General features: G+C 39.8%; 1 protein-coding gene across 2 annotated transcripts; it reads right to left on the bottom strand.

The window, feature by feature from the left end:
* Positions 1 to 3,425: 3,425 nt before the first annotated feature.
* On the bottom strand, positions 3,426 to 30,075 carry kcng4a (potassium voltage-gated channel, subfamily G, member 4a). 2 transcript variants are annotated; one of them, XM_062421263.1, is made up of 4 exons: positions 29,968 to 30,075; positions 29,198 to 29,839; positions 3,591 to 4,322; positions 3,426 to 3,560 (listed from the first exon to the last, which is right to left on the bottom strand). In XM_062421263.1, exons 1-4 carry the CDS (start codon positions 30,073 to 30,075, stop codon positions 3,426 to 3,428), a joined length of 1,617 nt encoding a protein of 538 aa, XP_062277247.1. The 2 variants fall into 2 exon arrangements, with proteins under 2 accessions (XP_062277247.1, XP_062277246.1); XM_062421262.1 differs by having other exon boundaries at positions 3,426 to 4,322.
* Positions 30,076 to 60,948: the final 30,873 nt, after the last annotated feature.

The raw sequence follows: 60,948 nt of genomic DNA, 5'->3' as shown, positions 1-60,948 counted from the left end.
TTGAAAATCATCTCTATTTATTTCCAGTGGCTTCATGTCGAGAATAGTCAATTAACAGAATTAATGTGAGTCATTTATCAAGTATAAACATAGTGAAAGGTTTGTGTAGAAACATTTAAATAATTACAGTTATCATCCACCCTTTGATTTACACTGTGATGAGTAAATTGTCTTAAATTAGGGAAGAGATCTATGACTGAAAAGATGCTGACAACCTTTGCTTAATAGAAGTATGGAAGGCTATTATCACAAATATGATTTATCATGGCCATCTGTAACACTAAAACCGTTGCAGTGTTTTATGCTGTCTTTACTGCAATTACTGTCTACCTAAGTATAAAAAGTTGTATTGATGTATTCTGTATTTTTTTTCTCATTTGTTTTGTCTAATGGGCTATAATTAAGATTTCTGTGACTCTCATTAGTTTAAAGGAAGCATGCCAGATCTTGTGACCATTTCAGCATAATAATAATTTTAAGAGAGGAGAATATTTATATTCTGGGGCTCAACTGGAATATCTTTGTATGATTCTAGTTATTGTAGTCTTATACTAGCCTTTTACACAGTCCCTCAGTTCAGCCTCTATCTGACCCGATTATTTGACCATGTTTAACACAGACATCTGACATCAGTATATATATGACAACATTTTTTAAAAAAAAGCATGGTCTATATCTTTTTTAAATTTCACTCTTAAAGCAAAAGTTTCAGGAAGTATGCTCTTTCATTGCTTTGGGAACATGATTTCAGCTATGTCTAGCAGAGAGACGTGCACATTTACGCACGAGGCACAGCAGCGTAACTTCATTGATTATTTAAATGTCCAGACACGCTGACAGGATCGGTCAGGATCTAAATGTTTGGTGCTCTTCTACACATCCAAAAGGTCAGCTGTTACGCACACACACACACACACACAGTTCAGGTTCATGCAGTGAAATTGTTTGGAGTAAAGCAGCCGTCCCCCGGATAAATCCCGTTTCCTCTGTCCTGTCAAGTTTATAACTATAGTTTTCAATTTTGCTGCAATCTCTCTAATCTATAAAGTAATTCATTAAAGAAAAACTACAACAAAATAATCACCTGGAAATTTCAAATTGCTCCCACATGATTTAAAAAGCAATATAGCCTACAGGGACAAGTAGTTATATCTCTTTTCTAGCTGTTATGAGAAGTTATAGCAAACATCAGCAGGGCACAGGTGTTTCCTCCCTCCAAGATAGTTGCCTACCAGATCTGTCTACATAAATAAGGTGCAGTGTAGAAGATTTAGTTGCATCTAGTGGTGAGGCTGCACATTACAGTCAACTAAATACCCCTTCCCCTTCCAATTATGCAGGAGAACCCACAGTGGCCACGAACCTTGCCAAAAACGTGAATGTAGATCTAAAGGGCTCACTCTAAGGTAACGAAAACAAAACGATTATTATTTTCAGGTGATTACACAATAATTAAAACATACTTAAAAATATTATATTCCATTTTTTAACCAAATCTGTTCAAGTATATGCCACAAAATTCTACACACTGCACCTTTAATGGACCAATACAAGAGTGGCATTCATGTTTGCATACAACCTCTTTAGCAATAAGGGAATCATCACATTTCCTTTAATATCAAACTATTCTGTTAAGACTTCTACATTTAGCAAATGTCCCTGAAAGAGTTTAAACAATGCCATAAAAGATGTTATTCTTATGCTTATACTTACTATATGTCTCTTACCTATGCAAATGGATAATAGCCTTAGTCTGTGTAATCCATCATATCTCATCATGCAAAGTTAGATTGTCTCATTTAGACTGATATACAGTGGGTCATATGTTACAGCAGGGGCCCCAATTACAAATTCCATTGTACCTATAAATCTCACTAGTTGGAAAATGGGATGCCATATGGCACGCCGAAGATGCCAAAATACGACATTCTGCAGAGAAAAAAAGTCAAATCAAATTTAAAGCAAATAGATAAAGTTGCATTTCATGCTTGTTTGCCCGTGGGGACTTTTAATCCCAACTTTAATCTAGATTAAATCCACATCTGGCATGTCTGTGCGTGCCTCCACATCCCTCTTGAACCCCATAGTGTGGCTGACCACTCCTCTCAGGATAAGGAGCATGACCCTACCCGTTTTGGAGGCCACCTCAGGATTTGACAGAGGATGAAAGGATTGGTTTATCCCAGACCTGGAGATCTAACGTTAAACAGAGCTTCATTAGTTGTGCTGCATTACAAAGATCCCGCCCTCCCAATCCCCCGTCTACAAACTGCAGATTTGTAATGATACATGGCACCCTTCCATGAGTGGTGGAATTGCACACATAAAAACAAGGAGGTGACGTAAGAAGGGGATTGTCACAGAATACTTATCTGGGTGTCTAGCTTGGACAGCTGTTTCAGTTTCTTCGTCTCTCAGAAATGTTTGACTCTGATTGAGCATCCCGGGTTATCCAAAGAGATTAGACCAACATACCCAGAACACACCAAAAAAAAACTACAGCCCAGAAAATGAATTTCTCTCAGATTACTAGGAGAGCTTTTATTTGGAGCATTGCAAAGTACATTTCATGGTTGTTAGCGCTCATTCTGTCTCACTCACTCACCCTCTCCCTCTAATGCAAATACTTACTTTCTCTCCATCCTTTCATGTCTTGCCTGATTTAAAAAAAAACATTTTGTATGATTACTTCTGCAATATCTTCACACAGTTTACCTGGAGTCCATAATAGAGAATGGAGAAACCATCATCACTTTGAGTCCAAGCATACAAACATACATTACATCCTATATAGCCAAAACTCAAAAATCATTTTGTTTATATTTCTTCTCAGAACATGGCTTCAAGCTTCTCAAAAATAAACTACAGTAAGAGGAGCACTTATTTGAATTCATGGCAGAAATGTAGACTATACAGTATGAAACACATTTTCAGTTCATACTGTAGTCAACATATTAAAATATAATAAGAATAAAACTAAAAGTTGCAATTGGGCTTAGAAGTATTTTCACAGTGGAAGGAAAAAGCAACTTTGGATTGAATATTGCATGTTTATGGAAGCAGACGGTTACTAATATTGCTGCGGTGAGGAGGCTTTCTGTTTTGGGGAGGTCAGGCAAACTGGACCGTCCACTTTAAAGGGTTTTAGGAAGTCTTTCAGTTTCTGTGCAGTCTATGTGTGTATACACATAGATCAGATGCACACTTGTGCTCCATATCAGTAGACCGAAGAGCAAAAGAAATGTTAATTTGATCTCCTTTTAGCAATAAAGATGTGTTCACAACCACATGGCAAGTGGTGTCTTTGAGGAGATGGTCACTTTGCAGTACATTTACTGTATGCAACACAGATTTAAGGGGACTCATACAGTGTCTTTATGGAAGTTTTGGATTGAGTCAGTCAGTGTGAGTACTGTGGTGCTCATTCAAAAAGCTCCAGCTGGCAGGCTGTGGTTATTATTTCCTGCAGCATCACCACCTTTCCCTAACAGAGCCAACGACTCTAGTGAGTGCATACTATCCTTTTCCAGACGTAATCCTAGTCCAGGCGGAGCTGAATCCTCCAACCCTCCTTCAATTCCTCCATCGACTCCCGCCTCCTGCAGCTCCCCGGAGGCAGCAGCAGCAGCCGCAGCAGCAGCTGCACATTCCTCTTTGAACAATCGGTCATGCTCCATCTTGAGCTCTTGGTAGGAGCGGGAGAACATGTGGAAGATAGAGGTAGCGGGGAAGGCCATGATGAGGATCCCGCTGAGGATGCTGCTCAGCGCTACGACCTGTCCCGGGATGGACCTCGGTACCATGTCGCCGTAGCCCACAGTCGTCATAGAGATAATGGCCCACCAGTAGGAGGCGGGGATGCTGCTGAAGTCATGGGTGCCAGTGAGCTCGCTTTCAGCCAAGTGGACCAGCGGGGAGAAGAGGGTGACGGCAACACAGAGGAAAAGCAAGAGGAGGCCAAACTCCCTGGTGCTGCGTCTGACAGTCAGCCCGAGCGTCTGCAATCCAAGGGAGTGGCGAGCCAGCCGCATCACGTAGAGAATCCTCAGCGCCCGTAGGATCCTCAGCACCAGACCCAGCTTGTCCAAGTAACCCTTACCTCCTCCTGGCCTTTCGTGCTCCGTGGCCGTGTCCTCCTCGTTCACCACTAGGGACACATAGTAGGGCAGGATGGCCATGGCGTCGATGATGTTGAGCGGCCCACGGAGGAATTCCAGCTTGCTGCGGGCCTGAATGAACCGCAGGATGAATTCCAGGGAGAACCAGGCCACACACACCGTCTCTATGATGAACATGTTGTGACACTTGGAGGAACACTCACCCTGAGGTAGAGACAGGTTTGGGTGTGAATGAGAGTGAGAGACAGAGAGATTGAGAGCAAGAGGAGCAGGGATTTGGCGGAGAGAAAGACAGATGGGGAGAAAGGCATGGGGAGATAGGGAGAAGACAAAAATCCTGAGGTAAGATAATCACCGTCAGCAATCATTAATAAACCATGAGCTACAGTCAGTCTGTATGCTAAAGCTACTGTAGCTGTACTGATGGATAATACAGTGACACAATCAATCAATTATTTCATTAGGACAGCATTCAAAGATTAATACGACTCAGTGGGAGCGATGACAGAAAGCAATCAGGCTTGCATGCCCTCCAACCACAGTGCCAATGAAGACCAATGCAATAAAAAAACAGAGGAGATTTTGGCACACAGAACCCTGCTGGTAACTGATCCTCTTCTTCAAAGCTTTGTCCAATTGCCATTATACATTTATCTCTGTCACTCAGGGGCATATGCTTGGTTTTCACTTTGGTAGGCACATTTTTTTTGTTGTACGGCCAAAATAATTGTGTCTGTGTACTTTCTCTCTATCACTCTTTTCTCTATCATAAGCACCTGTGCACACATATGTACCCACATAAAGAGCCTGACTCTGCAAAATGTTTACTATACTGAATATACATTTGGGTCAGTGACAAATAAGGGTTAATAAGGGTTGGGACTAGGGATCAATTCAAAAATATCTTTAAAAATGGTCATAAAAACAGCATCAGGTTAGTTAAAATGTTGTATTTTTTTTTTTACATATGGACCATATGACTTGATTTTGGGAGGAAGTTTCGCCATCAGTAATAAGTTGTTTAATTTAATAGCACGTCTGAGCAACAATCACAAATTATCTGACAACACCTAATGCCCGAAGATATCAAAGTATCTTAGTTTTGTCAAATGAAGTAATTTCAATTCTGTGATGTTTGGAACATTTCAACTATAAACACTACCTGCTTCAAATTCTCCACCTCACTGACTAGACTGCTGCTGCTGCTGCTGTCGGGCTGCTACTAGTCAACAATGCGTACAGCTTGAAGTTGAGGATTGCCAAATCATCAGGCATCCTGCTCTTTCAGCCTATATCATAATAGTATACCTGGAAACTCTGTGGAGATGTTACCATTAACATTATGTGGAGTTAATGTGGCTAGATTGTTTGGGATCAGTACAAATATAGGTGATACAATCAAGCAAAACTTTCACAATGGTACAAACTGTCCAAAATGTCCATACCCAAATCTATGCCCATGCTGTCAGTTTTTTTTCTGCCCTTTTCTTCAAATTACCCTTTATTCCGCCTCCTCACACTCCCAAATACCATTGCAGAAAATATCCATAATCACATAATTTATTCTCACCTTTTTTCTTACATGAGAAAAAAAAATGTCCTCATAGTTGGCTGAAAAAATATTGTCTGCTATGTTGAGGGGAAATACCCATCTTCTGCACATAAAGTACCAGACAAAAGTTTGGACACACTTTCCTGTTCCCTTAAATGAGAAAGTGTGTCCACACTTTTGACTAGTACTGTATATTACTTTCAAAGATGAGTTTAGAGTGTCAATAGCTAATTATAATTCTTCTAATGGGTTTTCTCTTTGGCATATTGAAAGTTGTTGTTCCATTAAAGGAGTACTTAGTGGAAGCATATATAAGGGAACTAGTGTTGTGCCCATTCGGATAATTTCAGTGGGTATATTTGCTCAAAAGATATGCTTTTATGAGTCATATTGATTTTGAACTTCCCGTAGGACAAAGTCTGTTTTCACTGTCCACTTTTCTCTTTTTAGAGCATGCCATGTGAAAAAACTTTTCTCAAGCTGAGCTGATAGTAAAAGGTGACATGAAAACACTGCAGATGACTGATGATGACTGTAAGTCATTTATCTAATTCCCAGGCTCACTGTTTCAGAGAACGCTTTCCACCTCTTCCTTTGCTCACTCCGCCATGCTGTCGGTATGTCTCTCTCACTCTGTCTCTACACACATGCAGACTGCTCAGCTGCTGTACTTGAAACACACAGCATTCACACATAGGGGGAAAAAAACATAGATTTGTCCTTTGGTTCTGGTCACATGAGTTCAATAAATGAGGATAAATTCAAGGGAGGAAAACTAAACAGAAACCAAGAGTGCCTCTCCTTATAGTATATTTCCTGTAGAAGGTTTGATAGTTATTTATGTGCTTTAAATTGTAACTTGGGTGAAATAATCAGAAAATAATGTTTCATTTTTGTTACAGGCTTTCTTTTTCTCATAAAGCTTTCCACTGCTGTCTGTCTTCACAGTGTTGTCTCTCTGTTGGTCACTCACAGAGCCCAGAAGCTCCACCCCACTGCTGCAGAGCATAGTGGCTTGCTGATCTTTAGTTTATGCAAAGGGTATTAATATTGAGCATGTCACATGTCCAAATTTGACACTGCACACCCTTAGGTCCACAGCAACACACCTGCCAAGTGTGAAGTAGATCGGACGAATGGCTCTTGAGATATGTGAAGGACATACATACATGCATACAGACAGACAGAGAGTCCTTGCTCTTTAGTTGGATATTTGACAACTGGGGACAAACCTGACAACTGTAGCTGAAACCCACAAAGACTGGTAAGACACACATAAAAGATTGTTTCCACCACCTGATATCCACTTTTTAGTCTTTGACAGTCAGGAGAAGCCAAAGGCAACACACTGAATGAATGGTCAGTAATGTATGGAATTCTGGTGGTTGACAACCCTACATATCCCATGAGAACAATTATCCTGTGTTCTTGTACCAAAATAAACATGGATGGCAGGTTCCTCGTACTATGCAATACAATTTGTGCTGGAAAGGCAAACAAAGAAAGGAAAAATTGCAGAGTTTGGGTGTCCCAAATGACCACTGCCGGTGTAGCAATGCAAGAGATTCTACCAATGGGGACAACAGTGCACTCTTTCGGACTGTCTCTCCATAAAGGCATTCATGGTGCTGCACTCATTTATACACACAAAATGTAACTGAAATACAGAAGTTTTGATAAGTTAGTAAAATTGGCAGACAGTTCGACAACGTGATTATCCGATAAGCCTCTCTCTTTATCTCTTTACCCTATCACATTTAGCCATGGTGGTTGCTACTACTTTATCCCATCATAGAGACAATCAGGCTGTTCATCTTTGAATCTTTTAGATGCATTAACTGGCAAAGAAATGTCCCTTCAGCAATTGATTGGTGTGAAACAGCGTATCCATATGTTTTGGACAGTATCCATGTCAGCTCAAGAATGTTCTGTATTTTTGGGAGGGTGATAATCAATTTTCTGCCACAATTCCTAACTTTGTATGAACAAAATAACATTTTATCACTGAGTATCAAACCACATTATAAGGGTGGACATTATTTTTGTGTGTTCCTTCTTTCATTAGCTTCTCTTCATTTTCTCCACTTTTCTCATTGTTCACTCTCTACATTCATCTCTCCAGCTCAGACTGTGTGTCTCATCCATTTCCCTTCCTTATCATCCTTCTTTTCTCTCCCTGCCACCCTCTTCTTCTCCTCCTGCCTCTGTCTCCACCTTCTCATTACTCATTCTGTTTCCTCTTCCATCACCCCCTCCGGACTCCCTCCCTCTCATCCTTCATTCTCTGTTGGTCCCCTCACACAGCTCTCTTTCTCCTTTAAATCTTTCATTTGCTCAGTGTTCCTCCAGGTGAAACACAACTACCTCCACTCTTTCTCTATGCATGATGTACCTTCACATGCATGTCCCATTCCTCTCACTCTCATTTATCACTCATGTCCTCTCTGCCTCTCTCACTGATTCTCATCCCACTGGGACTTGTATCCCTTTACTTCATTCCTGCAGAGATACATGTATCTGCGTAAATTGTAGTGTTTTGCCTCCCTCTTACAGGCAGTGATACTATTGAGTTGAGACATGTTCACATGCTGTATCTGTTATCACAGAGGTTTTCAAAGTGGAAGGTGGGCCTCCTAAGAGGGGCTCCTAACAGCTTGAGGGGAGGCATTACTTTACATTATTTATCAAAGAACAACAGGCAGAATAGTTTAAATATGTGATTTGGTAAGGTAGAATAGAATAGTCTGGAGGAATTTTACTGTTTTTCCCACTTACCCAGACTCAGAAACTAATAAATGCCATAGGACGGACTTTTTAAACATTTATTTGGTATAGTCTGAAGTTATGTCCAATAATAATATCAAAGGGCTATTCCACAATACCTAGATAGCGGATAAAGCTGGGATTTATCAGTTATCCTGGCTGACTTTAGCTGTGACACAGTTCCACAAAAGCAGGGGCACATAATTTAGCATGGAGATTTATTCTGTGCAGCTAGCCTGCTGCAGACCAGGCTAACAGCCAGGTTTAATTCATCCTGGTGTCTTATTTGTTCAGTCAGCTGTCACTCCAATCAGAAATAAATGTGTGTTACAGTTATTACATGGTCTGGTTCTGTATGTCTTTTGCTTCATTTTTATTAGCATGCATTAAAATATCATGTCATTCAGCTAAGTAGGCCATCCGTTAGTATTTTAATTGTAGCTAACCATTATCATTCTTCATAATCATTCATTAAGTACAGTATAGTGCCAAATCTGGGTCATTAGTTTTCTTCATTTGAAAAAAGAGATTTGAAACGTTGAATCCAAGTTTTGATATTGAATTTTGAAAAATACAACAATGTATTTACACAAAAAAAATATTTATTTTCATCCAAATCTTTTTACAGTTTGAAATATTATCTTTTCAGTTTGAAATCTCATCTTTTCGGTTACAGATCTTTTCGGTGTCAAATCTGTATTAACACAAATAAGTGTTGACAAATAAGGGTTTGCAAGATGAGCAATCCAAAAATATCTTAAAAATAGTTTTTAAAAGCAGCATCAGGTTAGTTAAAATGTACATTTTGTATTTTTGTTGGTTTTATGTCATTTGAAATGACATTTGCACCATTTTTTAACCAAAATTAAAACTGAATGCTCCTGAAAATGTCAAATGTTGTAAACACAAAGAATGATAAATATTAAATATGTTATCCACCTACAGTGTATTTAAGTGGACTTATACTAATAATTACTTCATTAAAAGAAAAAGAAACATTTGAAATGGTTCCTGATTGACATGATTCCCCAGATTAAAATATTTACAACAATTATATTCCATTACCTTTATTTAATATAAAGAAAGATGTATGATCGTGCCAAAATAGTTGATATGGTGTTTTATTGAGCATTTAGCGTTTCATTATTTGGTACAAAGTTTTTATGATTACACCACTCAGACATTTTTGGCATACTATAATCTTTCAAAATCGATTAAAAATTCACGCTGGGTCCACAAAAGCAAGCCAGCAAGCACAAGCAAGGTGCAAGGTATTTATACATTTATTTTCAAATTGTAACCCCTTTAAATTTGACTAAACCAAATGGACACAAAAAAACCTCATTGACCCATATACATAAAATGATAAATATCCATTTTATTGAATTCATTCTCCATGTTTGTTTCGGCATATCAAACTGATATCACTGCGCGTGAGTCCAGAGGTATAGCACTGAAAACAGCATGCACAGTGAAAGGTGGAACTGCAATGCTTTCATTTGAACAGCCCATGATTCCTCCAGAGGTCTGAAGGGCTGGCTGGGGGATATTTGTCCCTCAAACAGAGGACATTTACAAAAGAAAAAGACGTATTCCCTTGTTGAGAATTTCCACTTCAATAAATCTTTTACTAAACATTAACCTTTTACACCTGTCCTCCTCCTTCAATCTTGCCTACATTCCTCACACTTATTCTGTGTTATCCAGTCCTGCTTCACTTTGGGATTTCCAGCCTGCCTGTCCTGTATCAATCTTTCAGACACGTTCTCCCCTTCGGCTCACATGTTATGTCTCTCATGTGCACTGTCTATCTCCCCATTTATTCCATTCCTCGCTGCTATTTCTCTCTCTCATGCTGACATTAGGACCATCAGGGTTTCGTGGTGCTGTTCTCACCCTCTGCATGAAAGGCCATTTGTTACAGCTAGAAGCTTTCTACTTTTGTCTCTCTTTTTTTCTCGCACAATACCCACTATCTCCCTGACCTTATCTCGTCTGTATGATTCTCTCTGGAACTAATGTCAGTGACAGCTCATTTCAGCACAGGCACTGTTCACCCCAGCAGCTGCCTCACACGGGGTTTCACATTATCCGTATTAACACATCTCAGTGTCAAATTAAGACAAAGACGACAGCAAGGGTAAAAATCATTGTACAAGGCATGTTAGGGTCAGGGACATTTGTAGCAACCACATGGGGAATTGCTGTTATTTCATTATAGCTCTTCTTTTTACTTTTTTTTTCTTCAAATGCTACAGAATCACAAAAACCACAAGGTGTTCGGTCTAAAATTGGAAATAGCAGATACACAAAAGAAATAATCTAATAATTTGACCTCACTCGTACCTTTTTGACAGTGGTTAGCCAATAGCCTTGAATACCTGAATGAAGAGGAGCATTTTCCATGCTTTTCCTACCACATGTATTCAAACCCATATTCATTACGCATCTTTTCTTCAACTTCATAAGGAAAATCTCCATTATCCGTAATCACTGGAGGGTTTTGTGTGGGATATCTGTACTTTATTGTGATCAAATGTCAAAAACTAATTACAGTCATTACCAAAAATATTGGCACCCTTGCACTTCTGTCAGATAATGCACCACGTCTCCCAGAGAATTATTGCAATTACAAATGTTTTGGTCTTCACATGTGTATTTCTTTGGTTTGCATTGGAACACAACAAAATCGAGAAAAAAAGTCAACCCTGATACAATTCCACACAGAACTCAAAAAGTGGACTAGACAAATTGATTGGCACCTTCAGCTTAATGTTTGTTAGAATACCCTGTGGGAAGAATAACTGAAATCAATCGCTTCCTGTAACCATTTACGAGTTTTATTACACCTCTCTACTGGAATTTTGGACCACTCTTCTTGCAAACTGCTCCAGGTCTTTCAGATTTAAAGGATGCCTCTTCCCAGCTGCTGTTTTGAGATCTCTGCACAGATGTTCTCTAGGATTCATATCTGGACTCATTGTTGGCCATTTCAGAACCGTCCAGCACTTTGTCTTTAACCATTTCTTAGTGTTTTTTGATGTGTGTTTTGGGTCATTGTCCTGCTGGAAGACCCATGATCTCCATTTTATTTTCTGTAATCAGTACCATGATATACTTTACTTTGGTCTCATCTGTCCACAGGACATTCTCCCAGAAGGATTTGGGCATCGTCACGTGAATTTTGGGAAAATCCAGTCTGGCTTTTTTGTGCCTTAGTGTCAGCAGTGGTCTCCTACCATAGTGTCAAGTGCAGGGGTGCCAATATTTTTGTCCATGACTGTAGAAATAAAATAAAAAAGCCTATTTCATTGTGCAGTATGTGAATGTGACTGATTTAAAAATGTCCTTGCAATTGGTGAGAGATGGATAACTGGACTATTTTTTGTCACAATTATTCACAAGTAGTGCATTGCCCGTTCAAAATCTGTTTTTGTGTGTGTTTTTACTATAAATTCGGGACCATTAGGCCTATTGCTTGCTTCAATTTGAGACCTTGCAGTTGGAATTGGTGTTTGTTTTATTCAAAGTCTAAAGACTGTCCAAATTAGCCTGGGCTATTTGAAGTGTTTTCAGTTTCATCCATTTTTTTGAGGGTCTGAAGTGTATTTCACATTGTAGCTACCAAAGATCCGCTGACTTATAGCCTCTCTAACTCTGGTCCTGCGCTGTGCTCAGTGTGCTGTGTGAGAGGGGGAGTGGCCAACGGCTAGAGCAGCAGCAGCAAATGTGTGCTTCTTTTACCCATATATTTATCTATATCTTTTACATTTCTCATCCAAACAACGTCAAACTTGTGCTTGTACTTACACGTGCCCGTAGCAAGGCACCTGTCACGTTTGAAATCAATCGGATGAACTGTTCGAGATATATGTGACAGACAGACAGACAGACAGACAGACAGACAGACAGACAGACAGACAGACAGACAGACAGACAGACAGACAGACAGACAGACAGACAGACAGACAGACAGACAGACAGACAGACAGACAGACAGACAGACAGACAGACAGACGTTCCTGTCATTCATAGATAGATACATATCCAAAAACGGTGACTAAAATTATTTGAAATGGTGAACTCTCTTTTATGAGTTCAAAAACATTTTTGATGTAGGTTTTTGTTGCCAAAAATTGAACCTCACTAAAAATCCACCATATTTCAAAGATGTGGAAAATAGTGTGTTTGAGGTGAGCTAAAAATGAGTGGCTGACATCCAAAATATTGTTAAAATCACTCCAAATCCTCATGTTCCTTTTCATTTCTATTCTTGGGAGAATACAAAAAACAGATGTGACGTTGTGAAATGTGATGGAGAAGAGACGTTGACTCTGTTGCAGTCTATACTGAATGATTTTTAAATTGACAAGCTAATGTTTGGCTCTGGCTCTGCAGTGTAAATTTCGATGTTTTATAGTTAGCTTCCTGATTTAACATCTGGCATTTATTGCATAATTATGATCATTTTCAGTGCTTTGATGTCAGCGTTTGCATTAATGGCTGGGCAGATGATCAGAGAGCTAGAGTTGGTGAATCATACAGTAGTTTCTGTCTCTCTCTCTTTCTCTCTCTCTCTCTCTCTCTCTCTCTCTCTCTCTCTCTCTCTCTCTCTCTCTCTCTCTCTCTCTCTCTCTCTCTCTCTCTCTCTCTCTCTCTCTCTCTCTCTCTCTCTCTCTCTCTCTCTCTCTCTCTCTCTCTCTCTCTCTCTCTCTCTCTCTCTCTCTCTCTCTCTCTCTCTCTCTCTCTCTCTCTCTCTCTCTCTCTCTCTCTCTCTCTCTCTCTCTCTCACACACACACACACAACTGTCTTTCACTGACTCAGCACTTAAATATAAATTAATCCTGACCTCTGTGTGCACTCCCTCTTCTTTATTAAGGTAAAAAAAACCTGATTTTTAATTTGGAGTGAAGGTGAGCCCACAGTTTGTGTAAAAATCATTGCTATTCATGCATATCCTGACTACTGCTTCCCACATCTTCTTGTTTTGCCAGCATCAGCTGAGTTTTACATTCTTGTTGCGAGCCTCCCATCTTACCCTCTGCTAGTGACCCATCAGTGTGCAATGAGACAGCTGCTGGATGCCTTGACAGCAGGGTCACTTTGTGTACTAAGGGTTTGAAGTGTAAATGTGTCTTTTCATTGTTGGACAAGAGAAAGCTTCTACTGTTCTGAATTATTAATGTGTTTTTCCTACTTGTGGATGAGATAAAGCTCCACATTTCTTCAGTTGGCAATTAGGATGACTCTTCCTGGATGCAACTGTTGTACTATCACATTAATGATACATATGAACGTGCACTTTTTTAGCCACACCACGATTATAAACTGCAGTGCGCTCTGTTTTAAACTTTGGTTATCACTCAAAGAAGTGCTCCCTGATGTTTTGTTATAACTCTAAATTAAATTCTCCACCTCTCTCACAGTATGTCACTTACATTCATGGCTCTCTTTTATCTCTCTCTCTCTCTCTCTCTCCCTCTCTGTTGGGCTCCATCTTCCAAAAAGCCCCCCATGACGATCGAGTAATCCAACTGGACCCAAAAGTTTGGGTGTAAAGTGGAACAAAAGAAAAGACAAGATTCAGACCATCAATCAGTTTTCCTTTGCAGCAGACCTTGAACATACATTCCTTTGCGCCACTGAACGCTGCGTCTCTATTCTGCTATACTGACCTAAGCTTATTTTTAAAGCCTCTCTAAGGAAGAAGAGAAAGGAGGAGAGAAAGGTAGCAAAAATGAGATGGAGGAAGAATAGAGGGTGTGGTTGAACACCATACTGCTGGCCTTCACCAGAAATATAGCCCATCAAGCACTGCATTCACTAGTCATGGGTAATTAAAGGGCTTGTATTGTGTAACACTTCCATCCATCATCAGGCTGTTCTCCTGCAACCTGAGAGCTGCATGTGAGCACACAAGGTAAACATGCACTTGTGCTGCTTGCACCCATTCACTTGCAATAAGCCTATGGCCTATTTAGATAGCACCTTTCTTACAGACTAGTGTATTTCAAAGTGCTTTACAGTTAGTTGATTGACAAGCAGATAATAAGACAGAACAAGTGACAACATAAATAAACACATTTAATATATTTTAAAAAAGGAATACAAACAAAGAACAAATTAAAGCCAAAAATGGTGAGCAAGAAAAAATAAAAATGTCTACAAATGTAAATAAAAATAAGTGAAAATACATAAAAATATATTTTTTAAATGAGTAAAATAAGAGAGAATAAGAAAAGGTGTATTAAAAGTTAGAGGAAAAACTTGGTTAAAATAGATTAAAAAGACAAAAGAAAAGTAAATAAAAGATGAAGTTGAATAAAAGCTGGACTAAAGCTATAGAGATAAAAGATAAAACTATAGAATTATATTAATAAAATAGTAAACATCAAAAACAACCACAATACAATACAATAAAAAAGACTATAAACTATTAAATTATTAATCAACAGCCAGGCTGAACAGGTAGGTTATGAGTTTCCTTTTAAAAAATTACACCCTTCCAGCTGTTCTCAGGTAATGACACTATAACAACCTCCACACGCCGTACGCCAGAACACTGACATGAGCGTGACAGCAGAGTTGAACAGTTTTATCTCCATATGTGAAGGCAATACAGGCTGCAGACTGTCCTATCACTGACAAACACCAACAGCTTGTTCACGCACAAACACCCTAATGGAGAAAAATGAAAGAGTGGATGGCGAGGGGGAATAGAAAGATGAAGCGGAGGAGAGAAGAGAAAATATGAGACGAGAGTAGGTGGCTAAGCGGTGTAAAGGGATAGAGGGGGATTACAAGATCAGCTGATAAGAAAAAGATGAGGTGATATCTGAAGCATAGGGTTCCCTTCATACCCCATAAGTCTCTATTCTGTGCCTTTCAGGTACCGCACACACACACACACGCACACACATATAGACACACAGAAAGTCAGAGCAGAAGCAAATTAATTTTTCACACATACTACAATTCAAATGAAGCCCAGCAGGTTTGTCCCCAATACTGTAAGGTTAGTGTTTCATTTAATTCAAGCTGTTGTAGTTGCACGAACAATGTACTCACAAAGGAGACTTGAGTATACAAACACACACAGCAGCACAACATATCAGAAAATAAGATTGAAAAGAAAATAGTGTGCAAGCTTGCTGTCGGCTCTGCAGGCCATGTGGACACAAATGGTGCGTTTGACTTCAGTTATGACGGGGTGAAGCAGCAGTGTGAAGAGAATGTTTGATTTTGCAGTAGCCGCTGGCTGAATGTGATTCTGATGTGCTGCAGTGACCACAGAGAGCGACACTGCAGGGGTGGACACCAGCTGCTTAGTATAGAACTTATGGGAATGGAGACACTACTGTGTTTGTTTTCTGTGTAATGTGTGAGTAGTATATTCTGTTTTTTTAATGGTTTCAAATATCAAGAACACTATGAAGATAGAATAACTTAAATAACTTCACAACTGCACAAGGTATCAGGCATCATATGTTCAAGAGAAGCTTTTATTTCTAATTCCCTCTGTTTTGTATTTGCTCATATTTTAGTACCAAGCCTCCTTGTTTTCTGATCTGCTTCCATTTGCTCTGTCAATTCTTTTGTTACTGTATTTCCAGTAATTATGGTACACTGCACCAGCTGGCTGACCACTTGTTAACTCTCTGCTATCCTGAATGTGAATAAAATAGTTTAATCATGCAGCTTTTCTAGACTTTCCAAATGTTTTCAGATTGAATGGATCAAATTCTTCAAGTGAAACGAGTCATTTCTCTGGGGTTTCTGTGAGTTGTGTTACATTAGTAACATAATGAGAGCTCCACAGGCTGTACCTGTATCTGAACCGTGTCTCCAGATGTTTGAATTGGGGGTTTCAGTCTCGGTTACAGAACCATTACACCCCTAATATAAAAGTTTAGACACACTCTTTCATTCAGGTGAATGGGATGGTGTGTCCATACTTTTGACTGGTATATACGTAAAGAGAAAGGCAGCTGTGTGTGAGTTTCCAGAATTGTCTGTTAACTTGCTGTGGTCATTTCTTGCTGTTCTTTCAAAGGCCTGGAATCATCAGAATTTAAAACTATGACATTTTACAGCAAAATCAATTCATTTGAAATTGCTTCCCATGCCCTTAAATTCATTTTATGATCACTTATCTTCCAGAGGGAGGCCGCAGGACCTAAATTTAATTTACTCATTATTATATTACTTATTAACATCAACCAATAGTCCATTTGAGAGAATTTCTTGATGAATTAAAAGTGACAAAGTAAGTTGCATGCTAGAGGTGGATTTTCTACAACCTGAGAGTTGTTTGACCTAAAGGCTTAGGACTTACTTGACTTAAGCCCTTTGCTTCTCTAGGGAGTATAGGCCACTGATCAATGTCCTTTCAACATCTCCCCAGATGAGCCCAATCCAAGATATTTCTGCCTTAAAGGCTTATAACTGATCTATATAGAGATAGTCAATCATTTCTTACTAGTCAATAAAGCATTTAATTACAGCTTACTGCCACAGTCATTGGTTGTTATTTGTCATTTTTGGTTGCTAAGAGTCAAGATGCGAAGATATATGGATGGAGAGTGGTCCCGTGAAAGACAATGAATGATAACAGTCATCCCTGAAGCATTTCCGATCTGTGTCCATTTTTTAACTGAACGCTAACGATGAGCTCAGTCTGCTGTTGTGGAGATGAGAAGAAGACCGGACCTGGCTCGTCCACTGTGCAGTTAAGTGAGTGGCACTGCAGGGAATGAGTGGAGTCAAGTGCACTGGAGTTTCAGGTAAGGTCAGCATCCTTTTATTGTTAGGTAATTAGCAATTGGTACAGCCATACAAGGCTCCGTTGTAATGAAACCCCCCTGACCTAATAACAAAACATTTTACTGGTAGTAACTGTGCAATGACAGTTACAGACCCTTTATGAAGGGTTTTGCATTTGGCAGTGTTACTCAAAATATATTGATTTGGTCCAGAGGCTCCTAAAATGGGGCCAAGAAATTCAGCCATCTTTGGCACAAAGTTTTCTTACAGTCCACTGCACATCAGCCAGCTGCCAAACACATTGTTAGTTTTGGTCTGGTGATTCTGATTAGGAAAGGAGGGCGGATTATGAATACAATTATGATTTAAAAGTCACAACTTAATAGTGTGAAGATCATAATATATCGACAATATCTAGAAGTACAATCTAACAACAGGTCTAACAATAGTATGCAGTTGTAGATTCACAAATGTGTCCTCAACAGCCTCCATAACTCACATATTCAGATCTAAGAGGCACCACTGCATTGTGTTGCACTCATCTGTTATGCTGTACAATCCGATCCTGGCATGGACAGGATAAACACCTCATACTTTGCTGTTCTCTCCCATAATCCCACTTGGCAGCCATGCAGCACATGAGACAGAAAGAATACAGCTCATAACCAGATAGGCTGTAATAGGCATGGAATGTGTTATACACTGACAGACAGAGGACATGCCTGCAGACAAAAACACATAGGTAATCCACGCTTGTTTGTGCATGCATATTCACACACATGTAATGTCAATTATATAAATCTTGCCATTAACGGTTCAATATACACATTTTACAAATGCTCTTGTGGTTTGAGGGTGTATACGATTGAAAACGATATTTACTCTACAGACATGACTGTACAACTGTTACAACAAGAATTGTGTCTCTTACACACACACAAACTCTGGACACTCAGTGACATAAAAGCCCCTTACCCTAACCTTCAACCGAAAACCCAATTCTAACCATAACCCTCTGATACACAACATATTGAGTGCCTATCAACATTAATTTTCAATAGTATTTGATATGTAGTTGAATGTTTTATTGGAATATCTTTGAAACAAAATGATATCATCATGCAGGATTTTAAGAAATAATGAATTAATTTGTTCTTCATTATCATAATTAATTCTATGTTTTTCTGTCTTGCCATGTACTGAAAAATCATTGTTTGTGGGTCAAAAATGATCCACCAGGATGAAAGTCATCAGTAGGACTTTTTTCTAAAAAGAGACACAATATAATCATATGTGTTTCAAATTCAGCTTGAAATGTATTTATTTGTGACTTTCATTTAATAATAAACACAGTGCTATATCACATCAAGTAACTGATATAGTGTTATCGATCTGGATAGCAATTTTCATTTCCAAGACTTTAGTGAACAATACTGACAAAATAACTCTTGACTCCAGTGTCAACATCCACTTGTATTCCTTTTTTGTGGTGTCATCAAGGACAATCACATCAAGTAGCCGTGTTTGTAGCTGTAATCCTTGCACATGGGTTTGTTGAACTGAGAGCGCCAACTGCTGATTTTCATGAACCCAGCAGTTAAGATCACAATCAAGTGTGCCCAGCTAAGTGCCAGGGGTGTGTCCAGTAAACTTTTGGTATTTTCATACCCTTGGGTACGGGCTGGGATCAGAAAGAACACATTAACCTACATTATGAGTGTTTGTGTTGGAGGATGTGACAGTTATGGCCAATCAGGTCATCCCCTTTAAACACAGGGTTTTACCCGTCATGACGCACTGACAGGATGGGAATCCTGAGGACGGTTTTCCTCAGAGGAAACATATTATTGGCTAAGATGTCAAAAGTTTCAAATATGAGTACGTACAGTAGTTCAAATAAGCTGCCAAGAGCATATGATGTCTTTTTTAAGTTGGATCCACTCACTTTTCAGAAGGTGCACTCGCACTCATTCTTGGCACCAAGATTGCAGTGCAACACTGGATTGAGATCCCAACACGCTTAAACTGCACCTCTCCTCCCCCTGTGGCACATGGCAAGTCACCAAGACACCAAATCGGCATTGTCAAGGAAAGAACCTCAGTCCACCCCAGTAAATTAGCAGCTCACTGATGTGCCATTTATACTTTGTGCCCTATGCTGGCACAAGAATGGGGCCTAGAGACTTCAGGTGCAATCAGTTAGCAGAATTGGCTCCTCATCCTATACTTGTCCTGCAAGCAGCATGGTCTATTACCATGTTGCACCTAAAGCTGGCATGATTGGGACCAGCCATGTCAACACAATACAGTTTTTTCAAGTGTGACTCTCAACTGTATTCTTCTCTCTCTCTCACTTCACTTGCTAAAGCACCATAGGTCAGCAGCTACCTAGCTAAAACTCAACACGTCAAGCTATCTATAATGAGTTTAAACATATAATTACTCTATTGTCACATCTTGATACATTTACTGTACAGGATGATGTGTCACACAGTTGTGATAAGACAACCTTGTAAAAAATGTAGGTGAAAGTGTGACCTTCAGGATGAGTGGTATACAATAAAATATATTCCTCACTAGAAATATTTACAAATATTTTTCTACTTCTCTATCACCTGGAATTTTTCATTTCACGTTATATCAGTTCTGATAATAAGGCAATCTGCAGCTTCTTCTAGGTCAGGTCCTTCTAATGCTGTATATGTGTGTCTATATGAGTGTGTGTGAGTTATTGGTTACATGTAGTTACCCCTCTCTCCAGCTGTCAACCTTCGTAAAGTCTACTTACCTTGACTTATAGTCTTTCTGACTGCCAGCCTCTCTCTCGCTCTACTGAGCCAACAGAGTTTACAGACGCATTCTATTTATGCTCCCTTCATGTTCATTTAATGGAGGCTTAAATTACGACGAGGGGGCGATAAAAAATGAGGCACATGAAGAATGCATTCCTAATATTGTGCCTCTGTTGTTAAACACTCAAATGAAGCTCATGACAATGACGTGCTTAGTCTTCACAGCTCGGCAGATGTAGCATGCTGACTATGCAGCGCAGAAAGACAGAGAGTGTATGAACACACACACAAACTGAGACATTAAAAGCCTTGCTGTTATTACTTTGTTTCTGCTGTTACAGTTTGTGTTTCACATCTCAGGTATAGAAATGAATTACCCTCAATATGATTTTATAATGCTAGAACAACACTCACAATTGTGTCTTTTTTGTGTGCAGATCACTGTTAGCTATCCTGCTTGGAGCTGCAGGGGAAATTCATTCATGCTTTCATGTCCAGACAGTAAAACATGTTGGATCCTATATCACAACTCCCCCTCAGACAAAATAGTTTTGGAAACATGGCTTTGTGGATTCACATAATACAATTCTGCACAGTTAGCCAGACCAATCTTCTGAGATTTCATCACAGCCAACACTTTGATCTTTTTCCAAATGATTGTCAATGGACGTGGACATTCATGAAAAATGGCAGATAAGAGAGCAAACTTCACTTGTAGTTTCGGGCTACAGGAGATACGACTAGAAATCCTATTATAGCAAGGGTTTGTTCACCACTGTACATCAGTATGCTTGTATTACAGGCTTTACCAAAAATATCCGAGAAGCAGCTTTGTGGTCAGAACACTGCCTGTGATCTGTAAATAAGCCTAACTGTTAAACAGCCGGTCTAATAAAGATATGAGAGTGCAGGTGAGCTAGTATTGGATCTGCTGGCATAGATCACTGTGGTACTAGTTGCTCATTACAAGCAGACCCATATTTTTCTTACCAGTCACACCCTAGAAAATTGGAGTTACCATTTTTAAAGAGAAGTAGGTGGTAATATGATTAATGAATGACCTTGTGAATGACCAGTGTTGCATTTAAATTATACTCAGAGAAGGATTCTTGACAGTGATCGTTCTCAGGTTATTATTCTAGGCAGCAACATTCATATTTCATTACTGCAGCTCTATTTAAACAGACTCAATGTGATAACACACTTTTACATAGACTGACACTATGCACACTTTACCTTAATTACATTAGCATGTGTTAAATCAAATGTAGTTTGCTATGCTACAAGCAATTTATCTCTATAGATCCTTTCTAGCACAATCCCTGCCGCAAATCACTTTCAACACTCCTAATGTAGCTGCAGAGGACACACATGCAGTGATGTCTCTTGCTATGTCTGATCCTGATATAACAAACCGTATTTTTCGAGTCATGCAAAGATGATGTTGCTATCACAACAAAAAGTTGTTGTTACAGTTTTTGCCGCTTGTCAAGATCATAGAAAAAGACAAACTTATGTTCTCACGATCAAGGATGAGCAAGAAAATAAGTTTATCAGGAGATCAGAAATTATTCTGCTTGTTATTGTCAGAGAAGAACTAAAAGAATAATATCTCTCTCTGCCTTTCTGTAACGACTTTTTGTAGTTGTTTGTCCTTCTACTATTACTACTACTATTGCTACTTCATGTGTCTAATCTCACATTTAGTGTACAGGACAATACCGGCACCAATCTTCACAACTTTGGGCAAGAAAGAGATTAAGCATCAAACTATAATGACAAACTATTCCTTTAAGTGTCATAATTCCATAATCATTATTTCATTATAAATTTGTACTTTTTGGATACATGCCGAACATTATTATGTACCAAAGTATGGCAAGAATGTACGAGCATGTCTTAGGAGTGTGTGTGCTCTTCTTTATGTGCCCAGGTAATATAATTTATGTCTCAGACACTCTTTAAACTTTGAACATTTCATATGGGAGAAAGGATGAGGTAGAGGAAGGAGAGGAAGGAAGCTTCATTCCTGGTTTAGTGTTTACATCCTCCCCTCTTTTTTATCTTTTACCTCCTCCTTCTCAACCCTGACTCCTCCATTTCCTCCCTCCCATCCAATACCTAAAGAATTACTTCATCTTCCCTTAGACAGCACAAGACACATGATCTCTGTCTCGCTATGTCTCTTTCTTTTTTGGTCTCGTAATAGAATAAGAAATCACATAACCGTCTGATCTCTCTACATTCACTTGCCCAGACAGGTTCAATGGTTCAAAAAGATTATTGACAAGAACAAGTGGATAGTCAATCAGAAAACGTGACAAATCTCACAGTGTGAAGCTTAAGTCTTGCAGTCATGCTATCTCTCTTTCTCTCCATCACTCTCTCTGTCCCTCTCTCTCTAGATACTGGTGATTGATGCCATGGGACGTAATTATTGAACAGCAAATCCCACTTCAATTTATGGCAGTAAAGACATAAAATGGCCACTTCAATTACTCCCCGGGCCAGATTATGACTGAATTAGGAAAAAGGGAGCAAATCATATGAGGCTGTCTGAAAATACTCCATCATCCGGCGAGAATATTAAAGCCATGAATCCAAGTGGCACTCGCTGAAGAGTGAAACAGTTTGATGGATATGTGGTAAATTAATGAAATGAAAATGAATGCAGGGAAAGTTGCTGCTTTGCTGAAAAGTGCGACTCAGACATATGTGCAAAGGAAGTCAGTGTCTTTGGTGGATGTTTGACATTTGAACAGCAGCGAGATGTAAACTCAGGCAGGTTATCAATGTGTGCTGAGACCTGCTGCTTTCCAGGGAGGGTAAAACTGCATTTGCTCCATTCTTTTCCAATCTAAACACAATTTCTGTCCTGCCAGAGATTTGACTCTGGGAGATTAGTGGGGTCAGTGCTGGGCTACATAGTAGAAATTTATGCAATGAAGAGGAGGGCCCCACATGTAGGTTATTCTAACAATACTTTGAGATAAAATAGAATAATTTAGCCTGGTTTGTTAAAATATTAAAGCAAGGTCATGGTGGTCACAGCAGGAACAAATATCGAAAGTGACAATATTGTAACCCCATGAGGACAGGAGGAGCCCTCTACTGGACTCTATGGGCAATACTCTCCTCCAATCACATTCACTCAACTGCCCACTGGAATCTGCATGTAAGCAGCATGCCAATCAGGACATGCCTATTGATAACGTGTGTCTCACACCGTATATAAGTCAGTGTTTCGCTCCCGCTCTCACTCCTTGTTTGCGACCCTGGTACAATGCTCTTTAAGGAGGACATAATGCTCCATCCTTAACCAAGGAGATCAACTGTACATGTGAGTCCTGTCAGTGAGAGACAATGCTGACACTAAGCAGACATGAAGTGTCCTCTTGACGGCCATGAAGTATGAAGCGCATGAAGCGTTATTCCTCAAGGAAATAACTCCACTAGTCACATACTTGTTAGCTGTTCTGATAGATAACAATGCCAGCAAGCACAGCAAGAAACAGATCTGCTTCTTTGTGTCACTATGTTGGGCGGGATGTGTTTCTTTCTCATAGTATTGCACTTAATTAGTGTCCATGACTGGGCTCACCACTGAGCTTTTTCTGGCTAGCATAGCATGTAGCTGAATGAGGCCTGCTTCCCTGACTTTACGAAGAGAGGCAGAGGTGCCAGCCGAGCGAGAGCTTTCTGCATTACACAGCCTCTGTTTCCAGCTGGATGAAGAAGGCTGGGCCACTATTATCACAGCATCATGGAGGGCCAGAGAGGTGGAAGAGGGGAGCGTGGAAATATTTTCAACACAGCAGAATACATGAACAGTTGAGGAAGAATTCAGATGCGAATCCTGGATGTTTCAACACATTGCCGAATGTCCAGAAGAGGGGGTGAAACAAAGGCTGGTTGAGCCAGATGAGCCATGAAAGCAGGCCAGCTAACCGGTTTAGGGGTGATAGGTGGGGCAGTGTGAGCCTTATATGTTCTGCTACCATGGAATCACAGACTGAAGTCAGAGGTGGATGTCTGAAAATCAGCAATGTTGCAGACACAGATGAGAGGATGACATCTTCATCTAGCTGCAAAGCCGTTGGGACAGTCTGAGCCAAGGCATCTGGCAGCGGCGGGGACCTGGACAAAGCAGAGGACTTATCATCCATGCAGAGATCTATCAAGCTCCAGGTTGTTGTCGTCACAGTGGAGCGAGACGTGTTGTAATGGAGGAAGTCCTCGACAGTAAACACAGGAAAGTGGCTGCATAATGCTGCTCTCTGCATGGTCCTGATTGAGGGGAAGCAGAAGAGATGTCCGTTGGTAGCGACGATGAAACCAAGGTACAACAGGCAGGATTGAACTTGCTGGAGCAGTGACTCCATCCATGGAGAGGTAAGATCTACTCTGATGACACTCTTTCCCTAAGAATGAGAGCTGCAGCGAAGCACTGCCTTATGTGTGTGAAACACATTGGCCAGCTACATATATGCAAATTTCAGTAGGCAAATGCATGTATGTGATTGAAATAGAGCCCTTAGAACCCACAGGGGTGGAGCCTGTGTGACATATAGAACTTAAGTCATCTTGGTCACCAAATGCATGCAGTTTTTTTTCCTTTTTAAATAATGACTAAAAGCCTTAAAGCTGCTATAATCTGTCTTTTTTAGTAGCGATGGATCAAATGACCACGTGTAATGTGATAACAGTCATTCGTAGTGACAAACCCACCGAAAGTTATCACCAGACTCTGCCAATCCCCTTTAGCATATATCAGCTTATTGTTAGCAGCAGCTTTAAGCTAAAAACTTAAACACACTGTATACTACCATCACCAAACAGACAACAGACAAAGTTAGTGGCCAGCTGGTGAACATAGTGCAATCAGCAGCTAAAGAGACAGATAATCCTCTCAGGAGTTGGTGGAGACCAGAACAGAGCTAAAAGGAGAATGAATAGTGTGTGCCTGAAACACACCTGCTGGATGTGTAAATAGTGTGGGCTAATATTAACAACTTTTTAAGCTGATAATATGTCAGTGTTGTGTTTACAGTTTGTACCAATGCCGCCAAGTGAAACAAATCAATTAATGCTGCTTTAACCAAACATCTAAACTATGTAAATGTAGCATGTAGCCAATTACAAACAGGTGAGCTTTGAGCTTTCCAAATAATGCAGTATTTTGATCAGTTTTTTGGGGGGTATGCAATGTTCTTATAATTCAAACCCATGTCACATTATCTGCAATTTAGAGTGTGTGCTCATTGAACAGATGTATTGCTATGACTTCTGACATTTAAGAATATTTCTGTAACAAATTCTGTAACAAGACTTCCAAACTTTAGTCTAGTCCCAATTCTTACTTTGAGTTACCTATGATGTCACATCCTTTATGTCCAAATGTTAAATCAATGATGTCAAAGACTGCATTTTATCTTGAAACATTTCAGCAATCCAAAATCCACCTCTCTATGGGTTTGGTCCAAAAATCTAACAATCCTGTTTTGACCCTCTGACTTGATATCAATATTGATTGTGCATCTGTTTGCAATTACAAAACGACATCAAGTTAAGGGTTGGGCTTCCCTTCCAAATGTTGCATCTTTACAAAGTCCGGGGGAATAATAGTGGCTCCAGAATTATGTAGATAGTCTTTACATAAAGAGCAGAGTGCTTATACAGTGGAGAGACACACGCCCACAGCAGGAGACGGAGGAATGACAGAGTGGTTATTATCAGTGAGCTTGGAACTGAGCTGTAAGATAAAGGCCCCTCCCAAAGCATTTAGCTCATAGAGATATACTGTTTGATAGAAGGGATCAGCTGAGGACAAGCAGAAACACATTACATAGGGATAAACAGAAGAGGGGGAAAATGAAGAAGTGTTTATCTCTTGCTTTCTTTCCACCAGAATCTCACTCCCATCTGTTCCCTCGTTTTTTAAAAATTCTCTCCCCAAAGCATATTCTATCTCTCCATGTCTCATTCTCTCCTCGTCTCGGACACATCCTCTGTTTGTTCTCCTCCTCCTCCATATTCCACTTACTTTATCTCTCCTTTCACACTCCTTACCCAAACAGAGGCAGGCGGAGAAGGGGGATGAATGATGAGTGGATGAGGGAATTTTGGCCCGCTCCAGTACAATGCAGACCAAAGACAGAGACAAACAGCAGGGCCATGTGAATTAAAGATGACAGGAGTCCTGCTGCTCCTGCCAGGGTAGGCTAGCCGGACGCCTCGGACTGAGTTCGGTAGCTAAGCACAGGAGAATAGGTTGAAACTTGGGGTTGTGAAGAGAGAGAATAAAGATGAAAGCAGCAGATGGATTTATGTACTTGTGGAGGGAGCTGCCCCCCTCTTTCCAAAAATGAGCATAGATATGCAAAGAGATTCTTGTACAGCCACACATGCCAAATATGTCCCTACAATCCACAATGTCCTCACAAGGCGATGAAATGTCAGACACACACGTACAGTATATAAAGTTTATCTAAACTCTCATGCCAGGAATCAATACAGTGTGCTAATGCCAAGTGTGTATAGGGGTTGGGTGTGTGAGGAGATTGAGTGCACTGCTCGCCCCCCAACGGTAGCATGATTTCTCTCATGGAGCTCCACTGTCTCCGTCAATGCAACCGTGTTTGCTTAAAATGATCACAAACAGAAAACTCCAATTTCCTGTTTACATTCAAAATGCTATCTTGATAATATACAATGGACTGGGAATGAGAAATATAATCCCTTTGCATTCAACAACAATAGTATTGTGTCTGTCTCTGCGGCCTGAATATGTGCTTGCTTGTGAATTCTGCTGTGCACCTGCTTCTTTTGTTGTCGTTCCTGTCATTGTACAGATAATAAATCTAGCAGAGCGTCTGACTCTACTAGGCTTTTTTTTATCCTCAAGGCTAATTCATACAGATTTGTCCTATCATATGCTGTAAAAGGTCCATATCAAAGGCATCACCCAGTCCTGTGGGTTTACAGCATCCACTGAATCATACATGTGGAATCTGTCTAATCCTGTACACAAGCTCTTCCATCTGTACTCCTGTGACTGTTACCAATGACTGGACTCTTCCTGGCGGGGTGCTCCAAATCCTCTCTTCAGCCTTTACAACTAATCAAGCCCTCTGCAGCCAGCACTTTCGCCCGCCTTCCTAAATTCTCACATATCACTCACTCCTGCACTCGATCCTTTGTCTTTTCATTTCAAAATCAATACAGAGGCACTGACTCCTCAAAGAGCTGCTGTTGAACAGGTGCGCTGAATCTTCCTGCAGACAATCGTTTCCAGCACATGCGTACAGTAGGATCCACATATACTATACATACTATCTCTTATTTTAGGTATGGGAACCTTTTCCTTATCAGGTTGTGCCTTTGCAGATGGGGCAACTTAATGAAAACATGGAAAATCTTCAGTCTGCAGGTGAAAATGTATATGTGACATCAACTAAGTAGCAGGAAACCCATGAAAACCCACGAGTGAGAAGCCGCAGTCAAATTTGAGTTTGAAGGGAACAGAAGACTCGAGAGTAAATGTGTGCAAAATTCAGAGACAGCCGTATCGGTTACAGTGGATGAGTTCATTACTATTGGATGTGCATGTGACTGTGTGTTTGTGCGAGCATGTGCGGGTTTTTACTTGTGTAAATTTGTGTGACCGGATGTGCGTCTACTTAATGCGCACTTTTGTATGCGTGCGTGTGGGTGTCTTTGGTGAGGGATACAGTAAGCCTATTTCATTAGTCCCCAGTGTTTACTGACAGATACTGGACAGGCCTCAGTGAGCAGCTCGGGCTTCATTATCCCACGCTGCTACGGGTAGACACAGATCACAGGACATGCACGGCCAACACACACACACCGCCGCACTGCAGCTATATTTAAGAGGGTGTGACGACAAGGAGTTATGGTTTTGCTGAATTTTGAAGCCTGACCATTTAAAATGTCTGCTGTGACTTGAAATGAATAAAACAACACTTAATTCTTCTGTCATACACTGATGTAGAAACTTTTCAGCATTCAGTTTGAGATGATGCCTCAATGAGCATCCATTGTTTAGGGTCCTATAATTTCTGCATTGTGGAAACAGAAGTGTGGAATATGATGATAATAATGGAATCAACTGTAAAATGCAGAGGAATTTGGATGCAATTTATAAAAATCAGGATTTTCGCTACAATTACAAGCATTTCTTTTAAAAGCACCTTCTGTAAGCCTAATGAACAGAAAAGCAGTATGCTGAGAGTCTCTACCACGTTTTATTCTCGTTTACGGTCACACTGCTTCTGTCCTGTCTGTTACACCGAGGGTGGGGTTCATTCTTTCTAAACTTCGCTCAGTATTTTGATGTCAGGAATATTTATTTCACTGACATTTTAGATGACCTATAGTGACTTTGCTGTTGAAAACTGTACTGTTGATGCTCTAGAAACAATATTATATATTCTAATCCTTTTATAAATGTATGCATTTCTTTAGTAATAAAAAAGCCAGTAATCCAGTAACAGTATGATCCAGACCAATAAGGGGATGTATGTACTGGATGGATGGACTATAAGCCTTGTTTTACCAATGTTATTTTCTGATTATTTATTATTTATGGCGTACAGTTCAATCCTTCACAAAAATGTGTAAGATTACTTATATCATATAAAAACATATCTGTTTCACTTCTTCATGCTAATTCCTGAGTGTACTGAGTTTTGAAGCACTCTCTTTAATTAAAAAGTAGTGCAATGTTGTGTCGCATTGTCACAAATTCATGGATATTCACTCATTTCATTCAATGTTTGATTAAATTTTACTTTCTTATTCAATTATGGACATTTAATTCATCCACCATGATGACAAAATAATCTTAAATTGTAAAACACAGACTTCAGAAAAATTAAAATGGAAAAAACAGAATCTGAAAAAAATTAAAATGGATTTTCATAGGGTTCATATAAGTTATGAGAAGCTTTGTTACTCTGATCATGAAACTTCACGATCACTATGTCTTTGAGCAGGAGAGGACCACGAGAAGAAACAACTGTGATCACTCACACCACTCGTGATAAATCTCTCCGACAGACAGGGTCGCTGTAGGCTTTCAAGTTAAAGAATTATAATTGATAATTTAGTATTAGGCAGACTTGGACTCAGGGTCCTACGCTGCTGACAGCAACATCCACAACATGCCAACAAACTAAAGCATACTCACCCTTTTCTCTTCCTCCCTGAGGTCTGGCATGGTGCTGATACACAAGCTGACCACAGTCACCGCCACCATGATCACTGACATGCAGGCGAAGATCTTCCCTGGTATGCCAGACTGTGGGTTCTCGACCATATCTCTCAGCCAGTTCATAACTTTTCTGTACCTGGTCTCCTCCACCAACACACGCTGCATGGCGTTTCTCTGCCTGCACTCTTCCTCTCGCCTCTCCTGCTCGTGTACCTCCTCGATGCGTGTGTACATCTTCCTTTTACAGCAGCGTTCCATGTAAGTCATCTCCACTCCCCAGTAGGTAAGCTCGTCGTGCAGGGAGAGGACGCACATCTCTCGTAGCAGGCGCAGTTTGCCCGCAGCCAAGAAGTTGAGGATGACCCTGAAGGCTGACGGCGAGCGATCGAAGAAGAATTCCTTTCGGGCTTCGTCATAGTCGTCGCAGACGCTGGCGATGTCCTCTGGTGATCGGCAACCACAGAGACGGCCGAGTCGGGTGAGGGGGAATTGCTCCAGGGTGCTCCAGGGGAAGGTGTAGCGGTTCCCCCCAACGTTGATCACTGCCAGCAAGCCATGGTCGATGGATACCAGGTCTTCTGGCCGCCGGATGAACTGAGCCCTTTTGTAGTACACACCCTGTAGAGAGAAAAATGAAGAGCTTCAATGCATGAGCAACTGCACCAGCATGACTTTTCCACAACTTCATGTGTTTGATATGTTTCTGTTTTTTTAATTTAATGTTGTTTGCCACATTTTATTCATACCTTGATGGTCTCAGTCTCAGGGATCTCTGTGAAGATGTGGTCAAAACTGCTGTCGTCGCTGACGGACAGATTGCTGAAGTCATGGTTGGCGTTGCTAATGATGGGCATGGCAGCATCTGGAAAAAACGCTGCTCTGGACTGAGCAGCTCAGATCAGGTAATGAAGACAGAATGCACCCTGCTCAACCTTTCAGTCTCAGGTCGCAGAAATCCTCTCCGTATTGCAGCTTCCAATGGCTTACGTTAAAACTTGCACTTGAGAAAAGCTTATTTTGCCACAGCCAGGGTCTACTGAAGACAAGCTGAGAATAGAAATGGCTTTCAGTCTTTTTGGTCCCAGATCCCCTCATAACAAGGAGTCTGTCATCACTGACAGATGAGCTATGGCTTTGGCTTCCAATCAACAGAGCAATAAAAAGTTTTAGTGTTGCCGTCAGAGGTCCACAACAGACTCAGCTGGTGTACCAGGATTCAGCAGCAGATTAGTGTGTAATCCCAGTCTGAAGTCTGGAAAAGGAAAGCCCGAATACAGAGAGTGGGTTAGGTTTGATCAGTGGCTGATAGCTGATAGCTGCAGAGGACGAGCTGGATGAGTAAAGGTGCCAAATATGTAGCACCGAGGTGTCCGGGGACTGAGGGGGATCCTCTTTGTCACTGCAGCAGGATTAGGGAGGGCCTAGACATGCGGTGGCATCATGCAGGCACTGAAAAAGAGAGAGACAAAGAGAGTCAGATAAATGTCAGAATGAAGCAAGGATGAACTGAGATTATGGGGGTGTCACAACATAGAGCAAGAATGGGCAAAGAATCAGAGAGACAGATGGTGTGGGAGAGCACACCTCAATGAGATGAGGCTGCAATGCTTTCTGCTCCTCCTCCTCCCTCTTTCACTTGCTTTTAGTGAGAAACAATACAGACAGACACATCAGCTCTGCTGCTATAAATGGGCAAACACTGTCAACGCTGGACTTTAAAAGGATGACTTCACCAATTTACAAGTTGATTCCTGTGGTTCTGAGGTGGAAAGTGCCTATATATGAATGAGAGTAACTATCCTCCATCTCCCCTGTAATAAAATGTCCCGCTTCATCCATAACTGCAAAACATTGGAGATCTGCCTTGGACTACAAACTATGTTTCCTCATTTTTTGTAATGGGGCCTTCAAAGACTTTCAAAGGGGGGTCTCCCAAAATACTCCACCCACCATGTTTTTTTACTTGATAGCAATAAGCAGAAAAAGAAAAAGGAAAAGCAGGCACTAAAATATCACTATATTTGGAAATAAGACTAGTTTCATGATGTTATGTTGGGATCAGAGATGTGGCGTCATGTTACAAGGCTGAATATCATGCTGTGGAATCAGACCAGCAGAGTATGGAGGCTGCTGCTGAGTTTCTTTGGATAAACTTTGTGATCCTGCTGACAACGACCCTGAGAATTTTGAACCTTTGGTGGACCGAAAACTAAATCTAAAATGTATTTGTTGAAAAATATAGATTTACAATATAATGTTGAAGTCATAGGCTAAGGTGCTATTGTCACGAGGCCAAATTTTGTGCTGTGGAAACTGACACAATAGATTTGGGAGAGGAAGCAACCACTGAAGCTATGTTACAGCCACAGCTGGGGTCGGAGTGTCTTGGTCGAAGGATTGTTAATTAATTGTTGTAGGATTTACCCTTTAATCCTCACATACTGTTTGTATTCTGACGCATAATTAGTCTCTACACCAATTCACATTTCGTAAATTCCCCATCAGTTTGATTAATCTTATGCAGAAAAAAGACATTTACAATGACTATTTTATGGTCCAGGAGAACAGTTTATAGAATATGATGAACATGTTTGAATGCTTTTTGAATTCTTTTAGTAAACTCACGTCAAATTTGTACATTTGCATATATAAAAATGTGTATCAGCTGCACAAACATAGAATAAAATGATGCATTTTATTTCCATGTTTGTATACTGTAGGTCAAATTAGGAAAAGTTTGGCTTAAAGAAATGTGTATAGGGTGTTTTTACAGCTCTCAAATGTAAAAAAAAAAAAAAAAAATTGCTCATTTCTGCTACCTAGTTTTCAGAAATTATCATATTTATATTTCTTTAAGAAATAGCAAAGGAGGATCACCTTGGTAGGTGAGTGGTTACCGCGCATGCCACATAATAACAGTGTCCCTGGTTCGATTCTGGCAAGGGACTTTTGCTCCCTCTTCCTGTTTCCTGTCAGCCTCTATGCCATGTACTTTCAAATGAAGACAAAAAATGCCCCCCCCCTCCACACATTTTTTTTTTTAAAGAAATAGCAAAGGATTTACACTCAAATCAAAGTCAATTTGTGGCGGTCTAGCTGGTTTACTTAGCATGGGTGTTAAATACAGTAGAAAAGAACATACAGGTTCTGTTGTGTTATTCACACTCCGAGTGAATTATTGGCTGCTGTATGTGGGCACCAATCCCAGCAACAGACATTGAAACACAGGGTCCAAAATGTTTTTCTTGGCAACACAGTTGCCCTGAAACTTATTGGCACCATTAGTTGTTACAGTTGCCCAGAATGTTTCGCTGTGTATCAAAACCTTAAATAGTTTGAGCTCAATTTGAAACTGGTATTACAGTATTGCAACTGACCAGAATTGTGTCTATTTTTCCACTGTGGAATTACTCACCAATGTCAGTGTTTGACGCATTAAGACCAACAGCTAACAAAAAGACTGGAAGTGGAACAAAAAACACAGCTGACATTTTGACATGTAATTTGCAGGAAATGCACGAGTGTTACTAATAACCTTAATAAAGGCTGCAATCCAGTTAGTCATCGTTAAGGTGTATTAATTACACCTGTGATTTTTCCTGTCAAGTGAAAAAGGTCTAATACAACTACTTACCTATACTGCATGTCCTATTATTAAAACTGTAGCATAATTTTACATTTTTAAAGTGGGTTTTGATATATATTTAACATGTTTTACTGAAGACCAATAGGAATACATTGAACTAGCTCCACAACCTTCAGAGATGAAAGCCAATCTGTAAGGTAAAGTGGGAAATGATGAAAGATTACAACCCAGGTTGAAACAGCTGGAATTACCCATCGAGACTCATTGATCTGTAGCTTGCTGTATCCACGTCTGAACAACACAGCTGTCTTATATTTGGGTAGCAGCCTTACTCTTTTCTCCTGACAGCGTTTGAGAATTGTTGAGAATGTACAATAAAGCTATAATAGATTTTCTATGCATGCCATAGCAATTTCCCAAACCAGAATCTTTAAGGGAAATTTAAGATGTTTCTACACATTTCTTAGCACACATGTAGATATATCCTAAGCTTTTTTGCACACACACACACACACACACACACACACACACACACACACACACACACACACACACACACACACACACACACACACACACACACACACACACACACACACACACACACACACTGTACAAGGCTGATCTTGTCACTGAGACTAGCCCTGACTCACAGCTCTGATGGTGAGCACAGTGTAGTGTCCTAAAACACGAATACAGACCTTCCAGGCTTGTCGGTTTGTCAGTGTTACACTAACCATTGGACCACACCAGCATGCGTCACTAATTCAAATCCAGGATGGGATGCTGTATTGGAGGAACCAATAAATCACTTGTGTCACAATGATGGTGTTTCATTTCCACCTCACAGAAAGAGGAGAGCATGATAAACTATTTATTAATCGATTTGTATTCCCTGTGGATGTGGTTGGCCCCCCTCCGGAAAGTTAATTGAAGGTGGTGGTTTGAGCAGCACACTGGTATTAACAGCTTTGGTCGACCTCCCGGCTCTCTGCTGGATACATATGACAGACAATAGGGGAAGGAGACGGAGTAGATGCAACTTACAATTCCACCTAATGTATACACAGTGCTATCAAACTAAAACAAACTTATATGAACGTTAAGCTTTATTAAAGTATGGAAAGCTCAATACATCATAGCTGTATGGGTCAATGACGTATAAGGATTTTCAACAACTCAATTTTAGAATAAAAAAACAAGCATATCTAATGCAGTAGTTCAAACATTCAGAATGTTGTGTACCTGACAATTCATATTACAATTTGAAAGTGATTTTAGTGGGGGTTTTTCAAGATTAATTGGCACTGGCCTGAAAAAAAAGTCATTTGGTGCGACCATGATTCATCTTGAAATATCTTTTCTAAATAAAAGATCATCATTTACAAAAATTAAAAAAAAAATTAAAATACTTTGTTTCCAAACACTTTATATTACTGAAAACTTGTAAAAAAAGATGTGAAGCGTGTTAAGTAAATTGATTTATTTCAATATGAATCATGGTCGCACCACATGACTCTTTTTAAGGCCAGTGCCAATTAATCTTGAAAAACACCCACTAAAATCACTTAATTTCAAATGTATAATATGGATCTTCAGTTACACAACATTCTGAATGTTTGAACTACTGCATTAGATATGCTTGTTTTTTATTATTCTACAATTGAGTTGTTCTAAATCCTTATACGTCATTGACCCGTATACTTTTCTTAATTTATTTTGGTTTATGATGTCAGGTTTTTGTTCTTACTTAAGGTCATTCTACATTCAGGATTCAGTCAGTGAGCTTATATTATATTCATGGGCAAGTCAACAGTGACTACGTTTGCCAGGAGCTGGAGAGTCCTGCATCTTATATGGATCAGGTTGCTGTAATGTACCATTGGAAAACTCTCTCTCTCTCTCTTTTTCTCTCTTTCTATCTCTCTCACTCTCTCTTCCTCCAACTTGCAAAAGCACATACACACACACACACACACACACACACACACACACACACACACACACACACACACACCAGAGCAATTTTGCACCCTTATCACCTTATCAAGCTTAGACCCTTTAATTAAGCTGTATTAAATTATGACATTAATTTAAATCTCCTGACCGAATCTTGTTTACAAAATGAATCATTTACGGGAAGGAAAACAGAGTCAAATTCAAATGTTGCATTTGGGCATTTTACAACCCTTCTTATGTTGCAATTGGTTTAAAACAGACATTTTACTTTGCTTTTAAATGTCTACTATTTAAAATAAAATGCTCCCTGTAACAATTTGTCATATTGCAATGTTGATGAGGTGAAAAGACAGCAGCATTCTATGCACTGTGTCAACACACATTACAACTTCAGACAAATATGAGGCTGCGAACACAAAGCCAGCAGACATCAGTATAACTTATGAGGAGCAGCTTACCATCCTGAGCCCCGCACTCATCTCCAGACGGCCAAAAATCAGCTCGGTGTGTAATCTCTCAGTCCCTCCGATCATTCAACACCAAATCAGGGTGTCAGTGACCCTTCTTAACCACCACATGTTAAAATAACACGCATACCTGTCCGGCATTCGCATCGCTCACGCCAGTCGAAAGCGCACTGACAGTCTGGACACACAAGAGATGGACACGGGTAAAGGTTTGGTGCGTCTGAGCTGGAAGTGTCCCGTTACAGCTCAGCGAGTGGTACTGCAGGACGAGGAGGAGGAGGGGTGAGGGGATTCTGGGCTATTGTGCGCAACAGAGCAGACTCCGGGTACCCAAGTTCAAGTTTGCGTAAAGGTGGCAATAGGCGCAGTATAGTGACCAGGAGAATGTGAGCTCCCTCTAACAGAAAAGGAGGCGTTTTACAAGAACTGAAGGCGGAGTGTGTGTCCACTCGACATCTTTCCCTTTCCTCTTTAGATACTATGCAATTCAAGGACACGAAGGGGATGCTCTCATCCGTGTTTCCCACACTGCTCGCTTTACGCGCAACAGGGGGCGCGGTTCCCTCCCAAACTGCCTTCAGTAAAGGTTGACTTAATCTGCAGTGAAGCACCAGATGGAGTCATATAAGACAGAAATTATAACTATGTCATGTTTTCATTTTCTGAAAGCCACACTGAGATGACCAACATTCACCTACCAAAGGAGAAAAATAGAACAAAAATAAAGTTGGATAAAATCATGTAACTCATTATTGAATTCAAAAGACATGATAAAAAGATATTTATCACATATGAATAGAAAAGGAAATTACATGTCCATTTGCCATTGAACAGCTGGCCACACTTTTGGTTGTGTAATAAGTCAACAGAGTTCAGTGTTGAGGACTGACTCTTCAAGACCAGCACATGCAACTTTCATGCCAACCTCTGCAACATCGGAACAGTTTCCACAAGGTGAAAGTTCGGGGGGGGGGGCGTTATTCTTGCAGATTTGTCTATGTCCCAGGCCTCACACACACTCACTTTGTCCTTGAGAGGCAGCTCATTAGCTTGCATGCGCCTGAGGGAACAGCTAAAACAAGCAAACACTTGTCCAGGTCCTTATGGCTGCAAACAGAGCTGACAACACATTAGTGAGGGTAGAGATGGAAACTGAAGAGGTGGGGAGGTGGGGTTCTTCTCTCTCTCTCTCTCTCTCTCTCTCTCTCTCTCTCTCTCTCTCTCTCTCTCTCTCTCTCTCTCTCTCTCTCTCTCTCTCTCTGTGTGTGTGTGTGTGTGTGTGTGTGTGTGTGTGTGTGTGTGTGTGTGTGTGTGTGTGTGTGTGTATACTGAGAACAGAGATGTTCAGCTTATTGAATCCCTCCATCACTATTCATTAACCTGCAGTGCAGCATATGCCCAGGGCTAGTTAGTGTATGCAACATGAGACTGATCACACACGCTGGGCTATTAGTTCTCAGTCAGCTTTTTTTTTCTTTCTTTTTTTCTCACAGAGGAGATGATGTTTCAGTCACAGCTGAATGGATTAGGTGCCCTGCAATCTACCTCACTGTGACAGTAATGCAATATACTTTTTTAATTCTATCTCATTTTGTGAGACTTTATCACACACATACAAACAAACAGACAAAAACACTCATACACCCTCATATAGTGTAGATTTGGCACAGGTGGTACCCGAGTCCTGCAACATTAAACCACGGTAACTTGTTTATATGTGCACCACCGCCAGCACCATCTCTGTTTCTCTGCCTCATTGTTTGTTTTATTAATCTCAAACACACACACACACACACCCACACACACACACACACACACACACACACACACACACACACACACACACACACACACACACACACACACACACACACACACACACACACACACACACACACACACACATTGTACACCTGCAACTGCCCAACATCTATTTCACACACATCCCAATGCGACACACCAGAGGCCAGCACACACATGCACACACCAGCAGAAAAACACAAAGATAGCCGCAGCCCTGTCTGTGCTAATAGCGAGCCTCAGTCTGACAGATTAAGAGTTTAATCCCTCACAGGCAAGAGAGGCTGAGATGAGATCGCAGCAGCCAGCCAGTGTGCTGGGGTCTGTCGAGCAGCAGTGTAAGGTGCATGCAGGAGAGGAGCAATGACTCACTCAGATATTTAAAAAAAAAAACCTGACCACACTTTCATACATATGGCCATCTAAAAATTTCGCCTTGATAGTCCTTTCTAACTTTTCCTACTTTAACTCTCCTTTGATTTCCCAATTTTTCTCCTCTCAGAGATTCTCTTATCATGCTCCCCTGCTGAAATTTGTTTGATCTCAGCGTTAGTATCTTTTTGATCAGGTTAATTGCAGCGGACGGTGTGAATAGACTGATTAACACTCAGCACCCAGGGTGGAATAAAGAGTGAGTGTAGGGTGGTGAGAAAAGGGAGAGCTAGTCATTGCAGAAAAAGGATAGGATAGGTTCAGGAAAGTGGAAAGGAGAAGGCAAAGGAGGTGAGGGAGGACATTTGATGGGGAAGAGAGAGGGAGAAGGTTGACAAGAGGGAAACATCTTTTAGAGGGTGGAAGAAGAGACGCTGAAGAGACAAGTGGGAACAAAGGAGTGGAATTAAAAGGAGAGGACAGGTTGATGAAACACTGGGCAGGTGGGGGAAGACGGCGTCTTCATCAGGTCTGCTTCAATGAATGTCTCTGACTGCAAGGTTCATATGATCCTGGGTTAATATTGTTTTCCTCTCATATGAATGAAACATCTAAATGTGGGCTGGTCTGTTGTATCACTGCAGACCCGAACTTAAAAGACAACAACAGATTCTTTATGTTTACACAAGACTCACCTTGTGCACTGGCACTGAAAATCACAAATCAAACACACGCACACATAGTTGTGGACACATGCGCCTTTTAACACAGTTTGTCCTGATGACCTTGAGGAGTAATTCAAAGACAAAGTGTAAATGGCTGGTCTAATATTTGAAGATTGCTGCTTTTAACATCCTCTAACTGAAGTTGGATGGGGCAGCTAAGAAAACCAAGATGTAGAGTCTACAGCAATGGTTGCAGCTATGTGAGGCTGGACTTGAGCTAAAAGCGTGCTAACATTCTCCTCTCCTAATGATAACTGTTGGATGTTGATATTTAGCAGGTATAAAGTTTACCATTTTCTTATTTTAGCATGTCAGCATGATGACAGTAGTATTGAACACAAGTATAGGTAAAAATTACTTTCTGACCAGCAGTGTTGGGGAGTAACAGTACATGTAGCCACGTTATGTCACTGAATTACAAAATAAATGTAGCTGTGATCCATTACAGTTACTTATTAAAATGTTGATGATTACAAAGGAGGTTACATCTGAAGCCAGACCTTTAAGATTTTACTCAGAGGGTTTTTTTCCTAATTTTTTAATATTTAACATGTTGCTGAATACATGTATTGCTGTTTTTAATTCTTTGAAATCAATATTGTTTATATTTTATAAATAAATCATGATGTGGGCTTATTTGGAGCAAACATGGGCTTAAATGGTGTCACAGTACCAATTTGACTTTTTTCATTAAATATTTTATATTCCAAAATCTACATGAACTAATGAATATATTTTCAAATAAGAGATAAATCTTGCTTTATAAGAAATTATCTCACTTATAAATCATGTCAGTATCCATGAAAAACAAAATTTTGGTGGGCTTAATGGGTACACTTACCCGGAAATTAGAAAAGTAATGAAAAGTAATCAAAGTTAATAAACTACATTACTTTGACTAAGTAAGTGAAATAGTTAAATTACTTATTACATTTTAAATAGAGTAACTAGTAATCTGTAACCTATTACATTTCTAAAGTAACCTTCCAAACCCTGCTGACCAGATAATGGTGCCACATAGATGAAAGACATGGGGATCAAAGAAATTACAACTTATCCTCAAGGGACCATAAATGTGCATACCAAATTCCACAGCAACCAATCCCATAGCTACCAATATCTTTTAATAAAAAACAAAATGTTCATGGTGGTAGAGGACAAGTCCAACATGAAGATCTGCACCAAATCCTGTCCCAGTTACAGGATAGCTCAGTGGATGAATGAAACCTTTGACCTGTTGGTGGCAAGAGGAAGAGTCAGAATTCATCCTCTGGAGACCATGAATGCTTGTAGAAAATTTCATGACAATTCATTAAACATTTCCATACTGTTGTACTGATCCACTGATCTACTGACAGCCAGACCAATGAGTATATTGCTAATGTGAGGGATGGATACTAATTGAAGATGATAGATGTTGCATGCCCTTCTATGGTCTGAGGTGGCTGCAGTGTAACAAATCAGGGCAAATATCCTCACTGTAGCTCTTATATCTCATGCATCTGTTTGCATGAACTGCCTGTCAACTCATATCACTGCACTAAACAGCACAATCCGCTTTGTGTTACTAACCCAAACCTCCCGAGAGAGATGGAGAAAATGATAAACAAATAACTTTTCTGAGAGGACATAAAGTCAATCAGTGTTTGCTCTCTCATGTTGTTAAACTTTAAAGTATGCGCCAGCAGAGAGTGACAAGTTGAGAGCTTAAACAATTCAACTCACTAAACACAGCCATTTGTTCTTCTAAATCTGTTTTCCCTGGAGTTCTCCTGGAGACTGAAATGTACAATCAGACTGAAATTTACAAAGAGAAGTATGCAAGTCTGAGCCTGTTCACTTCAAATAATCTGATCTAGAGCCCAACCCATGTGGGATTTTTTGGGTGATATTGATATTTGACAGTTACACAAAAATCTGATAAATCTTTTTTGTTGTTTTAATAACAAAGAGATGTGACAAAGTTTAGTAGTGAGGCATCATATTTTATTTACTGTCAAACTGTATTTGTAACAATAGTGTTAAGTTAGGTAGAAACAAAATGATTGAAAATGAAAATAAATGAGATGCAGTCTATTTTGAGGGGTGTCATGCTGGAAAAACACTGCTTTATTTGAACGCACCAGTAGCTATTTATTTATAAACGTGTTTATACTCCAAAGCTTTCTCAATCTACTTTTATTTGAACACACATATTATACCTGAAACTGTGTGTCAGGTTACTGATTAATGGTTCGGTAATGATTTGCTTAATTGAACTGGACCTGACTGGGTTCGGGTTAGTTTATCAGTTCAAGTTTATCAATTAAACCTTTCAAAAGAACACACACACATATTTAATACAGTGTGTCGCTGTGTGCTTACTCAAGTCCCAAAAACTATTCATCAGAGCTGTGGTTGTGCACAAATATTGTGCCCGAGTCATTGTAAGGCTCACCAAGCACCCTGTCCTCTGACTCTGTGTCAGTCCCAGAGACAAACAAAGCATCAACCTCTGTTCCATCCAGTGGAAAAACAACAAAGTTAGTGAATCTTTTATTCTTCAGTTCTGTGCTCATACTGTGTGTCTCTGCCACAGCTCAATAAAAGCTGCTCATCTGTTTGCACATCATGCTTCAACATGTGCTGATATCAGTCTGGTCAGTTTGGTCTGTACTGAAACATCACAGCAACTAGTGTCTCAAATACTTCTGATCACACTGAATCAGCACCTGCCTGGTTTTATTTTTTATTTTTCCGTACAACATACAGCAGCAGTAACGGGTCATCAATCCCCTATTTTCATTAGCCACAGAAACAGCTGGAGCATGCAGCACATACTTAACACTGCTGTTTACAGGACGTTATAGTTCATAAGTGTGGACGCTCACATCATTATTTTGATAGTTATAGTTAAAGGTGCGTCTTATACACTCGTTTTATGGTATCTGTGATAAGCCACTGTGGGATATAATATTTGCCTACAGATATGGGCATGACTCATTCATGACTCACTGAGTAATGTGAAAGAAGACAGGTGACACACACCCTTATTGAGACGCCAACTTCACGGAAAAGTTAATCATTCAGCCTTTAGGCTTGTTTACGACTGTACTTCTTATATATTATCAAAAAATATTTTTTAGAATGGCTTCTAATCAGGTTGTACATAGACAACGTGAACCAAACTTTGCGGAGTGGTGTTTCATCTTCTTAAGTTTCCTGATTTCTGCACTGATAATAACATTTTTTAGTGAGAAGTCTGCAGAGGAGAGATGGAAGGAGATGGTGCTCTCCATTCAACAGGTGAGAGATGAAAATATAGAAAAATGATTTCTTGTTAACAGATATTTTAGCAATTTAATGTCTGATCACAATATATGTAAACCACAAAAATGTGAAATACACTATTGAAATACAGTATTGATACAGTAATGTCCTGATACAGTACACAGAATATTGAAATATGTGTCTGTGGTGCTTAAATATTCCCTATCAGCTTTATATACATGGGTCCATGGAAAGCCTTTCCTGTCATTTCAGTTAAAATGGAAAGTGAAAGTTAAGGGATAATGACGACTTACATCCTGGTTCAACATATATTAGCTTCAGGATAATTTAGTAATCCCAAAGTTAAAGCAAGGTGATCCCAGCTTTGTAGCAATACCCTAACTCCCCTAAATCAAGTTTTCACAACTGTGCCCCCCCAACCACCACCACCACCACCATCACACCCTCCTACAGGATTTCTCTCAGTGTGTGGATGTCGTAGCAGGAAGTTTGGCCAGAAGTCTGAATGTGCTCTTACAGTACGTCAGACACTTCCTTCAGGCTGCTGGAATCCAAGGTAAAGTTCATTTTTAATAGGAAAATGTGTCAGTATGACATTTTCAGGGAAGGTAAGAGTTTGTAATTCAATGACAAAAGGTCCAAATGACCAAAATGTGCCTGCAACACAAATATTGAAAATTACATATATTATTATTATTATTATTATTATTATGCAATATTAATACTTATATAGCATGTACTTATACACATATACCTCATATAGTGTGCTTCACTGATTTTACTGAAATTGGGGACAGTGTGTAAAGCTATTCAGCTCCATTAATTTTTCTATATGCCTACTTTAGATCCCTCTCCTTCATACTATTCTCTTTCCCATGTTCCCCACAGTTGGTGTTACTGTTTACACTGTGACACCAGAAGAGGTCATCTTTGTTGCCCAGTGGGTTCTTCTGCTTCTCATAGGGTATGGTGTGATGTACCTTACCTTTCGATTAGCCACCTTCTTCCTGAGGTGGTTCGGCTGGCTGCTGAAATTGGGAATGGCTTTTATCTGTTTTGGACTACTCCTGAACAAGAACGGGACAGAAACCATGACCACCAAACTTTTGTGCCTGGGGTACATCTGCATCCTTCTGGGCATCAGGCTGTGGAAGAACCATACCATGGCTGCTAGAATTGTTTATCTGGAACAGCAGGTGAAGGACTTGGAAAATCAAGTGAGAAAGATGATGATATGGAGAAGAAGATGTTTCATTTTGTCTTGTTGTCTGATAGGTCTTGTGTCTTTTGTGGTTCTTGTGCTCTTTGGAGTTTATACTGTCATATCTAAATCAAAAATCTAGCATGTATTCATTTCCTTCTACAAGAGGTATAAGAGGTTTAGAAACATCAGGGACCAAACGTTGTAATATCTTACAGACAGTAGTGTTTTTTTACTGAGAAAATAAAACTCAATTAATGCTATCTAGATTGTATTAAAGAAGTGACTTTCCACAGGTGTTGATATAGATATCAGTTACATTTCTGTGCCTCCTTCAGATAAATCCACTTTAGCCATCATATTGCACTGAGTGCTTTTCTAACAGCCTTCCAAAATCCAATCATAAACCTGGGTCCAGATGTTAATGGTACAGTGACGTTTTCTTCTATGAATGTCTTAATACAAACTGATAAATTCCCTTCAAAGCTAAACTGGAATACAACAAAAGCTTTACACAGATTTGATTGAGGAAACCTGCTGAGTCAAGCAGGGGACCAATCACTCACACTCATATCACACCACACTTTTTCAAGCTTCTAAAAGTTGATGCTGGAAATGTTTGTAATGGCTTTGTTGGCCAGAAGTTACTGCACTGAGTCAATCAATCATATCAAACTTTCACAATAAAAAATATTTGTATTATTATCTTGGCTTCATGATTGTTTAAAAATCAGTCTTAATTCATGCACCTGGGTCATATTTCACTGTTAAGACTAATGAGGAGTCAGCTCTTCCATAGAAAAACTAAATTATTATAGGAGTACTGCAGAGATAGATTTAAAAATGAATGGTGAAAGCAGAAATATATTCTAACTTTTATTCCCTAGTATTAGTCAAGCTCCTCTGGATCATACATTTCCACATAATGCATCTTTATAGCATATTGCATTAGACTTCTTAAACCCAATTTCCAATTTAATGCAGGCTTGGCAGTTTTTCAAACTTTGGAGAGCTCCAGATGACATTACAGTGTTTCCACAGGTTGAGCAGTACTCTTTACTCTTGAGATATTTCACCACAACCTAAAAGGTGAAATATCTATAGGAAAATCAGTAGGATTCATCCTCTGGGGAAGGTGTATGTACCAAATTCCAGATGGGTGACATCACCTATGTTACCATTGTACACACATCTGCTGGCATTAGACATTTTATCAACGCCAGTAGGAAGAGGAATACATCTCAATATTTATATTTATGTTAATACTTTCATACTTGTCCAGTTAATTATTGCCTTCATACTGTTTTGTGTTGAATAATGTTGTGTTTCACCAGCCAACTCTTAATTTATCCATAGCAAATTAGCTGGCATTTGCGAGCACGTGGCCTGAATGTACTATCCCTGCCCAGCTGAGCCTTTTCCTGCTTTTCCTGTAATAGTGGAATAACAACTTTAAAAAATATTGAAGATTGATTAAATCCTGGGCTTGCAAAATCACCTAATATTGATATTTTATTCTGGGGAGTGGGTCGGTTTAAACTGGATACAACTGGACTAGGTGTTGGAGCCTCAGCGGCAGCATTCACATAAATAATCATTACCCCAGTCTAAGGATGAGTGATGACTGATTTACAGAATCCAAATGGGTACTGTTAATGTAAAAATATTCCGAACCGCACACCCTTCAATGGGCTAAATCAGTCAAAATGAGCCAGCATGGTATACGCCGCTTGGGGTGAAATAATTAACATTCAAAGCAGGTTCACAGCTTATCAACAAGGCTCCCTACTGACTTCAAAATCCCTTTCAGCATGAAAGGGATTCCTATACTGCAGGCTACCAGGTGGGCATCGCCGACTGCTGTCTCAGCCTTCTCAGTATGTCCATGTCTCATTTATTTATATTTCTGGTGTTCATCCTATTTTAATCCCATTCATTTCATATTTAAGCTTTATATCCTTACCTCCCTCTTACTTTGGATATAGCCCATGTCATGCACTTATTTACTTAAATTGATTAAATTCATTTGCTTTCTGAGTGATGTCAAATTCAAACTTCAGTGGAAACTGCACTGCAGTGGTGCTGACAGTCCTATTTCAATCCACTTACAGACAAAAAATGGAAATTAGGAAAAAAAAGGCAACCCATCAAAAGCCTTTACTCTTCTCTCTTTCCCTTTCAACAGCCAGGTATGTATTTAAGAAGACTGTTCCAAAACTATTAGGCAACCACTGGAAAAACACTCAATTTTGGTCTCTTTTGGCTGAAAGCTTTGCTGCTGCATTTTGTACGAGCCCAAAGATGTGAGGAAGGAGTGAAGGGGGCTGCCATCGTCCTAAAGAGGAGATCTGAAAATGCACAGAAGTTTTTGTACTTTGCCAAGTGAGACATATGATGTCATTCTGGGGAGACTTTTCATTTAAAGAAGGCAAAGCTGTGAAAATACTCTTCACCTGTTCATCAAATCGTGGATCAGGATTACATACAGCATTACTGTTAAATTCCAGGCTGCTTAGATCATATCAAGTCAGTTGAAAGGAGGTGGAGAGGTGTTTTTTTCATCATGAAAGCACCCTAAACCCAAAGCTCCACACCCAACATGTCTAAGAAAACTAAAGGTTTGTTTAAAGTGTAGTCATGAAGATTTACCATTAACAGGGCAGGCACCTTTGGACAGGACTGTCCATCGAAGCCCTCAGATGAAGTGTATTTCATTAGAGGTTTGGTCAAAGGTTACAAGGAGTGATTTTCTTTCACTGCCCTGATTTGATCCTGGACGTTTCCTTTTCAGAAGGAGACAAAGGAAATAGTAGCTGGACCATTGGAAACATGATCCTTGCACACTCTCATTACACTCTCAAGTTCTCACTCAGTTATGCTCCTCTCCTTCTCCATCTCATTACAGGTAACAGAATACACACCATCTTGGCGTGGGATCAAAATAGAAGTCTTGATAGTGTGATAACATTACTGGCAAGAAGAAGAACCTAATCTAGCTAGGTGATCAACTGCCACCTATTCAACAGCATTACGTTAATTGAATAAGTATTGATTCTCTTCAGGGAGGGACCTGCATTCTAGTTGCTTTCACAGCTCTGCAGGGCAGCACAGTGTGTGTTTAGGTATATGTGTGTGGTGTTTTTATTGAAATGTATTAGAGGTGTGATTTAATATGTATGTAGATGATGCAAATGAATTTATAACAATACAATACATTGTGATTCCACATTGATTTGGCACATTTTGATTAAGATTTGATTACAAAATGTTTTTCCTTGATTTTCATTTCAAATATTCAATCACAAACACCCCAGAAAATAAACAACAGGAAACATCGGTGGCATCCCTCTGAATTTAGTATTTTCAGTCATGTCGTATGACCTTACAAATAACATTGAAAAGTTGAAAGTAGCATTCACTGCTAATGCATGCATTCCATGTCTCATGATTTCTCCTCTTGGTAACTTTACATACTGTTAAGGGTCAAATTTGACCCAATTTCACATTTCTTTTAGCTGGACTTCTCCCTAAATGTGACCCACAGTATAAAATAGTGATTGTAAATGTCTGATGGGGAATTTATGAATGTGAATTGATGTAGAGACTAATTATGAGACAGAATATGAACAGTATGTGAGGGTTAATGTCAGCACACATTAGCAGTGAAGTTCATGCTGCCTCCAGCATATTTGATCGTGTCTTAAAGACAGTGGTGAGCATAGTAGTCCTGATATCTCACTGAGAGGTCAAACGTTTGCTGGCATTTAAATTCATTATTTCCACAGAACCGGGGGAAACATTTTACCTTTCTGGCTAGACATAAATCAACCTGAAGCACCAGATGGTTTGTTACCCAGAACCATCTCGGAAGTTGTATATAGAAACTGTTTGGAAAAGGGCAGGCACTTTCAAAAAAATACTTGGCATTTGATTGGATGAACTATCTGTCCATCACCGTCTATCAACATCTAACCTTGTGAGGCAGCTGAATGCGTAACACTAATTGACACAAGCGAATAACTTGAAGCCTAACAATATCGATTCTCGCATGATCTCGTAATGTCGCAATCGTGCAAATCCAGCTGCTTCATAAGGTAAGACATAAATTCAATCACACTTATACTTTCATAGGCATAACCTGCTACTGGATAACAGGTGAAAATATTATCACATGAAAAATCATTTTGAAGGTTTGTTAGAAAATGCATTTTTTAAAGAATTTCTCAGCATTAAAGGTGCTACATAGGTCATTGTGAATTTAATGTCCTTGAAAGTTTTCTATTGATACTGTGTTTGACAGCATCTGATTCACAGGAGTAATACTGATGTTATTATGGCACAAAGTACGCCTTTCCAAACAAAACTTTCTTTATCAACAAACATAACTTGTCATTCAAGGTTCTTCAACTTCTGCTCTCATCATCAAAACATTCCCCATCCATGTTGACTGGAAAAAAACAACAAAATAGGAAGTGGTGTGACATGTCATCAAAAAAAATCATAATTTTTTAAGAAAAGCTGCAAATTGCAAATCAAGCATTTTAATCATTAATCACAATCACAAAACAACCCCACCACAACCTGGAGGGACTGACTAGTACAAGAGCAGTGGGCTGCACATATCGACACAGACACACAGTCACAGGAGTAACAAGAAGAGAAACAAAGACTTCTGGCAACTTATTGATTTCTCTGAATTTCATGCAGAATAATGGTTGGATCTGTGGTTGTGTATTAACATAGCCAAATCCCTGACTCTTGTATTGGTTTTCTAATAAGAATGGGTTAATCTTTACACCCCTAGTGTTTGTTACTAATTAGTTTTTGTTTTGTTTTTTTGACTCTGGGGGTATGTTGTGAAATGTTAAAACATCCCTCTGTCTGCACATGTTGCATTATGCTAATATGTGAGCATATTGGGCCAGTGGCTGCAGTGAGTGCTGCTGTGTGTTTCCAGTGGTGCGTTTGCACTTTTCCCTGTTTAATCTGGGCAGCCTGGTGTGTGAGAGCCAGCTGCCCTCATTGTTAATCAGAGCGTCCCCTCTAAACATGTCAGCATGTTATAACGCACTTTGAGTGGTCATTTTTTACCCTAACTGCTCCTGGGTTTTTGGGTGATGAGGGAATGTAGCCATGCTCTCACTGCCAGGGGCATGGAGCCAACCAGTCACTATGACATAGGGAGAAACAGAGAAGGAGAACAAGAAGAAGGAGTGAAGGGAGAATGTGCTAACAGGAGGCGGGCGAGGAAAGAGACAGTTTCTGTCCTCACCTCCATCAGCACACAGTGGCCTGCAGCAGAGCATATGCCCGGGGCTGGTTAGTATGAGACTGATCACACATGGCGGCCTGTTAGTTCTCACTCATTTGATGCTGCAGTCATGACTGAAATGGATTAGCTGGCAAGCCGAATGGCTGTCTGTGACAACAATGTCTATAATTATTCCTGTTAGTTTTATCTGCTTGTCCCTCTATTGCTGCCAATTTCTCTTTCACTTGCTCAAACACAAACGCATAAAAATGAAACCAGTTTTTTGTGTTAGCAGTGCTTTTTGCATATTTTGATTTGATGGAGTTAAACACCAGCAAAGTTAAAGTAAGTGAGTGAGTCATCGGAAACACTGACGCCACCAGCATCATCATGGAGAAAGCAACGGTGCTCAATTACAGTCACTACTGTCATACTTACCTGTAAGCATTCTTGTGAGTTTTAGGAGTGTGGTGTGAAATTACTTCCACATTTCCACTGAGGCCATTTAAGAACTTATTCCCCTCATATTTTTGCAGTCTTGACAGTGCTCATTTTTCATTTGGACTTAAGTGGGATTGCTTGCTGCTTGTTAGTCTGAGGCACAGGTGCTTGGGTGACAAGAGAAACAACTGGAGCCTCAGCAGGGTGACTAAAACTCAAAGGGGAGTTTGTGGGGGTGGTAGAGAGGGGGGTTGAGAAGGAAATCAAAGGCAATGAAACACTCTCTCTGACGCTCAGATATACAGTAAAAACACAAGATACTGTACAAAGCATGTAGATTGAAACTCATGGAGTCCCACAGTGGTTTAGTGCAGAGTATGATGATCAGACTGTAGCTGCTCTCAAAGGACAAGGCCGGGCTAGCCAGCCAGCCAAAGTGTATACAAAGTGGCAAAAAGCAGTGAAGCAGTAAATACAAAAAAACTCAGCTGGAGAAAAATGTCACAAAACGGTGACAACTTATTTCCAACTGCTGCCTTTGCTGCTGCTGCTGCACTGAATGCATGAATATTTGGAGCAGGGGCTTCATATTAAAGTAAAGGTGAAGAAGGATAAGAAGATTAAAAAGAGACACAATTTTGGCCTTATTAAAAGGTGTGTGCGATCGTGTCAGTAAGTGTTTGACCAAGAGTAGAGCTCAGATTATCAGTCATGCCTCCAGTTTAGTCTATTCTTGTGCACACATACACACCATATGCATCCACATCCATACATTCTCATCAAATCCCTCTCTGCCATCCCCAACACCCAGCTCCCCTCTCCATCCTCGCTCCCAGCCCGAGCCTCAAATCGCAGCGCTAATTAATTCCCAACCCAGAACACGACATAAGGAGCCAAGTGGAGTGAGCGAGGGGAGCCGTGGCAGCCACAAGGAGAATAATTGAAGAAGGGAGAAGAAAAAGGAGTAGAAGAAGGAGGGGAGAAAAAAACACGAGGCTGGCTTTCGATACGTCACTTTTGGCGTTTTCTTCACAAACTTTGTCATCAGTTTGATCAGCTGTGGATTCTCAGAAATACAAGCAATTGATTCAGCTCATCCGGCACAAAGACTGCTCCTGTTTGAGTGAACTGTATATGATGAGGTCCCTCATGAACTGGCCATCAATAATGCATCATACCTTGCATATATAGCCCTGTTTCCCAATTGATTCAGATTAATGGAGCAAACAAAAAAACCCTGGGAAGAAACTGGAGAGCGGAAACATTTGATCCCAGTGACGCCTATATACAGAATCTGCCTGAGCAAGCAGGTTATTCAGCTACTGTACTATATGTGTGTGCTTCACTGCACTCTACTTGCATGTGTGTGTGTGTGTGTGTGTAAAGTCTTGACTGGGTTTCCCCATTCAGAAGTTTGGATTTAGACTCCTGCGATCAAAATGCAAAGCCACAAACACGCAATCCTCACTCGCCTATTATGCCGAAACATCAATTTGGATGGAGATTAAAAGCTCTGCAGTGATTTGCGACGACGATGCGTGCGTTCATTTTCGCAGGAGAGGGTGAAGTGAATTGCAAAGCTCATTTGAAACACCTACCTTTTTTTTTAGGGGGGGGGGGATTGTGACATTGTGTATCCGAGGGCTCGTGTGTGTTTATATGCATCACTGTGGCTTGTGTAAGCGGAGGGGGAGATCATTTTTTCTGTTTGAAGTGTGCTCTTTTGACCTCAGGCACTGGAAGCTGTAAAGGAAACAATGTTCAAAGCTAGTCAGAGCTGTTTGACAGAAAAAAAAGTGTGTATGCATGCGAGTGTGTGTGTGTGTGTGAGATAGAGGGAAGGATGAAACATGACTAGAATTCACTTGAAGTCCTTCGGCAGCCAAAGGAAAGCCTGGAGAAAAATGTATAGAGTGAGACCATTGGTTCAATCACTTCATCGCTCTTCAGTACTATCACACACTTCTTTTCACTCTCGCTTTCTAGGTTTTCCTCCACTTCTCAGCCTTGATCTCTTCTCTTTTCACCTCTCACTTGCTCATTCGTGCACAAAAGGGTTTATGGTATAGAAATGTTGTGCAGTGCATCAACATATGGACGGGCAGAGCTGTTCTCAACTGTTCTAATTGTCACGCAAGGATCTAAACAAAGCAACACAATGCTGCAGGCGAGCTGGCTGGTTGGCCACAGAAGTTGAGGTCACGCTGTAACACAATAAGTAAAGAAAGAAAGAATATAGAGGAAAAAGGAAGGAAGTTTTAATGAGCCATCTTTCACCAGCCTGTTTTTTTCCCCATCCACTTTCCATTATTTCTAATCCTTTTATTCTTTATTCACAAAACAGAGTTAAACAATAAATTAGCTATTGTTAGTCTTCAAAAACACATAAAATAAATATCTGAGGGTAAAACTTGCAGACCACAGTAACTGGCTCATTTGAAACTTTCTGGTTTTCATCTCGTAACCCTCTGGAATACAGTAGTTATTATCACACCAATCAAGAGATGGACTTAAAAGCGAATGCAAATGAATGTGTAGCGTTGCTCTGGTTGAATCGCTTTTCATTTTTCTCAGCTGTTAGTTTTAAGGATATTATAGAGCCATACACAAACAAGCTGGCTACGGGCCATGTTAGCGCTTCGGTAGAGTTCCCTCCCATGTGCAGTTCACGCCTTTTCACTTTGAAGGAGGTATATTTAGATCTGCCCTTCCTCCCCCTCAGATGGTCAAGTTTCCCGCTCCGGTGTTTGTCACCCATCATGATGAGCTGTTTACCTTGAAGTAAGTGTCTTGCTTGAGGCAGGAGTAACCAGCATCCAACTGGAACAGCAGAGGAAATAAACCCCAAACACTGGTACATGTGTAAAAAAAGAGAAAAAGAAAGAATACAAAAGGCAAAGCTAATTATGGCTGTTTTTAAATTGGTGTTGGGCAGAGGCGATGCTATTTTTGTGTGGCAAGAGGGAGATTATAATATAAAAGAGTAATTGGTTGAAATAAACCATTACTGTAAAAACAAAAGCTTGAAATTGCTTGCCTTACTATGATTTTTAAATAAACTGAATAAAAAGTATTTAGTGGCATTGTAAACTTTATCATATTATTTGCTTCAACTAACTTTATGTTTACGTTTCTTATGTAAAATTGGCCTCAATAGACAATATACGTTGGCAACACTCTAAATTGTACTTACACCAACTACAGCCCTCATTGGCCATAAGTAGGTACTGTAGGTTCACATGCAAAGTTGTGTATATTGATAATATACACTCACTTGTTAATTTATCAGGTCCAGCTAGATAACATGAATGCAGTTCAACATAGTACAGGCTCCACAGTGACCATTAAAATAAATCAACACCTCTCAAATAGATTTGAAATAATTGTAATCCTCATGAGGGGAAGATTTGTAGCAGGCCAGTTGTATTATACTGCATTAGTTTTATAGTGGTGGACCTCATAAATTAACAAGTGAGTGTATATACACAGCCTGGATACTCTTTATGGCGGCTTTGGCTCAGGAGGCAGAGCGGTTGTTTGCCAATCGGAAGATCCGAGGTTCTATTCCCAGCTCCTCCAGTCCACCTGTCGATGTGTCTTTGGGCAAGATACTTAACCCAAATTGCTCCCAGTGGTTAATGAATGTGTGTAAATGTTAGTTTCCTCCTGATGAGCAGGTTGGCACCCTATGTGGTAGTCCCTGCCATCAGTGTATGAATGTGTGTGAATGGGTGAATGTAACATGTAGAGTAAAGCGCTTTGAATGGTCAAAAAGACTAGAAAAGTGCTATATAAGTACAGTCCATTTACAAAAGATAATTAGTTGTCATGACTTTTATTGTTATGAATTCTTAGTATATAACAAAAAAACATAATTAGTTGGCTCAACTTCAAGTGATTTTATTCAGAACTTAGAAGTTGAGTTGCAGTGACTCACATATAAAGAGCCTGATTCATTTGGAAGTGATCCAGATTTTAATTGAGCGATTGTTCAGTAACCTGTTGATGTTGTGTGATTTGTGAATGAGCGTACAGGAGGTCTCGGCTGCTTGCTTGTAAGAATTTCTTCGTTCTTATTCATATTTTATTCACTTCCATCACATTTGGGTAATATATCAGCCAAGTCACCCATTCCTGACTGTGAGTAATATCTTTATCCAGCCACTCTCTATGGTTATTCCAGGCTATCAGTGAGCAGGCAAAGAGTCACATATCACACGCTCGAAATGATACGTTGAAAGGAACTGGGGATCCATAATAATCAGATGATCAAATGATTTCTGCTCACTGAATCAGAGGCTCGCTGTGACATACAGTAAATGCAGCGTTTGCACTTTGTTGCCTCGCCGGTGTCTTGGGACCCGGGTTTCCCCGTAGAGGCTGTGTGTGTTGTCTCTTCTCGTCTTACACTTCTTCAAGCTCATCTCTTCATGCAGTCACTTCTTTGCATGCAGCGGCCCCGCAGCTCTCTTGACAGACTCAGTGATGCATTTCAGGAATTCATTTAAACTACAATAGCCTATGTGATGTTATATGTAACATGTATGTATAAGAGAAGAATATGATTATAAGTGACTACACTATGGGACATATAAACAGCATATTCTGTTTGGATTATCCAAGCTAGGCCTGATATTGAATGTAGCATTTTTCGATAAAGACGTGTTCGATTCAGATTTTAGGAGCATTCTTTGGATAGTTATACACATTGTATATATGTATTTTACCGCAGTTTGTGCTACACAACCTCTTGCCTGTTGACCCATGTGCAGGCAAAATGACATATGCTGTAGCAGGAAGGCAGACGGAGGAGAGTGGAGAGCTTGAAAAACAGAGCGCAGGTTATTATCCTGACATGCAGCCATGGACTGATGGTGATGACTCGTGTGATAGACCAGAAACACTCGCAGCAGTGTAGTAAACATCATGGGATAGCCTTGGTTCTGGATATGCCTGCAGCTATAAATTTATAATATCAGTCATATCAATATTGCTTAAAAATATCAGGCAGCAGCTGGTTTACTTCACTGCCTGCGGAGATCTTGTGATTTTATTTCCACTGGAGTACAGGGAAACCCTCAAAACTATCTGCATGTAAATGGGAATATTAATAATATATTCACTTTCATTAGCCATGTAAACAGCTTAATAGGAATAGTCTTTTTTGCAGTATAAGGGAAAAAACAGAATATTGTGTGCATGTAAACGTGGTTACAGTATCTGTTAGTAAGCCAGCTTCATGCCAGGTTTTCCCTTTACTTGAAACTGGTGTATGTGCACACCATTTGCTTTTCACAGTCAGCACTAAACTGGGTTTCTACTATCTAGCATCGGGTGGTCTGGGCTAAGACAGCATGACAGAGAGCATGACATAAAGCAGTAGAAGGAGATCACAAACCCATTCAATCTATTCCTGCTGCATGCTGAGACTCTGTGGTTGGAGAAGCTTAATGAAATCTGAGACTGATGCTTTAAAGCAGTCGAACAGTAACAAGATGATCCCTACTACTACTGAACCGACACACACACACACTAGAACACACACACACACCTGGCATAATTCTCATCAATTTCAGGCTCTTTTAACAGCTGGATTTAGCTTTCTCCTTGCAAAACATTCATATTTACATCAAAAGCAAAGAAAAAATGCACAAAATGTGCAACCGATATATCGGTCAGCCGATATTGACCTATCACAGGTATATCCGTATCGGCGAATATGTTGTCAGACATATGATGATATTTGATTTTTTAAATATTTTATAATTTTTCTTTATTCAAGTGTAATATATGCATGTTTTTGTTTATTATTCATAGCTAATCATAAATAAAATATCATGGCCTCCGTTACATATCACATACATATTTAAGAAATGTGTTTATGTATATATTATGTATATATACAGTAACATTATCGGCCAATATGTTGATATTTATTTGTTTTCTCTCCCTAATATTGGTATCAGTATCGCCCCCCCCCTAAAATCCAGTATTGGTTGGGCTCTACCTTAAACATTTACTTGAGATTTCTCTGAGTTTCCACTGTAAATAATTACACTAATGTAGCAATTTATTTGGAGAAATTGGAGTTAAAGCCAGAAAGAAAGTGCAAAAATGGAATTAACGTCAACACTCCAATGTGTCTCATACTGTATCTGTGTCTCGCACTGTAAAGCAGTCCACAGCCCATCTGTACTTCTGAGCACACAGTAAAGCAGCAGAAGGACTCTCCCACATCACTGACAGACCCAACAGATTTTCCACAAGTGTTTGTGTTGCTGGCTGGAAAGTGAGATCTAAAAACAAAAGTGAAGTTCTCGTCTTTTAAACTGAGTGAGAGATGCTCTCCTCTCCACTTGCCTGTCTGGGCTTGTACAGTGATGGTTAATAATTCACACTGGGAACAAGAGGTCCATAAAGGCTTGCAATGATACAGCAGAGGAGAGGAGAGGAGCCAGTTTTAGAAAGCTAGGTGTGTGGGAGGAAAAGAGAAAAGTCTACTCTCTCTAGCTCGTTCACCCTCTCTTTCTCTCGCTGTGCCATGTATCTGAAAGCAACAGAGACTGTGAGCGAGGGAAAAGAAAGAGTACAGAGTGTGTCTGTGTGCGCACACCTGATGCAACCATGCAAGCTGTCCATGTGGGCAGATGAAGTCACACAGAGGATGTGAGAGTGGAAAAAGGTCGAGTAGTTGTTTACCAGCAGAGATGAGTCGCAGTGGGCATCCCCTGTGTGTGTGTGTGTGTGTATGTGTGTGTGTGTGTGTGTGTGTCTGCCTCTGTGTGTGTGTGTGTGTGTGTGTGTGTGTGTGTGTGTGTGTGTGTGTGTGTCTGCCTGTGTGTGTGGTCCAGGTATTCCTCATGTTGTGGGGACTTGTCTACGTAATGGGGACAAAAAGCAAGTCTCCCTATAGGGTGATGGCTTTGTTTAAAGTTAAGGTTAGTTTAAGTTTAAGTTAAGGTTATGTTAGGCATTTGGTCATTATGGTTAAGGTTAAAGATAAAAATACAGAAAACACATTTAAGTCAATTTAACATCCTCTGAAGTAATGGGAATAGGACAGTGTGTGTGTTTTGTACTTCTTCACTAATTGTGCTTATGTGGTTGTATCACATGGTTGTCCTCATCTATAAGTACTAGTGCAGTGCCTGTTCAAAACGAGCCTATTCAAAACAGGCCGACTGCTTGGCCTCCAGCCACTACTTCAACAAATAGAACAATGAATATATAAGTTGTGAATGAGAATGTGGGTCAATGATAAAGGGGTTAAAATTAGAAAAAATAAACAAAAAAATAACATGTGAATATTTTTTTGTGGACACAGCATCAAATTTCTATTTTTAATCCATTTTGAGAGAATATATTATTATTAGGATTATGGCAAAAATGTCTAAGTGGTGTAACCATAAAAACTTTGTATCAAATAATTCAACTTGCTTAAAAACACAAAATTCTCAATAAAACACCGTATCAACTAGTTTGGCATGATCTTAACTTATAAATTATTTGTATTAAATAAGGGTAATGGAATACAATTGTTCTAAATATTACATTTAATCTGGGGAATCATGGAGATCAGGAACCATTTCAAGTTATTCCTAAATAAAGTCATCATATGTATAAGTACACTTATACATTTGAGTGGGTATGTTTGCTCCAAGGTTAGTGAAAGTATTTCCATTGTTTTATGTGCTTAACTACAGTAATTGTGTACTGGGCTCTGAGAACTTGCAGAACATGGGTGATCTATGCTCAACAATGTACCTGAAAACCCTCTTGTGTAGTCACTCTCTGCTGATCTACTGAACAAGCTACAAAAGCTATGTTTTCTGCCTTGACACATGGTTGGAGTGTATCCATTTTTTTATTAAAGTCAGTTGGCAGAGCCCTGAAGCTCCGCCCTGCCCCTGCACAGACTTACTGATCACTGGTATATTCAAAGTTTACTAATATTAAAGATATTGCTTGTCCAAATTGCACCAAATTGGACACTGCACTCCCTTGGGTCCCCAGCCATACATCCACTAAGTGTGGAGTAAATCAGATGACTAGTTCAAGAGGTACGTGAAGGTCAAACATACGTACAGAGACTCCTTCATTTGGTAGATCGACAGTATGAATGTAAGTACATATACTGTTATGATATGTCTATTTGTGTGTATGTGTATTTACATTATTGTTATAAGAAATAGCTTGTGACAGAAATCAGGAAAAAAAACAAAAACAGTTTGAATCTGAAACATTATGTTTCATTATTTCTTTATATTTACTTTCTTTATATTTATATTTACTAAAAGCGACTCAGGTGCATAATCTGGAGCTCATTTGCATTTTCTCTTATTTTGTCCCTTCACTTTCTATTACCAGACCCTATTTACTATAAACTATGGAAGTGGTAACTTAATATATAAATGGACATTGCCTATTTTGCACATGTGGTTTTCACCTTTATAGTGTTTTAATTCTGCCACTTTACTAACCACTGGTCACTGTGTTTTTATCATTTTAGGTGTATACTGAACAATAGTGTATTTCTCTATATGGAGATCATGTATCTATATTGTATGTTGTATTTTTTCTAAAAACAGTTGTATACAAACCAAAGATGAATTTCCCCTTAGTGATAATAAAACACTATGTTAGATACATCTTATCTTAATCAAAGTATTGTCAATTATTGTAATCCATTAAAAAATAGTGAATATTGGTTTAAATTCAGTGCAGCTGTTTATATTACTGATATTTATATAGCCCACAATATAAACCATACCATACTTATAACTACACACTTTGTCTGCAATGCTACTGGCGTTAATGACATACTCTCCCACTGAAGAGATTCTTCTTCCACTCCTACTGTTATAACTCATTGAGAGCATGTTGGTTAGCATCAGAGACAAGCCACTTTGCACTCACCATGTATATCATGGTAATGGTATGTTCAATAAAGATCAACTCCCGGCTGATGGCTTTTCACTCATATTTTAGTCCTATGCTGCTAGTTGCTGTTCTCATTGAGACTGTGTGTTGCAGTGAGTCAAACTCTCTGTAATAAATGCTCCATTATTTCATAGTGTACATCTTACATCTCTTCCATTTTACTTTTGTTTACTTCTTTGTTAAATATCGTGCATGTCTGACGTAAATGCTACACTCTCTGGTCTCAAATCAGTTCTTCATCTAGTTTTTCTTAACATTATGTATTACATGGTTTCAAACAAGTCCAGTGATTTACTGCAGGGCATTAAACCAGAGAAAAGTTTTTTGTCCATCCTCTTCTGTTGCCATCTTACAGAGAGCTCTTTTGAAACAGAAGCATTCTCAGCTTACCTTTCCACTCACTGTCATGTCTCAGAGAAGGTATCTAATGGGGTGGGAAAATACTAGCCTATTAGATTTTGTGAAGATTAAATCCATTTAGGCAGACCCACTCAAATAACAGAGGAAGTAAGAGGTATCCTCTCAAAGATGCTCAATGCATGTCGTGCCTTTGTGATTTTAAAACTTGAAATAAAACTTTCTGATATAACCTGGCTAATTGTTTGGACTTATTTATCATTAATTTAATGAGCCAGCTTCAGCCTAAAGAGTTAATATTCATCTCTTTGAAGCAGAACTAAAAAAAAACATTCTAATGAATATTGAGGAGACAGAAATGCACATAGCGACAGCTGAAGCATGCATGCTAAATATCCTTTCACTCAATCGTTTCCATCTCATACGTCCTTCCCTTCCCTATCCCTGTCATGTAACCTCTCTTTGCAAGTATTTTCTTTTTCCTCACAGTGAGATGCACTCATCCTCTCCTTGTCTCTCTCTTTACTCATCCTCCTCCTCCTCCCTTCTCATCCTCTCCTCTGTCCTCTCACCCTCTAGCCATCAGTTATCTACCACAGAGTGAGGCAGGGCTGTACACCACTGCCCTTGGAGCTCAAGAGCACTACCAACATCTGTGTCCGGAGTTTTACTTTCCTACTGAAAAAGGAAACATACACACACACACACACACACACACTGAAAAAGGACACACACACACAGCAAATTCACTGCATTGCGAAACAGTACAGTGCAAGTTCATTTTAGGAATTTACAATTAAGAAGGCCAGTTGGATTTTTCATTCATTGTGATATTCTTATATAAAAAGAGAAGGAATATTTTACCTTCAATGTTCAGCTATGTTACTTTCTTAAGAACTGTAACGACACATTATATTTACAGCTGAATTTTACTGTAGTACCAGTTTTGTATTGATGTCTGTTCCCCTTTATGTTTGAGATAAAGGATTCATTTAGTTTAACGTTAGCTTCTTGTTAGCTGTGAGTGTAAATTGATAGAGTAACAGGTTTAGAGGCTACACACTAGGTTTTAGGACCTTTTTACTACCTTACCCTGTCTTATTGATATCTGTTGTCAGTTTTGTGTAACTTACAACCACAAATATAACATTAATATTCCATGTTTAGCTACATGCTTAGCCACAGTGTATGTTTGCTAATTGTGCTAACCTTAGCTAAATAGCTCACGTTTCATATGATTGTGAAAAAGTTATGCGTTAATTGTTACCCCAGTTTTTGATCCTGATGAGCAAATTTGGCTCCAGTATGATCAAATATCTAACTATTTAAATTGTTGCTTTATGATACAGTTATTATGGAAAGTTAATTGTGTAAAATACAGTATTAATGTGCAGCAACTTGAAGGTAGCTAATATGGAGTCACAGTACTTGCATACTGAACAATACAACCCTGGAAGTGAGGTAAGATAACAGGCAATGTTTCTTTGCCAGTACCAAATAATACATAATATCAAGCTAGCCAAATTCCAAATGGGAATTACACATTATGCTGCTGTGTGGATGTCATTTTAGCTTACTTCCTTGATTATTCACCAAAGCTGTTGTGACACTGAGTTTGCCCACAATATAGTGAATAAATATTCACCCAAAACAGTTATTAGCACCAAATTACATGAGCAGCTTACACAGAATTAGTTACTTTAATTATCCTTTCAAATGGTTGCCAGCAGCAAAACTAGAACATTATAGAACCAAATCAGATTGACTTTACAGGATTAAAAGGCTCCTCTCAGACTAACTTGTCCCAGGATTTGATATTTAGCTTCAACGCTTTATGAGCTTTGCAGTAACATTTTCCGGCTGCAGCTAACCTCATTATTCAGAGAAAAACCTATAATTCCAAGACCAGTTTAAAGAGCTTGTTGCACAAATAGTTTCATTTCCTGCTTGTGAATAATGACGATCAGAGACTTAATGCTGAGAGGAGCTGTATAAGTTGATGTTATCTTGGCATGGAAATAACACTGATGACCTTTGTGTTAAATCCCCGTCAGCCGTCATGCTCTGAGATGTGCTGTTAAGCCTGAGTTCATCAGGCTTTTGCAGTCCCTTGACATGCAAATGACCCGGGGGTTCAATACCCGACCGTGGTAGTCAGTAATGGTGCGTAAACCCTATGGACTGTGAAACATTGTAGATGGACTCTCTGTCTTTTAAACCTCAGGCAATTGTGGGAGGAAATAAAGTTTGGCGCTGATGAGGGTTATGACCCATATCATCACCTTCATCACTGTCATGCAATCTCATCATCGTTATCAGCCCCACCTCCTTACGTCACCTGTCCAATAGATAGTCTTCAAGCTGGTGATGGTGTGTAATGGTACATGCAGCCCTTTTGTGTCATAAACTCCTTTCCCTATAAAATGACATTATAATTACCTCACCTGAGAGCAGAAAATAGCCTCTGCCAGAAGATTAATAGCCCGAGAAGCTACAATAGAGTCCCAGTGTTCAGTTTAACCGCTAGATTAGAAGTGGTTTAATTTGAATCTAAATTGGAGCTTTAAAAAAAAAAAGAGGCAGGAAGGTGAAAAAGAAACTTGTTTTGGAGGGTAAGGAATTGGAATTGATTAAAATGTTACACAAAATGGGAACGCAATGGAGTTGAGAGTATTGACCTCAATCTAATCCTGAGCTAATTGCTCAGGGAATGGAGGAATTGTTGTGTGAAAAGGATTGCGAAAAAGCCTCATAGTCTTAATCTAACCCTAACCAGTGAATGGATGCGGAAGGGCAGAGGAATTTATGTTAAATATGCTGCTGAGACTTCTCTTCTGCTTTTGCTGCGGCAGTTTGTTTTATTGCAGAGAAAACAGCTGGTGTGTGTGTGTGTGTGTTTGCGTGTGCGTGTGGGCGGATGAGTAGATGTGTCTATATGAGTGTGCTGCGTGCATGACCTTACATGCCAACCAGTGAATAGAGGAGAGAAAAACAGTAGAGAGCTGCTGAAGCAATCATGAGGCAAAAGGGGAAGCGGACTGCAAACACTAATACACACATGATCATGCACACACACAAACACACACACCTCTCTGAGCCACAGAACATATGGGCAAACAACATAAAATACTGGCTATTGGGTTTTGAATTGGGGGCCAGCTGTGGCACCATAACAAGATGGATATTTCACTCTCAGGCTGCACTCCCCTGTATTAAACTAACTTATGGAGTCATTTAACGTCGCTGAAGAGGATGAAGGGGCTGGAAACAAATAGAGAGAGGGTAAAAGGTCAGTGAAAAGTCCAAGTGAGTGTTATCACCCTCCTGCTGCTCTTTCACTGACTTAAATGCCTCATGA

This window comes from Scomber scombrus, chromosome 6 (assembly GCF_963691925.1).
Source record: "Scomber scombrus chromosome 6, fScoSco1.1, whole genome shotgun sequence".
In the NCBI taxonomy this organism is placed as follows: domain Eukaryota; kingdom Metazoa; phylum Chordata; class Actinopteri; order Scombriformes; family Scombridae; genus Scomber; species Scomber scombrus.
This window is presented reverse-complemented; position numbering and strand designations above follow the sequence as displayed.

What these genes read in the sequence shown, in the direction of transcription:
- kcng4a (XM_062421262.1), bottom strand. Translation starts at nt 30,075, where the DNA reads ATGCCCATCATTAGCAACGCCAACCATGACTTCAGCAATCTGTCCGTC. An exon ending in CTGAGACTGAGACCATCAAG is followed by an intron (nt 29,840 to 29,967) that starts GTATGAATAAAA and finishes TTCTCTCTACAG; the next exon opens with GGTGTGTACTACAAAAGGGC. An exon ending in TCAGGGAGGAAGAGAAAAGG is followed by an intron (nt 4,323 to 29,197) that starts GTGAGTATGCTT and finishes TCTCTACCTCAG; the next exon opens with GGTGAGTGTTCCTCCAAGTG.